The 72,089-nt window shown below is 37.4% G+C and overlaps 3 protein-coding genes across 4 annotated transcripts; all 3 read left to right on the top strand.

The window, feature by feature from the left end:
• The first annotated feature begins 23,760 nt into the window (after positions 1-23,760).
• Positions 23,761-27,422, top strand: LOC149389213 (cysteine proteinase mucunain-like). The gene is made up of 5 exons (XM_089623199.1): positions 23,761-24,302; positions 25,048-25,283; positions 25,380-25,520; positions 26,210-26,665; positions 27,174-27,422. The coding sequence occupies exons 1-5, from the start codon at positions 23,816-23,818 to the stop codon at positions 27,267-27,269; spliced, it is 1,416 nt and encodes a 471-aa protein (XP_089479325.1). The 5' UTR covers positions 23,761-23,815; the 3' UTR covers positions 27,270-27,422.
• Positions 27,423-34,128: 6,706 nt separating this feature from the next.
• PEN2 (PTEN 2) lies at positions 34,129-39,919 on the top strand. Of its 2 annotated transcripts, none has more exons than XM_089623102.1 (13): positions 34,129-34,267; positions 35,117-35,619; positions 36,067-36,168; positions 36,255-36,311; positions 36,893-36,958; positions 37,460-37,636; positions 37,729-37,815; positions 37,933-37,997; positions 38,079-38,155; positions 38,611-38,657; positions 38,771-38,901; positions 38,991-39,060; positions 39,153-39,918. In XM_089623102.1, exons 2-13 carry the CDS (start codon positions 35,194-35,196, stop codon positions 39,684-39,686), a joined length of 1,839 nt encoding a protein of 612 aa, XP_089479228.1. In that variant the 5' UTR covers positions 34,129-34,267; positions 35,117-35,193; the 3' UTR covers positions 39,687-39,918. The 2 variants fall into 2 exon arrangements, with proteins under 2 accessions (XP_089479228.1, XP_089479227.1); XM_089623101.1 differs by having other exon boundaries at positions 34,131-34,267; positions 35,096-35,619; positions 39,153-39,919.
• Positions 39,920-44,261: 4,342 nt separating this feature from the next.
• On the top strand, positions 44,262-47,072 carry LOC149389211 (Calcium-dependent lipid-binding (CaLB domain) family protein). The gene is made up of 7 exons (XM_089624249.1): positions 44,262-44,424; positions 44,561-44,665; positions 44,820-44,946; positions 45,139-45,210; positions 45,684-45,729; positions 45,859-46,168; positions 46,807-47,072. Exons 1-7 carry the CDS (start codon positions 44,382-44,384, stop codon positions 46,842-46,844), a joined length of 741 nt encoding a protein of 246 aa, XP_089480375.1. The 5' UTR covers positions 44,262-44,381; the 3' UTR covers positions 46,845-47,072.
• The last annotated feature ends 25,017 nt before the right edge of the window (positions 47,073-72,089 follow it).

Raw genomic sequence — 72,089 nt, 5'->3', positions numbered from 1 at the left:
GAGCGAGCTGAAGAACTGAGTAATAGACATCTCTCCTTGACGTAGGTCGTGGAGAGTGTTCTCAGTCTCAAACAGCTCGGACACATCTTCGGAGTTGGAGAAGATTTCTCTAGCTGCTTGCCAGATTTCTGCTGTCGTTGGGTAAAGGAGGAAGGTTTCTCCGATTTCAGGATGCATAGAATTTATGAGCCAGGACATCACCATGTTGTTATCTGCCTTCCAACTCTTGAACGCCGGATCTTCGATCTTTGGAGATTTTGCCGCGCCTGTGAGGTAGTCATCTTTACCTCTTCCCGATATGAACATGAGCACGGATTGTGACCACTGTAGGAAGTTGTGACCATTGAGTTTGTGGCTCGTGATATGTTGGGAGAAGGATTCAGATTGAGACTGAAAGGTGGTAGGAGTAGTGTTCATGGTGATTGATTTTCCCTACTCTGATACCATGTTGAAAGGATAAAGAAAGAGAGAGAATCGGAGAAGAGAGAGAGTGTTCCGAGACTTTGAATATTTCCATATATTTAATATGAATTTGTATCACCTATTTATACATATGGTGGATACAAGAGAGTGTAATAAATACATGTAATAATACTATCTAGGAAATAGAAAGTAATAAATGTTACACAGAAAATAAGACATAGAAAATAGATGACAAATAAATGTAATACATTTTCCCATGTGAAATGAGTTCCAAGGAGTTAGGACTTCCGAGGTACGCTTGTCAGGAGGAAGGCACGCTTGTCAGGAGAAAGGGCGAAGTGACGAACTGACGAGCTGCCGAAGTGACGAACTGACGAGCTGCCGAAGTGACGAGCTGACGAAGCTGACGAGCTGACGAGCTGCCGAAGTGACGAGCTGACGAAGTGACGAGCTAGCACGGGAGGCGAACTGACGAGCTCGATTTCAACAAATAGTCATATCATAAATAAGTGACCGATGAATTCGACCGGTTAGTTTTCTTGCACATGGGTCTAATTTATTTTGACAGGCCATTTTGTTCATCTTTTAGAAAGAAATAATAGAATTAAAATATATTTGGTACTAATTCAATAACTCTCAGAACTAAACTGATGGGTAAGGCCAATTGCAATCCACTTGTTACATAATACACATCTCCAACTCCAACAAACGGCACTAAAATATCAATCTGCATTTCGTTTTTTTTTTTTTTTAAATAAAATAAGATAAAATAAAAAAAATTTAATAGTAACCAGTCTGCACTGCAACTTCACATCATCATCACATGCAATTGCCATAATGTTGTGGAAAAAAATGAAGATATAACCTTGACTCTCGTACCATTGGCCACACCATATGTCACAATCGCTTTCATTCCTCCACCAAGTCCTTTCTATACACTTTTTTTTTTACCTCCGACTCCAAGTAGTCTGTTGGGTGTACATACGAGCTGTAATTTAATTTGATCACCTACTTTCGCATAGATAACAACAAAATTTAATGCCAATCGATTTAGGACGTGGAAATTTGTTAGATTTGTCCGAAACAGAATTATGTTTTAACTTAATTTTTGTTTATGATACCTAAAATAGTCTAATTGATAATTTCATAATTTTCAAAATGGAAGTTGTAGATTTAATTCTCACTATCAGCAAAGTTGTCTAAAAAAAAAATAATAATAATTTTTTTGTGAAATTAACCGAAAATTACCATGCCTTATCATCTTTTAGGTCATTTTTATTGAAATATGATTAACCTAATTATAACTATTTTCTATCTTAAATCGATAATTGCTTCAGCTAGATATAGATCAGTAGGTGATTCCATTTAATATTTAATAACTTAAAAGATAAGAAAATGTTTATACATATATACTTTAAATTTTCTCTACAGCGATCCATGTGGTAGAATCAAGGATTGAAATTCCGCAAATTTCGGTCGGAAACCAGACTGGAATCCATTTTTTAGAGAGTCCCGATACCAGTATGTACAAAACCGGAATTTTCCTTGGATTCCGAGGAAACCGTTTCAATTTCCGGCATTTTTGGAGGAATCCGTCAACTTTCCAATTGTCTTTAGACGAATTCTTACGCATTCTGACAGAAACTTACCGATAAGTGGTCAAATACCAGCAATTATTCGCGAAATTTGTAGTTCGTTTTTAATGATTTAGTTCAAATTCTTAGTTTTTAACTTCATTATTGTGTTTAATTGGAGTTTGTATCCAATTTTTTTCGAGTTTTTGTTACATCCTAAAATAGGGTTAAGATTTGAATGTGTTTTTGAGTTTTTTTTTTTTGTTAAATTAGTTGTAGAATACAAAATTTTGTGTATATTAGTTGATTTTAACATGAATATTATCATTATTTTGATTTTAACTTTGTATTAAACTATGTCATTAAGTTTGTGTTGGATTGTTGTCGAACTATTATTGTAGACTTTTATCATTTTTTATCTTAAGTTATTGTAATGAATTTTTTTAAATATTTATCCACTACATTTCTCTCGGTAAATACGGTATTCACTACAACAAATAGAGTCATTACCGACGATTTTTTTCGTCGGTAATAACACCTTAATCGTCGCTAAATCTATTTAGCGACGATATTAGCGAGGATTATAATCGTTGCTAAATGTCCGTGCCTAAATATATTTAGCGACGAAATAGTCGTCGCTAAATATTTAGCGACGACATTAGCGACGATAATGTCGTCTCAATATTCTCAACAATAACGATATTCTCAACGGTATAGTTTTCTTTTTCTTAATTCTATGTTATTCACCTGGCTTATTTTTGGATACCAGTAATATCTGAGTATCGGAATGGTAATGATAAATCGGGTAGAATAACATGAATACACAAAAGCCTTCTCTCATCATGAAAATTTCAATTTAAAATATTAATAATAAGGTAGAAAAAAGAAGAAGAAAGACGACGACCCATGAAAAAAATAGGACATTAACTAACAATGATGGAACACATTTTTGGCAAACAGGAATGGAATATTAAACAGTTTATTTTTGTTGGATGGAAATGTTAAAGAATAATATTTTATTTTCTTATCCTTACTCTTCTTTATGCTAAGATGAGCCTTCTTTGTAATTGTATATAATACATCATTCCAATTAATTATACGTAATAGTCTTATTGTGATATATACATTTGTTATACATAGGTAATAAAATCAATAATGAGCAGGAAAAAAAAAACAAAATAAAAACAAGACAAAAACAAAAAACTTGAAAACAATATCCCTACACTTAGTAAGAAGTGCAAGGAAATCTTGCACCATAAACAAACGATTGTTAATGTACTAATAGCAATATATCGGAAACAGTATAGCATTATTTTCCCAAACTTTAAAAACAATATATCGAAACAATACCTCAAAGACACAAGAAGCTACAATTCAAGATCAAATGCCATTATTCAAGCCCAAATGCTAAGTCAAATCTTGGGCGACCTCTTACCACATCCTCTTAATCACCCGGTCCCAATCATTGCCCTATGTTGTAGCTCTACAACTTGATCATGGGCTCGATCCTAACAAGCCATTATATGAGCCCCATTCGACCAGTCATGCCCCTCTTTGACGCATCAATATCTCTGGGCCCTCTACGAACTGAAACACACACACACTCTCTCTCTCTCTCTCTCTCTCTCTCTCTCTCTCTCTCTCTCTCTTTCTCTCTTACACATACAGTATGACAAATTGGATTTTTAACTTCGGGTCACTTTTGGATGCGACTAGTCGCATCTAATAAGCTTTTGGATGCGACAAGTCGAATCCAAAGGAGTTCATCGAGCTTCATCATAATCAATTCGGTTTAAGTGGGAAAATTAACCTTTGGATGTGACAATGTTGAATTCAAAAGTTAAAAATTTCAGCAAGATTAATTTCCCTCTTTATTTTCAGTCATTAATTGATGTGGCAAAGGTTTCCTCATTTTTTAGTTTGATCGAGATTTGGATGTGACGTTGTCGCATCCAAGTTCGCATCTAAATACTAGGTCAAATCAATTTAAATACTTCATCTTCGCTCAATTCATTGGAGCCGTAAGGTCGAACCTCTTAATCCAGGAGTTTACCCCGAACTTCACTGAATGGTATCATTACGGCGAGCCGTGACCTTCTCTCATTGCCCAAGAAATGATCATCAGTACTGATCAAAGAGACGTAAGAGAATTTCATGATGTTCTGCATGATATCATAGATCACAAAGATTTTGATGATCTTGCGGTTCCTACCCGGAGGGATTTGTGTGAAGAAGAGCAAGTGGATGACCTCTTTGCAAAATTGGAAGCAGAATTGTACCCTGGCTGCAAAGAGCTCTCATATTTGCCGTTCTTGATTTCATTAATGCACATCAAAGTTACAAACCATTAAATGAACAAGTTGTTCACTGAACTTTTGTAGCTCCTGAGGAAGTCTCATCCAGATTGAGATCTTGTGTAAGCTTGAGATAATTTTTTCGCCAATGTTTTCACGATCATGGTTCATGTGGCGATTCATCTACCAGATAAAGTATTCTATGGTGGCCCGGTGCATATGAGGTGGATGTACCTCTTTGAGAGATAAAATGGAACGTTAAAGCATTTTATTACAAATATAGCTAAAACAGAGGGCTCTTTCGTCGAAGCTTACGTTGTAGAAGAAACTTTAACCTTCGTTGCAAGGTATCTTGAAGATCTGAAAGATATTGCTGAAGTTCAAGTCCGTGAGCTCTCTTTTTTCGATCTGAGAAGTGTGTGCCTTGTATAATGATGAACCCAATACAATTAGATGAGAAACAGAGATAGATGGTGGAGTAGCACGTCTTGACCAACTATACGGAAGTGAATCCATATTTGGTGTAAGTTATCTCTCTTCTTCTCTATGTTATCTCATAGTTTTATTGCTAATTGAGTAACATTTTAAAAAACAGTGAGCATTGAGAACTCATGAGAGAAACTAGAGTAGATGATGTTGATGCCGCTCATAAGAAGGAATTCAAACTTTGGTTTTCGAAAAAAGGTAAGCACTAATTAATATGTTTACCATATGATGCAAGTGCTAATACTTTATTTCCTAACCAAATTTATTATCTTAAAGCTGGTGGCTCTAACATGTGTGAAGAGCTTTACGCGTTGTTTGTCGACTCTTTCAAATCGTCCATCAATATTCAAGATGTATGGTTGACGGCGCCAAGTTCATCACTCGTCGTCATGATAATCAATGTACCACTCAAAACAACAGTGTATGTGTGCATGTGGATAAGTACCTTTCTATGGACGGGTGAAGGACATCATGTGTTGAATTATAGACATAATTTATGTGTCGTATTATTCAAATGCATTTGGTATGGTGACAAGGACGATGCGAAGAACAGAGTGCACGATTATAAGATTTGTGGAACGGCAAGTGCTTATGTGGCGAAAGAGTAGTTCATATACGGGCCATATATACTCGCAACTCAAGAAAAATAGCTTATACATAAAAGACATTCTCAAAGGTGGTAAATGTGAAATTGTTGAGGAATACAATCATCGAGAGATTTAGGACATTTATGTTGACGATTCAACTTTAGTTATAGTTCCATTGACAGTATAACAAACAGATTTCGAGCTTTTGAGTCATCAACACAAAACAGCTGAAACAGAGCTTGTGACTGATGTCAACAATAAAGGAGACGATGATGAAGAAGATGAAGCATGATTTTTTTGGGAGAATATGTCAATGTTGATATAGATGCTACTAACATTATATCAAGTGATGATGAATGAATAATATTTCATTACTACTTTTAATTGGTTAACTTGATCAAACAAGTACGTTTTTTCTTATATTGTTTTTGTTTTACAATATGTCCACCACCACGGGAGCAGGTTGAGGCGAGGATCCCCCACAGACAGCGGGATTCTCTGGCTCAAAAAATGTAATTGTATATGGCTCGCATATGAAGACGTTCTATCAGAACTTGAAATAGGTGAACAAGATCAGCACATTCGCCAATCACCTAGAAGGATGGATCCACGCAAAGATTTCGCCACAAGTTCCCCATTGGTCAGAAGTAACGCCTTAAGCTCAGGCGGCTATTCTCAGTGGTGTCACTGATGTCGAGACTGGTGAGGTATGCCTAGCAGACTGCTTACGCTCACAGATCGTCGCAGCTATCATTCGCGATGTAAAACAATTTTTTTAAGGAAAGTCAAAATTGAAACGTTACCTATAATTTTTTATTTAAATATCTACTAAGTATTAACACGTTATGTATCTCTTGATTAATACTTGCAAAGAAGGTCAGATGCGAGCTTGGGCTCCGCATTTGAGGCGTGGGCGCACTTCCACCAACACACAAATGGGCAATGGACGACGACAGCTGCGAAAGCCGCATATGTAAGTTAAACGTTTACATTCATTTATATTAATTATTTATTCATGCTTATATCCTGATCTTAATTGTTTTTGTCACATGTGTAAAAGATCGAATCACAGCACAAGTTGTCGACATTCAGCGGCAAGCGGCGGATCGATGTGTAGAGCATAACATGTTGGGAAGTTACAAGTTGGTATCAAACACGAACAATCACTTTGATACCAATTGATGAGAAATATATGTTGGGTATCACACACAAACGATCGCTCTGCTGCTATTTGATGGGTAAATTACTTCCCTATGGTCAATTATGGTTCCCATGTATTGAACACGAACAATCTTTTCAATACTTCTTATTGGGTAACCATTTTCTTAACCTTAACAATATGTTTACTAGTGCAGAATAGAAGAATACACGAACAATCGTTAATCTTTAATGTAAACAGTAATTACTAGGATACTCAAAATCATTAAACAACAACGGATCTAATATTGGGAAAACATTATCAACACAACACCATGAGAGTATTTTGGATTACATACATTTCGGCTCAGCTACAGATCATCCACGCTCCTAGCTTTTGGATCTCCTTGCTTCTTGCGTCAGGCTTTCAGCGATTTTCAGATCTCGGCTGCTTTTTGCTCCTTGGATCTTCGAATCTCAAAGCCTTTGGATTCCTCGACGATTCCTTACTTCTTGGATCTTCGGAGCTTCACCCTCGGTTGATCGATACAGTAGTCTTCAAATATGTAATCTTCAGAAGGATAGAGACCAATGTGTGGGTCAACTCGTTTCTCACTAATTACTTCAACAAGGTGTCGCAATAACTCTTTCTTTCTTTAGGAGATGGTATGGACGAATATTCCAGCTCCGAGATAGAGGAAAAAACGTCCACACCACTAGGGTATGGGTTGTCGAAAATTCCAAGTGAGGAAGAAGGAGGTTGGGCCATTTTTGCTTAGGCTTAAGCCCATTATTTATAGCTTTCTAGCTTACCCCAAATAGAATATGCAATTAATATGAGATCTTTATTCTATGAATAGATCAAATCAAATATCTTCTAGATACTTTAATAAATAGAATATTCATTTCATATATTTATTTATTTCTCACATTAGAATATATTAATCGGGTAATTGATTAATATAGAATATCTCCATGATATTCTCAATACATAACATAATTAATACATTATTTATTTCTCACATTAAGATATACTATTCTATATATAGAGTAGTAGAGAATATCTTCATGATACTCTCGATAAATAACATAATTAATATATTATTTGTTTCTCACGATAAGATATATTATTCCATAAAAGAAATAGCAGAGAATATCTCAATAATACTCTCATAAATAATTATTACATTAAATACTAATCAAATCGGATAATATTTATTACATATCATATTTGAGAAAAGCCCAAATCCTATTGAGCTTTTATTGAAAAAATCCAAGACTCATGTACCTCATTGTACACGCGTACCACAAAGTCTATTGGGCCTTGTTGGCTGATTTAAATTGCTCTTTTACAAACTCATTTAAATCTAAGTCATATTTCAAAGTTTATTAAACAATTAATAACTTATTCATAATATACTTTATTACAAATGTGAAAGAAATTGCAACCAAGTTGCAGTAGTGAGAGTGTAATTAATTATCTAATTATTACGAGCATCTCTATCTATCTTAGCAGAGCCACCTTGGAGACTATGGACCTAGTAGCTGAAGCTCCCACGAATCTGATTAATTAGATGAAACCTTTATTTTCTCTTATTCATTCGATTTTTCAATCTTGGTGTCACACCACAAGATGAGCCGAGACTGTCCTCTTCTTGTAATTAGAATTATATTTTACTCGATGTTATGAGCATCCATGGATATAGTCACTTCATAAACTCAATCCTCCAGGTTCAACTCATATCGAGAAAGATCAATTATTTTGTTATACATTTCTTTACACATATTAACTCTAAGCATCGTTGCTTCCCCAACGAAAGATTCTTTTGTACGTACTAACCACGAAAGTGCATGCAATCAATCAGTTCTTGAATCAACCATTAAGTGAGTGAACAATTATCTTCTTTTAGGAAGGCTGGATTCCGTATATATGAATCACTTTCTGCTCATCATATTTCGAGTTCCAAGATATAAGTATTTAGGCATCTTCAAGTGGCCATTAACGAATGAGTCAAAGAACTCGATAATACAACCTAGAAGTCCATGACCACTTCAAGATTTAGAATAAGTCTCACTGTAGCCATCATAGCGACTCCAGTTAGTCTGTCGTAGCGGTGCCTAAACGACACATCAACAACCAAAGTCTGTTCGGGTCGTACACATACCAAATGTGCAGAATCTCCTCCCCCCAAGTGAACAACATTTCAATTGTGCTACACATATGTGATTTTAGATCTAGCTATCCAAACATGTATCAATCACCGACCATGTTTTAGCTCACCGCCCGAACTTAATTGTCCATCATTGGATTCGATCAAAGTACATAGGCTATGGATAATAGTTGTTATTGGGCAATATTCAGTAATCATTTATGTTTATTTTACTATCTACAGTGGACAATATTCCTAACTGAACATCGATATGGTAGAACAGGCTGTGATAAATAAAGTTCTCGATGAGCGTCAAGACTACGAAACCGGGATAGGTCCCTTGATCCCTAGGGGAGATTTTCAGTACGATTCAGCTCGTGAAGAGGCCCAGTCTAGTTCCCCATCCCATAGCCAGCCATCTGAGTAAGATATCCACGAGGTATAGACTCGGGTACAGTCCCAAAAATCCATGATCGGGGAATCGCAAGCTGAGGTCAGGGAGCTCCACAAGTTCTTGAGATTAAGTCCATAGCCTAAGTCGGTCACGACATAGCAGCCTCAGACTATGCCACTAGATGTGAGGGCTCAGGCTATACCAGCGTCTGCAGAGGCATAATCAACTATGCTAGCTTGCATAGAGCACCATCGAGATTGTCCAAGCGGCAGCGGCAACAACAACACAAGTGGACGAATAGCGAATCTGTTTGCCGAAAGATCATCCCAGAAGGAGTAGTATTTATGTTTTTATATTTAGCGACTCGAGCGTTTTTATGTTTAGCGACTCTCTCTATTGTATTTATTTTGATGAAAAAATTTATATAAAACAATTCCTATTATGGTTAATAATATTTTTCGAATTTATTTTATTTTTATCGTATATTTCAATATTGAAATTAATTAAAAAAAAAAAACAAATAAATACAATACACTAGATGCAACTTTGTCGCATCTAAAAATCTCTCGTCAAAGCGCGAAAGAACTTTTGGATGCAACTAGTTGTATCCAAATATATTAATTTCCGCCATATATGTTTTGGCAGAATTGGTATGGATGCGACTTTTTGGGCTTTGGATAAGTTCATCCAAAGCCTTTATTTGTCCTAGTGACACACATACATACACATGTTATGTATGTCTTGACTTTAAACAAGCAAAAACTTCTAGCCTAACGTCGACAACGGCGACGGGGGACATGGGGAAATAACCTCATGCCACATATCTCATTTTCAATGTTGTACTTAGAAGACAGATGAACTAGGGCCCACTTTTTAGCAAGAAGAGAATGACCAAAATACAGAGTTGACTCGTCATCAGTGCACATTATATCTCAGGTTTGTTCCTTTGTAGTCATATGTGCTCTTTTTTTTTATCCAAATAAAATCAACATTGGCAAAAATTATGGAGGGAAAAGAGGAAGTTGAAGAGGCCCGTATTCTGATATTTTTATATGCAAGTGCACGTTGTGCTCAAGTAGTAATTTCGTAAGTACTAGTCGATCCCACAAATTAAGACTAAGGTTAACCGATAAATAAACGAGCTAGCTACTAATTAAAATCAAGACTAAAGAGCTTGATAATTAACTAATAACAAACGAATTAAACTAAGAAACAAAATAAGCATACGAGTGAATGGATATGAGGAAGGCAAAGGCACGATTCTTCGGTTCTACTTTGCTCATCACACTCACGTCTTAGTATCGCTAAATCTCTCTCGAGCATCTAACAACCTATGCAAATATTGGATTTTTTTATATCTCTCGATCTCAACCCTAAAACACGACAAGTATTAATATTTGGAGCGCACGCACACACGGGTCCGTAGCAACCTAGGCTATATGTAGTCACTAAGAATGCACTAGGGTGTTCTTATCCTTATGCACAATCATTTAAATCACCCTCCTGTCAATCAAACACAAGGTAGCTACTCTTGTATAAGCATCATTCACAAATTAAAAACAAGCACCAGATGATGAAATGACAAATATTTCAATAAACAAATAATGAATCCACAATGATAATTGAAGAAAGCTAAGTCATCACCCTTACGGGGATTAGTTCATGGCGATGAGAAACAAAGATGAAGAAAACAAATAAACTAAATCCATAATAATCAAAGCAAAATAACAAATTATTGGATCCTTTGTGGCGTGCTTTTAGTTTGGAAAATATTATAAGTTGTCCAAGACTTTTTTCTACAAGTTGCTCAAGACACCGGTTCACTTAAGTCACATGTCTTTCCCGCACAAAGAGAGCTGTAAATATTCTATTTTCAGTTCAGATATCCTTGGAACGATATCGGATTTAGTTACCCGATACCAGATTCGCGGAAGATTATCTTGCTAACCTAATCAAAACTCATCTAGGGTTTTATTTTGGTTAAAGCATTGTTTTGATTTTTGTCTCACACGCCGACTTATTCTTGAGCCGGTTTCTCTTCCTTGGAAATCATCATCGTCGATAGGTTCGGAAAACCGTTTGTAACTATTGTACTTTATTTGTACAGATTTTGTGAGTAATGTATGTTTGTGTCTATTTGTTGTGAGAATCTTTGGGAGAGAATTTCTTGGAAAAGAAATGGAGTCTCTGAGTATTGGAGAAGATGGCAATTTGAGAGAGAGTCTGCAAACACAAGTTCTTATATCTCCGATTGAATATATTAGCGAATTTATCTTCACCACCAAACGTATCGGTTCCCGTGGTTAGGTGTTTAGTCACTGAACAGGTTTAATTAACAAATCTATGTGTCCTTTATCTTGCTTAAGTACTAGTTAGTTGTTCAATTAGTGTTCCAATTACTAGTTGAATAACTATCTTATTACTCGTTTAGTAATTTCACAAAACATAATAAAAACGGAAGTTTCATAGAAAAGATTAAAAGACGAAATGTTGATTTTCGTGGTGGCGAGACGACAATGGTGGAATGGGTCTTCTTCTCCAACCTCCTTGTAAGGCACACATGATTTTCTGGGCAGCCTGAGCACCGCACAGCCACCACCGCACCAGGGCTGCACAGAACCTTTTGCCCCTTTTGTGTGGTGCATCAAAAAGTTGTGTGGTGCACTGTCTATTTCTTTGATTTAAGACAGGATTTTTTTTTTTTAAAGCTTTCATTGATTTCTCGGTGTTTCAATTTAAACTTGGATTTCGTGTTTCAATCTTTTATTTTCCATTGAATCCCTGTCTGAAATTTGAGAGCCACGAATGACTATACATTACTTGTAACTTGGGTATCGTATCCTGGAACGTCCACACAAAGAAATAAGACAATAAAAGGTGAAAAAAAAAAAATCACATTATTTCGATATCAATTAAAAGGACAATATGATTACAGTATTACATATCACACTGACATTCAGTCCCGAGCCACATATATATAGTACTAAAAAAAACATATGCTCATGCACTTGGATACTATTTTAAATATCATATGTAAAATAAAAATCGATAATTACAGCGTATTTCGTTTCAACTCCAACATGAGACATTTTATGGCTTTTTCGGTTTTTATGGCTATTTATAAACTGGAATTTTAGTGCTTTATAAGTACGAAAAGTTTTTTTTTTTTTTTTGAGTTATAGGTAGTGAGGTTTTAGTATTGAAAAGTAATTTAACGCAACACTATTTCATTGCCCATACAAAAGTGGTGGTTGCAGTTGAAAAGTTTTTGAATTTCATGATAAATAAAACCAAGCGCAACAGACATCTCAGCTCTCAGGGAATATCGATTATGTAGTTGATTTCACGGAATCAAAACAGATGACACACATCTAATAAGTTAGAACTGTCAAGTAAATCTTTCAATTAAACTAGCAGCCATTGATTGTTGAACATCTCATTATTATTATGGACAAGAAAACATCACGCTTTAATGCTTATTAATTCATTAACAATCTCAGGGACCCTGTCTATCACTCTGTATAGAAGACTTGAATGAGTTGGCTCACTCAACCAGGCCCGGCTCACCCTTAAATGGAGTAAAGCTTTTGATTTAGGCCCAAAAATATGAAGAAGGCCTACAAATTTTGACCAATGCTTTTAGACAACTAAGAATTCCCCAACGTAAAAACCCTCTCTTAAGGCCTACTTTTAGAAATTCGTTTTAGGCCTCTTATTTGGTCTAGCCGGCCCTGCACTCAACTACCAAGTCATAATTACAAGTACCCATAATGTCTGCTGAATATTCATACAGAAAACAATACGCCTATTTTTTCTTATATAATTCTGCAATCGTATAAACTCGAACACATCCCCTCATTTAGAAGTTGGAGGTGTCAAGTTTAGCCTATTTAAAACTGAGGGGTTCACTACTACATATATATATATAGGCATCATCTATGACAAAATATCACATCTAATGTCAAAATATCGCACCCGAAGGTTCTTCGGGTGCGACTTTAAGTGCGAGAATGTCGCACCCAAAAGTCCGTCGCTAAAAGCTTCGGGTGCGACATATCGCACCTGAAAGTGTCAAATATTAAGTACGACACTTTTCAGTACGGCATGTCGCATCCAAAGTCGTACATATTTGGCTTCAGAAAATCTCAACCGTGAGGGACGGGGTTCCAGCTGTGACGGGGCGAGACCGGCGAGGGCGAAGCCAGCAAGAGCGAGGTCGGCGAAGGCTGAGGCCGGCGAGGGTAAAGCCAGCGAGGACTGAGGCCGGCAAGGGCGAGGTCGGCGAGACTGAGGTCGGGCGAGGGATGAGGCGTTGTGACGGCTTCACAGGTGCTCGGTCAGACTTCGAAGGACGGGACGGCGAGCTCCGTGTTCAGCGGAGTACACGAAGGAGGGGACGGCGAGCTCCGGCGTGGAGGAGGGGCGGCGAGCAGATGGACGAGAGAGAGAGAGAGAGAAGAAGAAGAAAATGAGATAGAGAGGCTGAGGTCGGCGAGGGCGAGGCTGAGGTCTGGCGACGAGGAGGGGCGGCAGTGGGGCTGAGGTCCTACAGAGAGAGAATTAGAGAGTGAGATATAGAGAAAGAGAGTGCTAGTGAGCTTACATTGAAGCTCGGCAGCGAGGAGGAGGGACGGCGAGATCCGGCAAGGCGCGCAGAGGGATGAGAGAGAGAGAGAGAGTTGAGAGGCGAGTAAGAAGAAGAAGAAGAAGAAGAAGGAAGTCGGTTATAGACATGACCTAAAATCCGATGCGATATGTCGCACCCGTTGCCCGTATTGGGTGCGACGTAATGCACCTGTTGCTCATATTAGGTGCGACATGTCGCACCCGATACCACTTAAAATGAACGAATTTTTTTGGTTTTCTGGAATGGTATCCGGTGCGACATGTCGCACTGTTGTTTGTATTTGGTGAAACAAGTCGCACCTAAATCAGTATTAGGTGCGACATGTTGCACCGGATACAAACAACAGTGCGACATGTCGCACCGGATACCATTCCAAAAAACCAAAAAGAATTCGCTCATTTTAAGTGGTATCGGGTGCGACATGTCGCATTTAATATGAACAACAGGTGCATTACGTCGCACCCAATACGGGCAACGGGTGCGACATGTCGCACCGAGGTTGGCGAGAGCTGTGGTTCGGCGAGGGGGAGGCGTTGTGACGGCTTCGCAAGTGCTCGGCCAGACTTCGATGGACGGGATGCTGAGCTCCGTGTTCGGCGTAGTACACGGAGGAGGGGACGGCGAGCAGAGGGAGAGAGAGAGAGAGAGAAACACTAGGACAAAAAACGTCATCCGGTGCGACGATTGTCGCACCAAATACCTCATATGTCGCACCTAATAGTTTATTAGGTGCGACAAAGTCGCACCGAATATGCCGTCGCTAAAGGCATTAGGTGCGACATGTCGCACCTAATAGTCATACCTTTAGGTGCGACATATCAGGTGCGACAATGTCGCACCTAATATGTTTTTTAAATTAAAAAAAATTACAAAATCAGAAATAGAATGTTGTTCGATCCAGGCGGCGGGGCAGGGGCTGGTCCAGGCGGCGGTGGGGCGGGGCGGGGGGCTAGTCCAGGCGGCGGTGGGGCGGGGCGGAGGGCTGGTCCAGGCGGCGGTGGGGCGGGCGGGCAGGGGGCTGGTCTAGGGGGCGGTGCGGGGCTGGTCCAGGCGGCGACGGGACAGGCTGGGAGAGACAGACAGAGTGAGAGATGGCCGGTGAGACAGATAGAGAGAGAAATAGAGGGGGACGTACCAGGAAGGTCCGGCAGCGGCGGAGCGGAGAGGGACGGCGGCGGGGACTGGCTGAGAGAGAGAGAGACAGTGTGAGATGGTGAGAGACGGCCGGTGAGACAGAGAGAGAGAGATGGGGACGTACCAGGATGGGCCGGCAGCGGCGGAGCGGGGAAGGACGGCGGCGGGGGCTGGCTGAGAGAGAGAGACCTTGTGAGATGAGAGAGAGAGAGAGTGAGTTAATGTGTGAAAAAGGAAAAACGCAGGGTTTAAAACCCTAAACCTATTGGGTGCGACATTATCGCACCTAATAATCATATTGGGTGCGACATTGTCGCACCCAATATGAAATCCCAGATCTAAAAAAAATTCGGCGGGATTCGCTGACAAATTTAATTTAAAAACTCATTGGGTGCGACATTTGTCGCACCTAAAGGTATTAGGTGCGACATATTCATATTAGGTGCGACAATGTCGCACCGAATAACACTAAACATTAACGAAATTTTTAGTCATCTGGATGAGTATCCGGTGCGACATGTCGCACCTAATATGGGCTTAGGTGCGACATGTCGCACCTAGTACCCTTCCGCACCCAATATGCTAATTTGTAGTAGTGAAAGAGGCAAGTGTGAAGAAGAAGAAAATGAGATAGAGATAGAGAGGCTGAGGTCGGCGAAGGCGAGGCTGAGGTCTGGCGACAAGGAGGGGTGGCAGTGGGGCTGAGATCTGACAGAGAGAGAAAGAGAGTGAGATATATAGAGAAAAAGAGTGCTAGTGAGCTTACATTGAAGCTAGGCGGCGAGGATGAGGGACGGCGAGATCCAGAAAGGCGCGCAGAGTGACGAGAGAGAGAGAGTGATGAGAGAGAGAGAGAGAGAGTTGAGAGGCGAGTGTGAAGAAGAAGAAGAAGAAGAAGAAGAAGAAGAAAGAAGTCGGTTATAGACATGACCTAAAATCCGGTGCGACATGTCGCACCCGTTGCCGGTATTGGGTGCGACGTAATGCACCTGTTGCTCATATTAGGTGCGACATGTCGCACCCGATACCACTTAAAATGAACGAATTTTTTTTGGTTTTCTGGAATGGTATGCGGTGCGACATGTCGCACTGTTGTTTGTATTGGGTAAAACAAGTCGCACCTAAATCAGTATTAGGTGCGACATGTTGCACCGGATACAAACAACAGTGCGACATGTCGCACCGGATACCATTCCAGAAAACCAAAAAGAATTCGCTCATTTTAAGTGGTATCGGGTGCGACATGTCGCACTTAATATGAACAACAGGTGCGTTACGTCGCACCCAATACGAGCAACGGGTGCGACATGTCGCACCGAGGTTGGCGAGAGCTGAGGTTCGGCGAGGGGGGAGGCGTTGTGACGGCTTCGCAAGTGCTCGGCCAGACTTCGAAGGACGGGATGCCGAGCTCCGTGTTCGGCGTAGTACACGGAGGAGGGGACGGCGAGCTTCGGCGTGGAGGAGGGGCGGCGAGCAGAGGGAGAGAGAGAGAGAGAGAGAGAGAGAGAGAGAGAGAGAGAGAGACAAGTGTGAAGAAGAAGAAAATGAGATAGAGAGAGAGGCTGAGGTCGGTGAGGGCGAGGCTGAGGTCTGGCGACGAGGAGGGGTGGCAGTGGGGCTGAGATCTGACAGAGAGAGAAAGAGAGTGAGATATATAGAGAAAGAGAGTGCTAGTGAGCTTACATTGAAGCTAGGCGGCGAGGATGAGGGACGGCGAGATCCAGAAAGGCGCGCAGAGTGACGAGAGAGAGAGAGAGAGAGAGATGAGAGAGAGAGAGAGTTGAGAGGCGAAGAAGAAGAAGAAGAAGAAGAAGAAGAAGGAAGTCGGTTATAGACATGACCTAAAATCTGGTGCGACATGTCGCACCCGTTGCCCGTATTGGGTGCGACGTAACGCACTTGTTGCTCGTATTAGGTGCGACATGTCGCACCCGATACCACTTAAAATGAGTGAATTTTTTTTTGTTTTTTGGAATGGTATCCGGTGCGACATGTCGCACTGTTTGTGTGTATTGGGTGCGAGAAGTCGCACATAAATCAGTATTAGGTGCGACATGTCGCACCGGATAGTAAAAAAAAATCAATTCAGGACAGTGAAAGTAAAAATTCAATTCAATTCCGGATAGTATTAGGTGCGACATGTCGCACCCGATACCACTTAAAATGAGCGAAATTTTTGGTTTTCTGGAAGGGTATCCAATGCGACATGTCGCACCGGATACCATTTCGCATCAGAAAATGAAATTTGTAGTAATGGTTCTAACATTTTTCGCCCTTAAGTTTGTAAAAAAAAAATAGAATTCATGAGGAGTATAAAATAATATTAAAAATCCGAAATGCAAAGATTTATAATTGAAATCATAGATTGGTTTATACATAAAAAAAAATAGAATTAAATAACAAAAAATTAAGAAAATAGCCAATTTAAACGTTTGACATTGCTAAATAGCCAACGTTTCGTAATTCTTAGGTAAATAACCATAAATAATGACGTGACCTAATATATAGATGTGATTATTTATCTAATATTTACGTCTGTAAATACATGAAAATAGCTATTTACCTAAAATTTATCAAACATTGACTATTTAGCAATGTCAAACGTTTAAGTTGGATATTTTCATAATGGACCAATAACTAACTACAAAAATGAGGAGAAATCACCTCGTTAAGTAAAATAAAGACCTTAATGAATTTAAAATTACGCATCAGAATTTCTGAGTTGGAATAAACAAAATTAGAGTAATAACTTTCAATTAGACCCTTGTGGGCTTGATGCTTCTAAACTATACCCAGATCTATAATTGGGCTGAAATTTAGGGGAAATGATCCTCCTACAAGCCCTGTTCAAACTTAATCCCTTATATAGCTTATCAATTTTTTTCAGTTTATAACATTCTCTTTTTATAGTATTTTCGCTGTTACAATATTATTTGAGTTTTTTCTTTATTTTCATTTAACTTTTTTGTTTTTACAGTTTATTTATAATAAGAGCAAACTCGTCAAAAATTAAAAATACAAATGTATTCATAGAAGGCTTGAAATTTAAAATATATAGAGTAGCCATCTTCATATAAGATAGCTGTATAATTCTATAATTAAAAAATTAAAAAATAAATAAATAAATAAATAATAGGCATACATCTCGAGCAAACACAAAATGTATTCTCTTCCTCGTAACACAAGAGGTAGTCTTTGATCATCAAAGTATCTTCACTCAGATACCCTTTTTTTTATAAACAAAAAATTGATTTTATTCACCTCATAATGAAGAATAAAAATCCGATTTTACCCGCCTAATTTGAGAAGCAAATATGATTATTTTCAAGATTTTGTCAATACGTGTCTGGATTCATCCATACTATGAGTATTGATTTACCAAGCCAACATTTTACTGAATATTGCTCATTCAATCAAGATTGCTAAAACAATAAATATCACTATTGTTTTAGCAATATGCTATATAGCGGCAAAATATTATGTGGTAATTGCTTCTAGTATTTTTTATTTAAAATGTACGTATAAAAATTAACTACATAAAATGTTCGCACATTGCCTTAAGTTGTCATTAGGACAAATTTTGCACTTTTTATTTGTTATTAAACTTAATTTATTTAAGTTAATTTATACAGCTTTGTTAATTTTGTTTGTCGTTTTTAATTTACACTTAAAATGTGTATGGAGTACAAAATCAGAATGAGTAATTGATTATGAAACGTGTAAAAATTTGGGTCTAGTAAAAACAATTAAGAAAAGTTGTATATTTTGAAATTTATAATTCTTAAGCGGCTTAGTAAGAGTAATTTTTCTCTATGATATAAGTTTTAATTGTTATATCACTTACATCATATACTAGGAATGACAACGGGTACGGGTTTTAGCGGGTACACCAATACCGGTACCCGTACCCGCCTATTAAAATACCCGTTAATTCGTACCCGTTAACCCGGTTTTCCCAACGGGGCGGGTAACGGGTATACCCGTCGGGTGACGGGTGCCAAAATTGAGCACCCGCTAACCCGTTAACCCGTTTAAAAAAAATAAAAAAAATAATTTTTAATAAGAATCAAAACAACAGCCTACTCATTATGATGTAATCTAATGTTTTCTTAAAAAAATATCTAGTTTTTTTCCATAAAAATAATTAACGGGCGGGTTAGCGGGTTAACGGGGCGGGTTTAACATTTTCGCTACCCGACCCGTACCCGCTAAAATACTAACGGGTAATACCCGTTAGCCCGTTAACTCGTTAACTCATTTTGAACGGGTCGGGAGACCGGGTAACGGACGGGCTAACGGGTTTCGGGTAAAAATGCCATCCCTATCATATACTGTTTAGATGGTGATAATCAAATGCTAATTTATCAATTTTTTGTTTGAATTTCTATTTTATATAATTTCTCGAACGACATTTCAAATAGACAGTTCAAATGATCAGTTCAAATATTCAATTTACAATGGAACAGTTTGGATGAAATGACTCTTGGTTTAACATGTCCATGTTTTCCCCACCTCTGCTATGCAAACTACTACTAGGTATTTATAAAATATAAAATGTGTAGGTAATAATATATAATGACTATTATTATGATTTTTAATGAATATAATATATATATGTATATATATCCTGCATATAGGGATAAAGTATGATATAAAATATATATATATATATATATATATATATATATATTATGTTGTCAATGGTGCTCACAAGAAGAGTAATAGTCATTACTTATGTACATTTTATGTAATAAAGTCTCACGAATACTCTTGCTTGTAACTGCTGAATAATTAATAAAAGTTGAAACGTTCACTCATTCTTCTTTGTCTGTTTGAAGCTTTATGATAAACTATAGTCTTTAGTCCTTAAACAACCCAACAATAAATGAAGAGTCAAACATAGATTTGCATGAACAAACTCTTCATGGTTTACTTAAAACAGTATATTCACAATCTAATGATCAAAGGGCTATTGATCTCAGTATGATTGTTAGGAGAATTTATGATGTCTGGTTATGTGGCATTGAGAGTTAGAGACGCTATAGTTCTTCTTAGGTATCTTCTGAAGGTACTGAATTGACCAGTGCACTTCTAGAGACAAAATAAGAACAAACCATTTAACTTCTTATGTCTCAGAGTCACTATGTATGAATTGCATCATACTTACCTCAATCCTGAAATGAGACATGTCATTTCATAGCTTACGTACTCTCATTTGAGAAAGTCAAAGACCTAGACTCACTATGTGATATAGACAAGACCTATTGGTGAAGTACTAAGTTATGAAGATGTTATGAACAACATTTGTGAAGATCTCGTAGATATGGAATTCATGTACAAGATTGCTGAAATTCAATGCATATCACCTCATGCTTTGTTCCTTAGAATGTGAATAAATGAACTGACCAGTGTCCAAATTGAGTCGTGACGCTTTTTGATGAATCAATGTGACTTGTTAGCTCCTCGTCAATACATTGTTTCTAACTTATTCACAAGCGACAAAGGAGTTGAGGAAATAACAACTAGAAGGGTAAAATGGTAATTTTGTAAATCCCATCTAGTTGATAATATTCATGAAGGGTAACATATATAATATTCAACGGATCCACTCATTACAATTAAGTAGAATTCTTGAGTAGAAAATATATTCATTTGAATCGAGAGATTTCAGTGTCAACTATTTAGTGGAGTCAGTTGGCATTAAGCTAGAAATTGGAAAAGGTTTGTGAACTTTGAGTCCAAGTATGCTAGCTCAAGCTTTGTTCATTTGGATCCATGAGGTCACTACTACAAGTCATTAGAGTAGGATTAGTTAAACATGAAAACTAAGTCAAAACAAGTTCAAACGTTGAACTAGACAAGTTTTACGAAAATTGTCTAAAGGGTAATTTTGTCCTTTTGGACATAGGATGGTATGAATGTCAATAAATAAATTTGTTGACATTGTCATATGATGACAATGAAATATGTCACACGACCACATTAGTGTATTGGGCCCTGAGGATTGAATTTCATTTCATGGAATTTTATGTGAAAATTCTAAATGAGTTTTTCTTATGTTGTCATGAACAAATAAAGAAACATCTAGAAGCATGTTCTAGAAGGCTCAAAACCGTCCAACCCAAGAAAGAGAAACATAATTATTTTGTGCATTGATGTTTGAAGATACTTGCCAAAAGAAAAAGAGGAAACAAATTTCCTCTAAGAGGAATGAAGTTGGGCGGCCAAGGAGAGGAAAAGAAAATGAGGAAACAAATCCAAGTGCCTTCAAGGCATGTTGGACGTGCAAGATGGGAGAAAAGAGGAAACAAGGATTCGCTCATGAATATGTGATATTCAGTGGAAAAGATGAAATTACCTTTTCAAGGCAAACCTCCTCCTATAAATACCTCACCTCATTCACAATTCACAACACACAATTTTGAGATTGAGAGCTTCTCTCTCTAGTTGTTGGCCCCTCTCTCTCTCTCTCTAGAATCTCTTCTTGTTCTTTTGTTTTGGCACCTAGGTCCTCATTAGACCTAGTGTTTTGTTTTAGCTCTTTGGCTCAAAGACTTGTTCTTGAGTCATAGTGTTTAAAAGTGCTTACATACTAAATCCAACCTAAACTCTAAAGACTCTAGTGGTAGAAACTTTCGTGGTTGCTCACAGGTTCAAGAAGACTAGTGGAAGAGACAAGCTGAGTGGGGAGACGAGCGTTTCAACCTTTCTAAGGCTTCTCAACGTTCAAGCTCCATTCAAGGTTGGTACTGAGTAAAAACTAAAAATAGTTTTAAAAAATTTAAATTATATGTTCATGCACTTTGGCTAGGTTGTAAAAACGTTTTATGAGTTTTTAAAGAAATTTTTTATATTCTGCCGCTTGCTAGAAGCGATAAATCTTTTCTTAATCCTAGATCTATTCCAACATATTATGCAAGTATTAAATTTAGAGTACCGATAATTGTGCTTTGAATTACTAAATTTGTATTGATACCTCATAAGCGTCTTGTCACTCAACATATAACAGATGATTTTTAATATTAAATTTGATGCATTCAAAAATTTATTATGCGTTTGGACCTTAAATATTTATCGTATTGAATTTGTAGCATTTGAAAATCTTTTTATGATGTGAAGTATATTTTTTTAGTTTACTTTATTGAACATGTATATATATATTTTTAATTATATTATTTTATAAGATATCAGTCAATATGTATGTTAATAAGCGGTATTTCAATCAAATTCAATTGGTAAACTCACTAATCGGTGTGAGGGTGGAGTTCGGTCCCCCGAAAACAATTTGATATTGGGTCGTCGAGCCCAATAGCTATTAAAGTCCATTTCTATGAAATGATTTAAGAACTTAATAATTGACATATAAGTATTGTTACTTGTTAATTATTGTCGTACACCTCTAAAAAGTCATTTGGGCCCAGCCCAGATGTATTTACGAGCTCAGGGCACCTATACTGAAGATCATGACGAAGTCGAAGTCAGCGCAGGAGATGCAATCTCGCCTTGCAACTCGGAGAGTTGATAATTTCTACCAAACCCATTCAAACGAGGAAACGACGTGGCAGAAGAAGAGGCAATGAAGGACGAAGTCGCCAACACGTGTCTCCAGGGATATCGCATCTTCCTATGGTATAAATTCTCTCTTTCAGAGAAGATTTGTACGTTCTTTTTTCCTATTATCACATTCACTTCTCTCTCTCTCTCTCTCTCTCTCTCTCTCTCTCTCTCAACTTGTAACTTTGAGCTTGTTAGTTGCTTCCAAACTGATTGAGTTCAACCAGTGTCCTCGAGATCAGATACTCAATAAAATCAGTTGTTTCCAAGTTTAGTTATCTAAATTATTTTACGACATTTTCTTTCTGAGATCCACAAAATAAATAAATTGAAATAAACACACTAATCTTATTTTGTTTTATTCGTGATTGTTGAGATACGGAAACGACATCAACAATCGGTATAAAATTTATATAAGATACCAATTGAAATATCAAATAAAAGCTTAATATCGATGTATGGGTATTTTAAGGAGAGCTTAAATCTAGTAGATTAGCGCATAACTACGATGAAAACTGTGGGTATAGAGTCCGACCCTCCTTCATAAAATGATATTGGGTCGTCAAACCCAATAACTTATGAAGTCTATTAAGCATAAACGACTTGTGAAACAGCCATACGACAAAAAAAATATTTGTAGTTTATTGTTTGTCGTCGTAAACGTCTAAGGAATCATTTGGGCTTGACCTATATCTCATTACGAACACATACCATCTTCATCGGGAATCGTCACGAAGCCGAAGTCAGTGTGGAGATGCGATCTTGCCTTGTAACCCCAGAGATTTGACGACTTCTATAGAACTATTTCAACTGAGTAATGCGATATGGCATAACGGGAGGCAATGAAAGACAAAATAGCTTGCACATGTTTCCGAAGATGTCGCATCTCGTAGTAGTATACATTCATTCTTGAACCGTCGAGCTCGACCTCTTGTAATTGTAATTGAGATTGGAATTAATAATTATTATTATTCCCGTTTATTTCATCATTATTTATCGTATAATTTATATTCATTTTCTACGACGACTTTCTGCGATCCACAATTGAAGGTAAAATCGAATCAAATATCTTGAAATCCCTCTTTTATTTTATTCGTGATTGTTAGGCATAAATAAAAATCATATTCGATTAATAAAATATGTTTTAAGTTTTAACCAAGAGTGTACTTACGTCATATTTTTCTAAGGTTATTACGTGGCGAATTATAATTTGTAAGAGTGTATAGCACACCAATAAAGCGATAGACGCGCACACAACAAAACAAAACCGAGAACATTCCAAATTAGCCAATCATAATCCACGCTTGCTCCAACCGAAAGCCAAAGGGAACCTAATATCTCTTTCTCTCTCAACTCAAAATCACTATAAATACGCACACGAATATCACCGCATTGAATACATCAATCACATCATAAAAACAAAAGAGAAAATCCCCAATTTCGTCTCTTTCAATAATGGCGACGAATCTTCTTCGAGCCTCGGTGGCTCTCCTCGGCTTTCTGTTCCTCCTACACCTCACTCTCGCTTCGCCGGACATGTCGATAATCTCCTACGATGCCGACCACGGCGTCGGGACTCGGAGGACCGAGAAAGAGGTCCGAGCCATGTACGAGTCGTGGCTCGTCACTCACGGCAAGGCCTACAATGCCCTAGGAGAGAAAGATAGGCGATTCGAGGTCTTCAAGGACAACCTAATGTTCGTCGACGAGCATAACCGCGTGAACCGGTCCTACCGAGTCGGCCTGAACCGATTCGCCGATCTCACCAACGACGAGTTCAGAGCGACGTACTTGGGAGTCAAGATCGGCGATCGGAGGAAAAGATTGTCCTCGCCGAAGGTAAGCGACCGGTACGCTTTCAGAGCCGGTGAGGATTTGCCGGTTTCCGTCGATTGGCGGGAAAAAGGAGCTGTATCGCCGGTCAAAGATCAAGGCCAGTGCGGTGAGTTCTTTATTTATTTCTTAAAATGACTGTTTAAGGTTGTTTTTGATCGGGAAAATCGTTCAATTTGTTCAATTCGATTATACATCGTATTATCGTAAATTCACTTTTTTTATACTTTATTATTATTACTATTCTTATATAATAATCGTAATTATATTCATCGTAACTTGACTTGAATAAGAATATTCTTACGAGTTTACAGTTTGGCTTTTGATTCTAGTTTGTATAAATTTAGTTTGTTGACTTTTTTTATATTTTTATTTTTTATATTCAAGTTGGCCTTAACTTAAAAAAAATACTAACATCTGTATAAAAAAAGGGTCGTGTATGAAATAATTTTATCAATTTATAAATAAAATAATGTTTTCATTTTACTTCAATTGATAAATATTAATTTATCATTATTATAAAATGTTTTAAGTTAGAGGACAACAATAAACTTTTAATTATAGAATGTGTTTGATTATTGTTGACTTTTAATTATAGAATGTTTTAAGCTGTTATGTTTTACTTTTACATCTCGAAATTCTATATTTAATAATTAAAAAAAAAAACTAAACCGAAATGAGTAAAATTACATAATTTCTAATTTTAGAGTGTAGTTCTTTCCGACTCTTGACACTGATTGAAAATAAGTTCATAAGCTTTAAAGCAATGTCTTTACACCCTTTTTATTTTATTTTATAATATGTATCAATTATTGCACCTAAACTAACGTGATGGGCTGGTTTAAAAATTGAAGGGAGTTGCTGGGCATTCTCAACCATTGGTGCTGTAGAAGGAATTAATAAAATCGTAACAGGAGATCTGATCACTCTTTCCGAGCAAGAGCTCGTCGATTGCGACACGTCATACAACCAGGGATGCAATGGCGGCCTTATGGACTACGCCTTCCAATTCATCATCGACAATGGTGGCGTTGACTCTTCAGAGGATTACCCTTACACCGCCAACGACGGTCAATGCGATCAATACAGGGTCTTAAAACACGCATTCACTTTTTTTTTTTGGTTACATTGTTAGATATTTCTTTCAGCAATTTAATTTGAACATGGAATCTGATTTTTTGTGCAGAAAAACGCTCGGGTTGTGACCATTGATTCGTACGAAGACGTGCCGGTGAATGACGAGGAGTCGTTGAAGAAGGCCGTTGCAAATCAGCCTGTTAGTGTTGCCATAGAAGCTGGTGGCAGGGCATTCCAACTTTACCAATCGGTAACAAGTCTAAATTCACAGCTATAGTAACTGCATAAGAAATCCTATAAAGTTTTTATTATACAACTAAATGATCAGATATAAAACAAATCGTGTCATTTCTCCGAATAAAAAATCATGTCAAGGATTCAAAACACGCTGTCAAGTTTTTCTAAGCAGTGAAGCACTGTATCAGTTGTAATTCTGAAAGTACCAGCTGAAGCACTGTAACTTTTATAAAAACTCTTATCAGTTTCCATGTCTTTTCAACGTGGAATTCCCAGCAGTAATTATGACTAGCATGAACATATTTAATTTACAAATATTTAGCGATATAAATCACAAAAACATGAGCATTTGCATTTTATCCAACGTTTTGTAAATTTTTCGTAAATAGTCATAAATGTCTCGCAAATAACCAAAAGTATGACGTAACCAACATTATTTACACATATTTACTAGAAATTTACTATGTGTAAATAGATTTACGTGACTATTTACAAAAAATTAACGAAACGTTGACTATTTAAAAATTTTAACTTTTCATATGGCTAAATAACCCATTGGACCCTTTAATTTATTGTCTGAGTTTTTTTCTTTTTTATCTACTATATTCTTAGACTTTAAAAGTCACATTTTTTTAGAACCTTTGAGAAATTCGTTAACTAGTGTTTTTTTACCTACATTTTTGTTTTATTTTCAAATTTCAGGGAGTGTTCAGCGGAGAATGTGGAACGGAGCTAGACCACGGCGTGGTGGCGGTCGGCTACGGCAGTGAAAACGGACAAGACTATTGGGTGGTGAGGAACTCATGGGGGCCCAGGTGGGGCGAGGGCGGGTACATCAGGATGGAGCGAAACACGGTGGGGTCCACGACGGGGAAATGCGGGATCGCGATGGAGCCGTCTTACCCGGTGAAGACGGGGGCGAACCCTCCCAACCCGGGGCTAAGCCCGCCCTCTCCCCCGGCCCAGCCGCCGACCCAGTGCGACGACTACTACTCGTGCCCGCCGAGCACCACTTGCTGCTGCGTCTACAAATACGCCAACTACTGCTTCGCCTGGGGCTGCTGCCCCCTCGAGTCTGCCACCTGCTGCGACGACGACAACACCTGCTGCCCGCACGACTACCCCGTCTGCGATCTCGCCGCCGGGACTTGCCGCACGGTAATTTCAGTTTTTGTCTTTTAGAATCATGGACAAAAATAATATGCCTTTTGTCCTAAAACCGAATCAAATTATTTGCAAAACTCAAAACTTTGTGTAAAATTTTTGTCATTAATTTTCAGGATAAACAGTAAGAGAAACAAATTAAATTTAGGTTAGAAAAAAAAATAAATAAATAAAGTATTGAGGAGGCTTATTAAGTCTCTGGTGAGTCTTAAGAGGCTCCGTACCTATGGGCCCTATATATATATCTACAGATTTTGGAACATAAGTTTCCACAACTTAGATATATGCAAGACTATTTCATAGTATTTTTTTTTTTTTTTTATATACTAGCAAAATTATGCATATAGTAGACAGAATTATAGTTAAAACTGTAGAGAGAATTACAATAAAAGCTTGTACGTGGTATTTCAAAACTGGTTTTCCTTGATAAGAATGTGATTTTTTTCCCCAAGAGTTTGTTGTTGATCTGTGTGTGTGTGTGTTTTTTTTTTTTTTTCAACAGAGCAAGTACAATCCGTTTGGAGTGAAGGCATTGACACGAGCTCCAGCGAGAGGGCCTCATTTTCCCCAGCGCTCCACACCGGTCGCAGTGGCTTGATATTTGCTGTGAGGGCGAGAACGCGGTTTGCGTTGTCTTCTATATTTCACATGAATCTGTTGCTTTGCTGTAAATAAATAACCTAATAAGAAACCTTATCAAGTACTATTTCCCATTTTAAATTCAATCTCCATGAAATTGTACATACAAAAACTCCCATGGAATAATCTCAAAAGTTACATGTATTGCTTTCGAATTTTTCTTTTTGTTAAGTTATGCTCGCGGAAAAAAACACAAATCAGCGAAAAACCAAACACAGACGAAGATCAAACCAGATCTACGAAATAACTTGCGCAGGAAGTAATCTTCCTCTGAGAGCGCCAAGAACAGAAATCAGAAAGAAAAGAGACAAAGGCACACGAATTTATACTGGTTCGGATTCAAATCGAATCCTAATCCAGTCGGAGCTCGAGAGAGTCCCTTTTTTGTCGATCCACTATCTTCAAACAATGTACAAGAAACTCGATTACAGATGAACACACTCAAACCCTCAGAAGAACCTTCGTCTTCACGCTAGCTTGAAGAATCTTGCGATCTCGCTGAGTACTCTCGAAATCTTCTGTGATCTCTCACCCTCACTTGATCGCTCAACCTTTCTCTCGATTTCTCTCAGTACAGAACAATGAATTAGTACTCACACAACTATCCAGGCTAGTGTTTATATACACACTGCTCTGGTTACAAACAAGCCTAGATACATCATTACCGCCTAACAAACTTTAGATCAACTCCGCAGCTCTCTCCAGCTCGCTCCAAATCGCTCAGCTCGCTCCAGCTCGCTCAGCTCAGATAAGATCTAACAAACTCCAACTATTCTCATGCCACGTGGAAGATGACGAGGCATCTAGAAACCACAAATCTCCACCTTGCTGAGACATCTTCATGTAGCTTGTTCCTTCTCATCCTGAACTTCATTCATTAGTGGATCAACACATTTCTTTACTCTCGAGCTCCATTTGCTGATCTTCAGTTCTTGATCAGCCTCAACAAGTTTAAGGCTTCCTCAAACTTGTTTGCTGGCACTACCTTGGTGAACACGTCTGCTTGATTCACTTCTGTAGCTATCTTCTTCACTTCAACTAGCTTGTCACTGATAACATCTTTTATGAAATGGAGCCTCACATCAATGTGCTTTGTCCTTTCATGAAAGACGCTGTTCTTTGGTAGATGTATTGCACTTTGTGAGTCACAATACACTGCCACATCAACATCTGACAAGCCTAGTTCTCTGGTGAACCCCTTGAGCCATAGAGCCTCTTTTATAGCTTCAGTGAGAGCTATGTATTCTGCTTCAGTGGTGGATAGAGCAACAACATGCTGAAGGTTTGTCTTCCAGCTGACTGTGTTTCCTCCAATGGTGAACACGTATCCAGTAAGTGACCTTCTCTTATCCAGATCACCTGCATAATCAGCATCACAAAAACTCATCACAGAGAAATTTTGTTCTTTATTAGCTTTGTAAACAAGTTTGAGTTTCAGACGTCCCTTTAAGTACTTAATCAAGCACTTTGCAGCTTGCCAATGAGCTCTTGATGGCTTGCTCATAAACCTGCTTATGAGGCTCACTCCATATGCTATATCCGGTCTGGTACAGATCATAGCATACATGCAACTGCCCACACAGCTTGAGTATGGAAGATTCTTCATGAACTTCATCTCAGTATCCTCTTCATGCTTTAGAACAGACTTAAGCTTGAAATGAGCTCCAATTGGGACTCTAGAAGTTTTGGACTCTTGTTGGCCAAAGAGTTCAACAACCTTCCTGAGATAACCTTCTTGAGATAGAGTTAAGGTCTTATTCACTCTATCTCTTGATATGTCCATTCCAAGAATTCTTGATGCAGGACCTAAGTCCTTCATTTCAAATTCTCTCTTTAGCTGAGCCTTCATCTTTTGAATCTCTGTCTTGTCCTTACAAGCCACTAACATGTCATCTACATATATCAGTAGATACATAAAAGAGCCATTTTTCAGTCTGGTCAGGTAGACACAGCTGTCATAACTGCTCCTGTTGAATCCTTGTTTGAGCATAAACTCATCAAACCTCAGGTACCACTGCCTAGGCGATTGCTTCAAGCCATACAGTGATTTTTTTAGAAGACAAACTTTTCATGTTGCATCTTCTTCAAAACCTTCTGGTTGCTGCATGTAGATCTCTTCTTCAAGGTTCCCATGTAAGAAAGCTGTTTTGACATCAAGCTGCTCCAGCTCAAGGTCAAACATGGCAGCAGCACTTAGGATTACTCTTATAGAGGTATGCTTGACCACTGGAGAGAACACTTCATGGTAGTCAACTCATTCTATCTGAGAATAACCCTTGGCCACCAATCTTGCTTTAAATCTAGGCTTCTCAATATCAGGGATCCTTGTTTGTGTTTGAACACCCATTTGCAGCCTACTACACGCTTACTTTCAGGACGCTTCACCAGAATCTATGTGTTGTTTTTCTTGAGGGATTCAATCTCTTCACACATGGCTTGATGCCATGACTTCCAGTGTTCACTTTTCTGAGCCTCCTTGTAATGTTTTGGCTCATCTTCTATCAGCTCTGAGGTGTTCAACGCAAAGGCTATGAAGTCTGCCTGTGCATATCTTGCAGGTTGAGTGGTCACTCTTCTGGTCCTGTCTCTGGCAAGAAGGTAGTCACTCAGATCCTCAGCAGCATTGTCTTCAAAATCTTCATCTTGTTCATGACTTCTCTGCTCATTTGAATCACATCTCTCTTCAGCTTCACCCTGATTTTGATCAGATGCTCCACCTTGATCTGGATCTGGTGCTCCACCTTGATCTGGATCACTTGGGATGTTCTGAAGTTCAACCTGTTGGTTATCTGTATTTCTACATGTCTGATCAAGTCCTTGACTTGTCTGATTCAAACAGTCATTCTTATAGAACATATGCTCATTGAAAACAATATCTCTGCTTATGACAACACGTTTATCTTCTATCAACCAGATCCTATACCCTTTAACACCCTCAGGGTATCCTAAGAAGATACCTTTCTTTGCCCTAGGGTTCAACTTTCCCTGACTAGCACGAACATAAGCTATACAACCAAAAGGTTTCAAATGACTGTAAATAGTCTTATGTTTTGACCATACCTGTTCAGGAACTTTGAAATCTAGGCTTGAGTTTGGTGATCTGTTGATCAGATAACAAGCTGTTGATGCAGCTTCAGCCCAGAACTTTTGGCTCAATCCAGAATCTGCTAGCATACACCTCACTTTCTCCATGATGGTTCTATTGAACCTTTCTGCCACTCCATTCTGCTGTGGGGTATAGGCACATGTGTGCTTTCTTGAAATGCCATGCTCTTCACATAATTTATCAAATTCAGTGTTGCAGAACTCCAGTCCATTGTCAGTTCTGAGTCTCTTCACCTTTCTACCTGTCTGATTCTCAACTAAAGTTTTCCAGGACACAAACTTGCCAAAAGACTCATCTTTTGTTTTCAGGAAATAAACCCAGGTTTTTCTAGAGTAATCATCAACAAATGATATAAAATATTGACACCTTGATAAGGATACAACTACCTGAGGAGATCTCCAAAGATCTGAATGCACATAGTCTAGAATAGCCTTTGTGTTGTGTATAGCCTTTGAAAACTTCAGTCTGTGGGCTTTGCTAAGCACATAGTTCTCACAGAAATCAAGATTCTTCAAATCCTTGATCTTGATCAGTTCTTGCCTGCAGAGTTCTTGGAGTCCCTTTTGACTCATGTGGCCTAGTCTTCTATGCCACATGACAGCTTCACTTGTCCCTTCCTGGACTGTGCTTGCTTCTCCTGAAATAGTCTCACCCTCAAGAACATAGAGTCCATTTTCGAGGACTCATCTGAGAACTACCAGGATTCCTTTGGAGATCCTTATGATACCACCTTGTGCTTTGTAGGAATAACCTGAGGCATCAAAAACACCAAGTGAGAGTAAATTTCTTTTAAGAGCAGGAATGTACCTCACTTCTGTTATGATCTTGTGTGATCCATCTTTGAGTCTGATCTTGATTGATCCTGATCCAAGGACATCACACGCTTGGTTGTTTCCCATCAGAACTTTCCCATGTTCATGAGGCTTGTAGTTGAATAACCAATCCAGTCTTGGAGTCATGTGGAAGGTACACCCTGAATCCAAGATCCACTGATCCTTTTGGTCTTCACTTGACACAGTTAGAACCTCAACTTCATTGAGGCCACTGGAGAGATTTGCAGAGTCACCAGATTTTTGGTCTTGACTCTTTTTCTCTGGGCAGTTCCTTCTCCAATGTCCTTCTTTGTTGCAGTTCCAACATGTGCCAGCCTCTTTTGAGTCTTTAGACTTTGATTTTGATATGGCCTTGTTCTTCTTCCCTTTCTCCTTATTTTCTGGTCTTCCTCTTACATTGAGGCCTTCAGACCTAATCCCCTTTGACTGAGCCTTCAGATCCTGTTCTTTGGAATAGACTGCAGAAATCACTTCATCAAGCGTTAGAGATTCTCTGCCATATTTCAAAGTATCAGACAGTTGTTCATAGGATTTAGGAAGAGAGTTGAGAAGAAAGATAGCCTGATCTTCATCGTCAATTTCTACATCAAGACTCTCTAGATCGGAGACAAGCTTTGTGAATTCGTCAATGTTTTCATCAATGCTCTTCTGATCGTTCATCTTGAAGCTGTAGAACTTCTGCTTCAAGTAGACTCTTGTAGGTAATGACTTGGTCATGTACAGTGACTCGAGCTTGAGCCACATTCCCGATGTCGTGGTTTCTTTCATCACTTTCCTCAGGATTTGATCGCTGAGGCTTAGTATGATTGCGTTCTTTGCTTTCTTCAAGATTTCTTCTTTCATTTCTGTCGATAAGTTCTCCGCCATTTTAGACTCGCCCTTGAGAGCTTCATCAAGCCCTAGGTTTCCAAGGTGAGCTTTCATCTTGATTCTCCATAGATCGAAGTCGTTCTTGCCATCGAACTTCTCTATATCGGATTTGTAGTTTGCCATCGTGGATTCTTGATCAGGGAATCGCAGATCTGGAAACTTCAAAGCGACGTAACAGAGAGAGTTTGATCCTGCTGGACTCAAGAAAGAAAAAGGCTCTGATACCAATTTGTTAAGTTATGCTCGCGGAAAAAAACATAAATCAGCGAAAAACCAAAACACAGACGAAGATCAAACCAGATCTACAAAATAACTTGCGCAGGAAGTAATCTTCCTCTGAGAGCGCCAAGAACAGAAATCAGAAAGAAAAGAGACAAAGGCACACGAATTTATCCTGGTTCGGATTCAAATCGAATCCTAATCCAGTCGGAGCTCGAGAGAGTCCATTTTTTGTCGATCCACTATCTTCAAACAATGTACAAGAAACTCGATTACAGATGAACACACTCAAACCCTCAGAAGAACCTTCGTCTTCACGCTAGCTTGAAGAATCTTGCGATCTCGCTGAGTACACTCGAAATCTTCTGTGATCTCTCACCCTCACTTGATCGCTCAACCTTTCTCTCGATTTCTCTCAGTACAGAACAATGAATTAGTACTCACACAACTATCTAGGCTAGTGTTTATATACACACTGCTCTGGTTACAAACAAGCCTAGATACATCATAACCGCCTAACAAACTTTAGATCAACTCCGCAGCTCGCTCCAGCTCGTTCCAGATCGCTCAGCTCGCTCCAGCTCGCTCAGCTCAGATAAGATCTAACAAACTCCAACTATTCTCATGCCACGTGGAAGATGACGAGGCATCTAGAAACCACACTTTTAAATGTGAAACTACAGGTCTCTGCTGGAAAAATGGATTTTAGAGGTGAAGGTATGGTTGATCAACAAAGAAAAGCAATAGATTAAATAATTTGAATGGTAACTCTCTATTTAGGTTCCAACTTAAAAGTTTGCCATATAGTTGAGTTTACTTCACTTAAAGCGGTTCAACACTTCCTTGAAAACATATGTGATGTGAGAAAGAAAATAATCGGAAAAGTACAACTTCATATTACGAAATAGAATCCGAGTTATTTCAATTTTCAACCAACTTTGATGTCAATGGCTTTTGCGTTTACTATTGTTAGATTGTTAGTTGTTGTCATACGATGGAACTATCTAATAATATCTATCGGGAGCTCTTGAGGGTCTTTAATGTCGTATGGTAGTTCACATTACCCCTATATACAGAAGCAACAAATCATATGATTGCTACTAAATCTTATCCAATTTGCATCAGATGCGTTACTTACAATATTAGGATATGTATATATTTAGTAAATATTAACATAGGTCAAAGTACTCCACCATTTGTCAATCGATTTGGATTGTGAAAAAAATAAAGTATATATAAAAAAAAAATCAATACCTGAATTGTGTAAAATACTTTCAAATGCTTTAAAGGACGTGTGCAATGTGCAAGTATAAATAATCTGAAGCTCATTGGAACAAGAAAACTTATCAATTTTAGTACGTGTTCATTGTTTTCATAAAAATAATTCGTCTACGAAATAACATTCATACAGGATTCACATACCCAATATAAGAAGCGATCATAAACCAACCAATATTCGGTTCTCCCATTTTAGAATTTGAACCCCAACTAATTAAAAACCCCATAAAAAAGAGAGACAAAATAAGATAGTCTTGAAATTTATTTTTAGAAATGACTTCTTTGAAACGACGTAGTTGAGTATCTTATTTTGTGGGCCATAAAAAAGATATCTACTCATCCGAACCTCCGACCGTCAACGTTACTACAGTTAATATCTTTTTTTTTATTCAGATAAGGACATTACTATGGTTAAAATCTTGGATGAAATCTGGATCGTCCATTCTGTTGACTGATCCGATCACGTGACGACGACCATCGCAACAACACCTGGAAATTTTTTTAATTGCCGGCTAACACCCCCTCTCAGGGCTCTCTCTCTCTCTCTCTCTCTCTCTCTCTCGATTCTCTGTCTGTCTGAAACCCTAACAAGTGTTAATTCACACCGGGAAATCGTCTCTTTCTCTCGCAACGGCTGTGAATTGGATCAAGGTAAGCTTCGATTTCGTTGTAGATCTGAATTTTCGCGTAAGCTTTCAAGAACTGTCGATGATTTTTTTTTTTTTTTTTTCAATTCGTTTGTGTGTTTATGAAATTCTAATGATGCGAAAGGCTATGATTTTTTTAAGGATAATTCCAGTTTCAAGGTATTACTGAATAATGCAGTGATGCTTTGTTTATATATGAATCGTGTGATGTGTGTATATATTGCCACCGGAGACCAAAATATGATTGGAGAGGTTGAAATCGTAAATTTTTATTTTAAGTTTTGTATACATAGTTGCGAATGGGTACCTATAAGTTAGTGTCATGAATTTACCAATACATGTTCTGGTATGTAATGGAACGAGGATTTACAACTGAGCATTGCATATCAGTGTCCCAGGAACTAATTTTACCCTACAAAACTTCATTTCCAAGTTGTGAGCCATGTGATGAAGTATAGATTGCATGTCTTCGTGAATTTCAATTTTATAGCCGATCCACGCTGCTGCAATCAAATCAATAATTCCCCATGTATAGGCTGGGTAATTGTGACGAGAGAGACTAGCTTTGTGCCAAGACCCTTGATTCCTGTTAAGTAGTTGAGTTGTATTCGTTTCACTCAGTCTCGTTAAAAAAAGAAATCAGCTGCATGTTACGTTTTAGGACGTAGTTATTCAATTTGTGACAATTACTAGTTGTTTGACCCTTTAAACTTCTATCTTTTAACCGCCTTGGCAATGAAGTCATGAAAATTGAAATGTATATTTTGACCTGATTTTATATCGAGTTAACAGGAATTTGGGTACTTAATCCTCGGTACGCTAATTATTGCAGTTATTTTGTTTGGAAGCACAGATCTCGAATCAACAGATTCATGTTAAGTTTGTGAACAATATTTCACCAATTTACGTCACGACCTCTGGGGCTGTGTAATGGATAAGGATTCTTCTGATACATCAACTTCACCTCCAGTGAAAGCAGCCGAGGCCCAACCTCCTTCTGGGGCTGCTTCAAATTCTGTCGCAAATGAAACTTCGCAGGCAGCCCCATCTAAGCTCTCATCATGGGCCAAGAGTTTGAAAATTCCTCAGCCATTGGGGGTCGGAGGGACACAAGAAGGATCAGCGACTGAAAATTCAGGGAAATCAACCTTTTCCCGTTTCACAAGTGGGTTAGGACTCCGTTTGTCTCCGAAAGCTCCTTCTCCAACCGAGGTTTCAGATGGGTCATCAGCAGATGCACAACCTGGTTTATTTGGAACCATTACAAAGGGAATAGTTGACTCTTCGAAGAGTGCAGTGAAGGCTGTACAGGTTAAGGCTCGCCATGCTGTTTCTCAGAACAAAAGACGGTATCAGGTATGGGTGCAGTTTTACTTACATTTTTTTTCTTGCTATTAGCCACTTTACTGGTTGTATCTTGAATACATTGATTCACGTATAGAAAAAAGTCTATGACTATCTAGCTATATGTATTTCCAATTAGTGTTGCGTGATCGTGGATTACTTATCAAAGCGCTATTATTTTGTATAAAAATTTGTATAAAAATTTCTAAATAAAAATCAATGATGGCGATGTCAAGTCTGTCTCCTTTTCCATTTTATTATATAGTAGAACCTCAGTAGTTGCACAATTGTAAAAAAAATACCAACATGTATCTACAAGTAATATCTTGTATGCGACTTTTGAAAACAGTGTACCAACACTGTCATTGGTCTCGTGCTGCATTAATTTTATTTTTCATGAGTTGGGTTCCAACCAACTGAAGTTTCCTCGTTTGTGCATTTGTGATTTTGTCTGTTTAGGAAGGAGGATTTGATTTGGATATGTCATACATCACTGAGAACATTATTGCTATGGGCTTCCCTGCTGGGGATATGAGCTCTGGGTTTTTTGGATATGTTGAGGTTAGCATGAAAAGATCTTTCTTCTCCTTTTGTAAGTGTAGTTTTTTACCCCTTTGTAATATATAAAATTGAAATGTGCTGTGCAGGGGTTTTACAGAAACCACATGGAAGAAGTCATTAAATTTTTTGAAACTCATCACAAGGTAATAGTTCCTTTTTGTTGATATCATATTAATGGAAAACATATGACTTTCAAGATGCCTGTGAAATGGAAGAAGTCATTAAATTTTTTGAAACTCATCACAAGGTAATAGTTCCTTTTTGTTGATGTCATATTAATGGAAAACATACGACTTTCAAGATGCCTGTGAAATGGGGTGCGCTTTTTATATCTTACTAACCAGTCTTTTTTGTCCAAAGGTTTCTTGTGATGATTACTGGTGATATATTTCATGTTTATCTTTCAATCATAGTCAGCCTTTTCTTTTTTCCCATCATAATTTATTTATTTATGGTCTATGAGCCCCCATACCTCAGCCTTGCTTAAGATGATATGTTGCCGATGTTTTGGCACATGTCATCTCTGTGTCCGAATGTCCAAGGAAATACTGAACTGTCAAACTTCTCTTGTACTTGCTTAGTGAATTAGCTGGTTCAATCACAAAATTCCATTGTTTATGATTTGTGTCAACATGGTTAACTAAAATAACATTTTTTGTGCCAAATCTGTAAAGAATTTGTTCCGTAAATTGCTGCATCCTTAACTTGCTTTTGACACGTACAGGGGAAGTATAAAGTGTACAATCTTTGCTCGGAGAGGCTGTACGATGCATCATTGTTTGAAGGAAAGGTGAGTTGGCTGATGATAGGCTTTTAAGTTAGGATCTCTCAACTTAAGTCCAGCTTTATTGTTGACCTCCAGTAGCTATTGAAGTGACTTGAGGGATGATAATTTAAAAGGCTGATTCTGTTTGGAATGTCCATGAGAAAGTCATAATGATGAATCTGATACATATTATACATTAGTTACTGCAATATGCTATTGAAAATAGACCTTTAGCATTACGGAAAAAATAGCAGCAGTTCAAGATTGAGAAGTTTCCCATTGTAGCATTCAATCGTAAGCGCCTTTATTTAGTCACGTTAATGACTGAACCTTTATGAAAGTTAGAGCTTAGTGCAACATGATATTCTTGAAGTTCAAGCATTTCAATTCGTCAGAGATTTAGTACCGTAAGATGCCGAAAATTTCACTGATGGTAGACTCTTTTAAAAAAAGTTATTTCTCGCATATCGATTGCTTTGTAAAGTTCTGCGTTGATTGTTACTTAAAACTGAATTCTGTCTTCAGCTAGCAAGTTTCCCATTTGACGATCATAATAGCCCGCCAATTCAGCTGATAATATCATTTTGTCAAAGTGCATACTCATGGTTGAAAGAAGATATTGAGAATGTCGTCGTAGTGCATTGTAAAGCAGGAATGGCAAGAACAGGGCTGATGATTTCTAGTCTTCTGCTGTATTTGAAGGTAAAAAGTAAAAACTATATAGAAATTATTTTGTGCCACAAAATGTTTTGGCAGAACTGATGACAACCATCTTTCTATAAACATCTATGCAGTTCTTTCCAACCGCTGAGGAATCCATGGATTACTACAACCAGAAAAGATGTTTTGATGGAAAAGGACTTGTTCTTCCAAGTCAGATTGTTAGTATTGGTTCTATATGAATAATTTTGAGGAATTAAAGTTTTCCTTGTATGCAGTGACTTCCTTTCCTGATACTTAACTGAAATAGTGTAATTTGTTTTTGGGGGGTCTTTCAGAGGTATGTCAAATACTTTGAACGCAGCTTAACATACTTCAATGGAGAAATTCCACCTGCTCGCAGGTATAATTTGCTGTTTCTGCTAAGTCAGATTATTTTATTTTGGCCTGCTTTGGGGACATATTAAATATATTTTTTATTCAGGTGCATGCTTAGGGGCTTCAGGCTTCATAGATGTCCTTATTGGATCAGGCCCTCGATTACAATTTCTGATCATAATGGTATGTTCTAAAATCCGTACTCTATCCAATCTTCTGCTCTTTCTATTGCTGTTGTGTGATAGATTTGGTCTCCTTATTTTTTAAGTAATGCTCTATATTTGTTGATCATACGAGAAATTCTATTTCCAAAGCCAATAAAGCAAGCTTCGGGCTAACCCCAAGGAGTTGGTCTAGGAGTAAGGGCGATTCTTGGGGCCTTGTATGTCCCCGGTTCGATTCCCCCTGGACGCAACAATTGGGGCCACTGGGGTAGTTTCCCGGTCGAGAATGCCAGGGCCTCGTGGATATCAGTCGGGTCTAACCCGGACACCATGGTTATAAAAAAAAAATATAAAAAAAATAAAAAAAAATATGCTTCGGGCTTGCTTCATGAAATTTCTCAACTCGACCCAAGAAGTTCTTTGAGGGCAAACGAAGAAATTGATGTTTATTTAAATGGTTTGTTGAATTTTCAGGGGTCCTTTTCTCCACAAAAAAACATCCACGAACAAAAGATCTCTCGGTATGTCTTCTTATTTCTCGCAAGCTAATCAGTTGAGGATTCGACATGTCTCTTTTGATATTCCATTGCTACTTTGTTATTATGATCTTTTGTTATTTTTAATATGATTTCAGCCGGAAGATTATTGGTTTAGTGCTCCAAAGAAAGGGGTAATGGTTTTTGCTCTGCCCGGGGAGCCCGGTTTAACTGAGTTGAATGGGGACTTCAAAATTCATTTTCACGACCGTCAAGGAGATTTCTATTGGTAGATAAAACAAACACCATCTCCACCAAAACTCCTGTTTCCACTGCTTTTTTTTTTATTTTTTTAATTTACTTCGTGCATTTTCTCAGTTGGCTAAATACAACGATGACAGAAAACAGAAAAATTTTAACCACTGCCGAGCTCGATGGGTTTGATAAGGTAAAGAGTATATTATTGTTACATCCCTTCGCTTCATTTTTCGTAATTTGGTTTCAGTCTAACTTATGGCTCCCCATTCTATTCTACCACAGAGAAAATTACCTTCCCCGGGATTTCAGGTTGAGATTGTTCTAGTAGACTATAACGGCAATATAGAGGCCGCGCCTCGAACAGAATCCAACAGCAAGAAAGCAGACGAAGAAAGCTCACAATCTGCACCGTCCCCGAGCAAAGAAATCTCCGCCACTGCCGCGGCTCCAAAGCAAGCTAAAGACTCAGAGAATCAAGATAAGGACGACGTGTTTTCGGATAACGAGGCAGAGGAATCGGGTTCTTCTTCAAAGATCCGGCGATCCGAAGGTGGTGGAAGCGACACCAAGACGACCACCACTACATCCAGCTCAGCTGATACAAAGTCGAAGCCTGATCAAGTTGCAAGCTTGACAAAAGCCACCGAGCAAGTTTCTATAGGAAACTCTGCGGGGCCCGCAAAGGTCAACGCGTCCAGCGAGCCCAAAACCACTGCCCCCGGAGTGGCCGCCAGCTCAGAGAGCGATTTCAAGGCAATGGCTGCTGATGCGTCGGTGTTCTCGTTCGGGGATGATGAGGATTTTGAAAGCGAATAAAAAAAAATAAAACTCGGGAAGGGGTTTTTGGATTTATTATTGTACATACTAAATGCATGGTTGTGTTAAAGTCTGGTTCGTTTCATTTTATGTTCGTCTTGTAATTGGATTTGTACAAGCAAATATTAGTATGATGTTTAATAAGTCCACAAGTATGCGACTCGAGTTTCAGGGAATTGGTATTTTTTTTTTATTGATTCCACAGTTGAAGAAGTAGAAAATAACAATAAATTGTGTCTTATAATACTAAGGACATTTTTTATTTATTTATTTTATTTATTGTAGTGTCCTTAGTGATATGCATGTTATCCCTCAGAGAGCTCCGAGTTTCAGACGCTGGCTGTTGCCAAAAAAAATAAGAGAAATTTCATTGGAGCGGAAAGTTAACAAAATATTAAGATTAGACCTCTTATTTCAAAATATTTAAAAATTGATTTTTTTTTTTTATTTCGGACAAAAATATTCTTCTGACTATATAACATCATAGGGCATCGTCACGATAATTAGAAGATTATTTTTGTCCGAAACAGGGACAAAAGTCAATTTTTATATATTTTTAAAGTAAGAGGTATAATCTTGATATTTTATTAATTTTTAGGTCTAATTAATGAAATTTCTCAAAAATGAAATCGTAGTAATAGCCGTGGTGTTGTTATTTATTTATTTATTTATTTTTCTTCTTACGAGTATGACCCTTAAGAGCGCAAAAAATAGTCCGTTTAGCCATTTTTAATAGTATACTTGCAGTTTTCTTTGTTTACATTTCAAATATATATATATATATAAAGTCAATGGCTTTAATGTCAAAGACTAGGTTCAATTGATGTCAAAGAAAGCATTTTATAGCTGTTTTTATTTCCCCACTGAAGGAATTTTAACATTATCATATTGGAGTCTCGAATCTTAATTTAATTACCGTAGTCCATAGCAATCTTGATAGACAATGGAATTCCCGTAATCGATAGCAGTCTCAATGGCGTAATCATTGTGATGTAACTAACCTTAATATTAACAAATTTTGTTATCTAAGGAAATTTTTCAATAACTTCAATTGATATATACATACATATATATACATATATATAGGTCTAAGTTGTATATATTGGATAAGAAAAAAATGAATATTATATTCTTTTATATATACAAATTCAAAGCTGTTAGTTTGGACGTAAACTGCGTGTCCGGGTTCTAGACTCGATCCAATTCCAAAGAAGTAACGTGGGATAGACTTTTATCATTCGTATTATATATCCCTCTTGCTAAGACCCATTAAATTGCTGCATGTGATAAATACTAATGTACTTTTTATAGTGAAGTTACACACAGACTTTCATTTTTGTTATGAAAGAAAATGGAATATCTTGAACATTGAGATTAGCTAATTGCTAAGGTCTACATCTTTTAACCATTGAGAAAGCGGGAGTTTTAGTCAAATTTCAAGATTTATCCATTATAATTTGTTAGAGTAATTAAATAAATAATTACGCGATAGAAGACAATTTGCAAAAACTTTTGAAGATAATTATCGACGAAAATAATATAATAGAACCAAGAAAAAGTGTAGACAGAATATTAAACCGATTAAAAGAAATAACACACAAAACTTTAACCGGAAAAGAAAAACAAATGGTATCGTCAAGGCTTGTTACACGATCTCCTTAAAGCAATGCTCTCCCACCAGATGCTGAAAATAAAGAGCAAGAGCTTCCCAGGATACATCGATGATGACACAGACGGTGCACCACAACGTACGACTCTGATGAACAGAACTCTATTTCAAAACCTACCACCGGACTACAAAGAAAAAAAACTTGAATTTATGGAGGGAGAGAGGAAACTGTTTGAAGGTTTGCTTCGGTGTATTTTAAATGAGAGCATACGACCTCTTTATATAGGCGAAGCCAAAGTTCAAAACCGTTCAGCAATAATCACAGCCACTAAGGCCCGGTTTTCAACGTTTGAAAACGTTCAGACAATAACAACACAACCGTGTTAATGTACGTAATGGACATTCAAAGCTCGCTATGAAGGCCTCAGATGTATGGTTACAAAGCATAAATCATAACCCAACTACTCGGTTACAAACTATTAAAACCATAGCCTTTAATACCAAATATTTATTTATTAAATAAATAAATAATATATTCTAGAAGGAAAAAAAATAATAATTAGGCCCAAACCAACCGGCCGGCTTGGCTCGCCCCGCCCGACCGGACGGATGACGGTGCTTGTGTGGTGGACTTGGGCTTTCATAAGTCCTTGCCCCTTTACAAAACTGAGTCCGTATATCTATTCCATACGAGACTCTTGTATGTGCATTCAACCACAACACATTCACTTTCCTTCCCAAATAATGGTATTTTTCAGCATACTTTGAGCTTCAATTTATCATTTAATATAGCATTGATTTTGGTGACTATATATATTCAATCTCATACCCGTCGCAACGAGGAATAAAAATATGTTGGAATTAATCAATTTCGATGAGTGGACTTCACTCAAAATTTAGCCACAAATCAGCCAAACACAAGGTATTAAATGCTCTTTAATATCATGTATTCCAACATAGTTTATGTTGAAATGTGTAATATTATCATTGTAAATTATGTAATATCATATTGAAATATTTTTGAAAAACGACATAATTGATAGGGATAACCAATAAGCTAGATTAGTTACTTGACGTCTAATCTTATAAAACATTGAAGGTTAAGTGAATAATCGAAAATAGGGAATCTGGTGTTTTTTTCATTCACTTGGAGTGATAAATATGTTTACTTATCAATGTAGTGTGATTGATCTAAGACAATCTCATCAGGCGTTCGTGTGATCTTGATCCCCAAGATTACATCAGCAAGTCCTAGATCTTTCATATCGAACCTTGAGTTCAATATATCTTTCGTTGACTGTACCATGCGATCATTGCTACCCATAATGAGCATGTCATCAACATACAAACACCAAATCACATACCCTTGTTCAGTGTTTTCAATCTATACACGTTTGTCACACTCGTTGATCTTAAATCTATATGAGATGATAACAGTGTCAAATTTCTCATGCCATTTGTTCGGGGCTTGTTTAAGGCCATAAAGCGATTTGAGTAACTTACATACTTTCCTTTCTTGCCCAAGCGCAATACAACCTTCGGGTTGATCCATATAGATCTCTACTTCGAGATCCCTATTAAGGAAAGCAATTTTTTTACATCTATTTGATAAATAAGTATCAAAGTAGTCAGGACCATCTTGTTGTCTATACATTTTGATTACAAGTATCGCCTTTTGCTTATCAATAATGCCATCCACTTTCATTTTCCTCGTGAAAATCCACTTTGAACCAAGTGTCTCACAAGGAAGTGTATAGTGATATGGATAATTCTATAGTCAAGTTAATAATTAAATGAGTTGTTTCACTAATAAAGCATATAATAGGTAGTGTTATATATATATATATATATATATATATATATATATATATATATATGTGGTGATAATATGTTTAATTCGTCATTAATCTTCCTTTCTTTATAACTTTTGTGGATCTGAATTTTGCTTTATTTATAAATTATAATACATATTTTATATATGTAAATGTGACAATGTGTATGTACTAGGATAGTTGCATTGGTCTATGTAAATAATTAGTATTACTTTTAGGGGGAAAGAGTACAGAATTAATGTGTAGCAAGAATAAGAAAAAAGCGTGAATATAGAGAGAGAGAGAGAGAGACAGAGAGAGAGAGAGAGAGAGAGAGAGAGAGAGAGAGAGAGAGAGAGAGAGTTTGCAACATGTCAGAGAAAACATAGCAAAAAAACAATTACGAAGTAACAACGTGTATGAGTGCGGTCCATATTGACGTATCACGCTCGCAGAGAGGACGAAACGTTTCAGATAAAGTGTACATCCACTCTTTTAAGGTAAGTAATTGATATAAACGGTTGAGGGATTGAGATCGTCGAAGACAAGCATGGTGAGGGTACAAGGGAGGACAAGGAGAAAGAAAAACGACAGTCTCTTTGCGATTTCTCTCAGGTCAAGGAGCACACCTCTGGTCAAGACCAAGCGATATCTCAAAAGTCTGAGGGGAAGGCGGTCACACCGTTAACTAAAATCCTAAATGTGGAGAAAGGGAGAGGCAACTACGGTTTTCGGGGGTATTTGAATTGTTGGCTTAAGTTGAGCGAAATTAAAAATATTAAAAAGTGAGACTGTAATTGTGAGAAACGTTAAAAATGCCGAGTATTGGTTAAGAAAAACGCCGAGTATGAGACAACGTTTAGCTAAATTTCCTTGAATATTAAGTCATTAACGCATAATTGATACACTCATATTACCCAATATATTATGCGTCAGGAAAGTTTATTACGACTCTTAACCGCCAAAACAATAAAAACCCGTCTTCTAGGAAAGAAGACCATTTTTTATTTTTTATTTTTATTCTTTCTGAATACTTCCTTGCCCTTCCAAGTGATAAGTCTCCTTTTTTTTTTAACGAAAATAGGAAAGTCATTTAAGACGCGCTTTAGAGAAAGTCATATAAACACGCTTAGGGAAGTCATATAAATAAGAGAAATTGGAATTTGAGGATATCATATTCATTCATAAATAAACTGTCACCGCAAACAAAAACAAGTATTTGCCACGCAACATAGTCAATCTAATCTCACAAAGACTCGCAAAGTAATAACATCCATGTCGGTTTCTGGTATCCAGGGCCAACTTCTTGAAGCTACCGGTAAAGCTCATCGTCACCGTTTTTATTGATTTCATTAGATATTTATCTAAAAGCCTTTCAGTTTGTTTGCTTCTCTTTTGCTTTTTCAATATTTATTTTTGTTAATTTTAGTTTGATTTTTTTTTTCCGTGTTCAGTTGTTGGCTGTAACAAATTGAAGGACACGGAATGGTTCTCTCGCCAAGATCCTTATGTTTGCCTCGAATACGGAAGCACTAGAGTCCGTACAAGAACTTGTACAGGTTTGTCTTTCTCTCTCATTCGAGCTTTACTGATTTCTCGATCTCTCTCTGCTAAAGCTTAGATCGGTGATTGTTTTTAGGGAAAAAAAACCTAATTTTATTTGAAATTGTTCTTCTTGTTGTGCTGATAATTTCGATGGGTGTGTATGTGTAGATGGTGGTAAAACTCCGACGTTCCAAGAGAAGTTCACGTTTACGTTAATTGAAGGGCTCAGGGATTTGAACGTTATGGTTTGGAACAGCAATACCATGTCTATGGACGACTTCATTGGGAGTGGAAAGTAATTGAATTTCTCTGACTTTTTCCTTAATTTTGACTTTTTGGGTTCATTCCAGCGATTGCAATTTTTATTTTTTTTTATTAATATTTTCTTTTAAGACAGCCTGTTGGTTTTTTAAAGCATTCATAAAAGCATGAAGTTAATCAGAATTGACTTTTCTTTCCTTTTTTCTGTTGGCGTTTCTCTTTTCAGAGTTCAACTTCAAAAGGTTCTTTCACAGGGTTACGATGATAGTTCTTGGACGCTACAGACTAAAACTGGCCGGTAAGCAAGTCTTTCAAAAGGTTTCATGTTTGATTAGAATGACTTATACAAAAAGTAACGTAGAAACTCAATCTCTATTTTTCGAAAAAGATTTATTCTCCCTTGTAGTAATTCAATGCTGGTTTCCAGTAGGAAAACATCAGTATTCCCATAGACACTACAAGCGCTTTAGGATTTACATGCAAGCTTCTTCATACATCCTCTCATGTAATCAATGGAAGAAGTGAAGAAGCAAAAACACATTTCAAATGAGTCAATAAAGACATGTCTCACTTATTGTTCTCAAAGCCCAATCCACGAATTCAAAAAAGATAATAAAATTTTGTTACCTTCTGAGTAGAATATCGGTTGTTCTTAAACAATTACAAAGATCAATCATCACTACCGGTTCAAGTTGTTCAATCCCCAATATAGCCCCTTTGTTTTTCAACTCATCATAAATTTCCATCTAACGAAATCCGCATCTCATGCAGATACGCCGGTGAAGTACGACTAATATTGCACTACGGAGGTTCCCATGTAAGCCTACGATCTTCCAAACACTTATCTCCTCTTTTAGTTATGTTATTTCAATCACGCCCTTGAAATCTCCAACCCGAAGTTTCATTCCCAACTAATAACTGACTATCTTCCCTCGAATCGTTACAGAAGCCCGCAACAAGCTACGCTCCATCAGCCCCAATGTACTCGACTCCCCCGCCAATGTACGCGACTCCCCCGCCGACCTCTGCAGTCCCGTACCAACACCAAACGGCTTACCCGGCTCCGAGCCCATTTTCCTCGTACCCACCCAACGGAGGCGGTTATCCTCCGTCGTCATACCCACCGCCCCCATCGGCGTACCCACCGGCTTCGTACCCGCCGGCCTCCACATATCCACCTTCATCGACATATCCACCTACGTCGGCTTATCCACCGTCTCCGTATCCACAATCCGCTCAGCCCTATTATCCACCAGGTAACTCTCTTTCTCTTAGGCCATCCCCAATCTACTTCTATTTGCGTGGAGAAAAAAAAAATCTGATTTTTGGTGATACAATTTGCTCTATTGTTTTATTTCTTATTTGCGTTGAAGAACAATACACATGCCATGTTTGACAGAATGTTGTATTCATGTGTTGGGTTGGAGAGTTCAAAGCTTGTTCTGTCTTTTGTGTTAAGAGTAGGGGCAACTTCTAACTTAACAAATAAAATGATTTTTTTCTTCTTCTTTATACTAGTGTTGAAATTTGTTGGGTTGCATGGTAACCATTACTCGAAAGTTAAAACCATATTTTGTCAAGAGTTAAAAGATAGACCGAAATTTAATCGGATGCTGCAAATTTTTATTGTCCATTAGTCAAAGCATTAGTGGATGTTGATATTTAGGTCCTCTCTTGGACTTATCCTCGACGGCGCCATCCATAATAATCTGAGTTATTCATCTAACAATTTATTTCGATCAAGCTTTTTTCTTTTACACCATAAATATTTTTTTTTTCTCGTGTAAATATATACCTCTTTTTGTGTTAAGAGTAGAGATGACATTGACTTTCGTCGTAATATTTGTTATCTGTTAAACTCAAAGTCATAAAATCTATGTTTATCTATTTGTAGGTCCTTTTCCGGGACTGTATCCTCCGCGGTCGTACTGAAGATCAAATATGCTTTGCTTGGAGCCAAGTTGACAAGTAATTTAACATATCTCTGTGGTCTTGATTTTTTCTTTCCTCCTTGAGAACATGTATAGAATACCATTCCAGAGCTATGTGTGTTACTGTGAGCTTTGTCGACGTCTTCGTTTGTCTTTGATCGAACGTACATAGCCTTCTCTTTTACCCAGCTGTTTATAAATTCTTGGAAGTGTTCTAATTTTTCCTCTTGTTTTGCCACTTTCATCCTAGGTAACAGATTTTTTTTTTCTTCATATTATTAAATATTCTCGTATATTAAGTTTTTTTTTTTCCTATGCTATTTGGTATCGGGCTCAGTTAGTCAATCTCCAAGGGCATGCTATTTGCTTGGTTAGAAAATTAATTGGGATGGTAGTGGTGATTGAAAATTTGAAATGGGAATGGAATGCAATCGGTTTTCTTTTTTTGGTTTGTTTTTTATGATTGGAAAAAAAATTAAAGGAATCAAGAATCCTCTTACAAAATAACCCGTTCATCATTCTTCTACGTTCTTGAAGTCGAAACAAATGGTTCCAGTATCATCAAACTGCAATTTCATAGATGAGGAATTAAATTACCAGACTATATTACGATGCTTAACACAACTAAATCTATTGTTTTATCTCGTGAAATCAAATCCTCAAGATCTATCCAGAGAAGAAACTGCAACTTCATAATTTATAACCTGCTAAAATAAATTTTTACAAGGCCATAAGATCACTAATCAACCCCAAGTCCATTAATCAGTATAAAAGATGTAACCATAATAAAATCAATCAAATCTCGAGTTTCAGTGTGCAAAGATCTTCGCCATTGCCGAATCCATTTTCGTTGCCATACTTGTTTCAAAGTACAGTCTGTTGTTATTTTGAAAGGATTATCATGCCCTATTCGAGAGGGAGATCTGGACTCTATGTGCGCAAAGGTTTGGTCTTTCTCGTCTTCTTCATGTTGGAATCAAACCCTCGTCTTCGTAGAGTCCCATCTCTTCTACCACACGAGGTCTTTCCTTTTCCCTATGATGTGAGATTTCTTCAGCTCGGAGCCTAGTTTCTAAGGAGACTTTGGCTTCCTCGGCTTATCCCCGTTGTTCATTCTCCTTCGCATCTTGCCTCACACGACGCCTTTCATCAAATTCCCACAACATAAGTTTTATTGTTGTATGTTTCTCTTTACTATGGGACTCCAATACTCATCTGAGCCACTCTCCAAAGAAAGATGCGAATCTTCGGTGGCACCCGAAGTTTCCAAACGAAATCCCACCAAGCCTCCGAATCCCGTGGAGAAGAGGAACCCGCAACACAACGGGCATTACTCGCTACCCGATAACCGCTCCGCACCGAGTACTCTCCGTCTCGGCTGAAGTGCCAAATGATGCGATCCAAAGTAGACGATCGAGATTCCGGAATTCGCAAAACCGCTTCAACATCATCTTCACAAAGCGCATTCCGAAGAAGGTTGATATTCCAATTCCCGAAGCCATCTTTAAACTCCGAAACCTTCATGTCGTCGGGGATTCGGGAAGGATCCCGAACGAAAAACCCACCATCTCGGGGAATCCATCGGTCTCTCTTAGCATCCACCATCTCTCCCGTTCCGATCCTCCACCTAGAACCCCCTAGGATAATTTTCCGTCCCCAAAGAATGCCGTTCCAAATGCTAGACACTTTGTAGGTCCAATTCGACTTGAGAACGCAAGAATCGGGAAAGTAGCTCCCCTTAAGAACCCGAGAAGCAAGGGAATCATGAAAGTGTAGGACTCGCCACACGGTCTTCGCGAGGAGCGCTTGGTTGAACCATTCGAGGTTCCGGAACCCAAAACCACCCTCGATCTTGCATAAACAAAGTTTCTCCCACGTCCCCCAATGAGTCTTCCTCTTTTCATCATCACTCCCCCACCAAAAGTTAGCCGCTAAGCGGTGGAGTTCTCCAATTAGACCCTTGGGAAGCTTGAAACAACACATGACATAACTCGGGATAGCTTGAATTACCGCTTTAATAATCACCTCTTTCCCGGCCGCGGAGAAAAGGTTACTCTTCCAATTTCGGATTTTGGCCCACACTTGATCTCGGATGTATTGAAACACTTCTTTCTTGTGTCGTCCCACCGTCATCGGAAGGCCCAAGTATGGGTCGTGGCCTTCCGAAGACCGAACTCCAAGGATTCGTGCAATGGCCTCTCCTTTGGCTTTTCCAATACTCTTCCCGAAACACACTTCGGATTTGTCGTAGTTGATCACCTGGCCGGAAGCACGAGCGTAGACCTCAAGGCTAACCTTCACTTCTCGACTTTCCTCTCGGTTGGCTTTGAAGAAGACCAAACTATTATCCGCAAAGAACAAGTGAGATACAAAGACCCCCAGGTTTCTAAACCTTAGTCCTCTAATACTCCTAAGATTCTCAGCCTTTTTGAAGATGGCCAATAAACCTTCCGAGCAAAATAGGAAAAGAAAAGGAGAGAGAGGGTCTCCTTGGCGGAGGCCTCGTTGAGGTGATGTTTCCGGTCAAAGTCTCGTTAATGTTGAGAGTGAACCTCACCGATCTAACGCATTTCATAATCAATTCGACCCACTTTTCTTCATACCCAAGGCCTCTCATAACCGCCTCGAGGTAGTTCCATTCGACTCGGTCGTAGGCTTTAGACATATCGAGCTTCAATGCACCACACTTGCCGTTTCCGAATCTACCAAGCCTCATAGTGTGGGACCCTTCGAACCCCACGATCACGTTGTTGAAGATTTGGCGTCCCCCCACAAAAGCACTTTGATTTTCTGAAATAGTCTCTGCCATCGTTTTTCGGAGCCGATTAGTAATGCATTTCGAGACAATTTTGTATAGCACGGTACATAGGCTAATGGGCCGGAAATCCTTCACCCTCTTAGGCTCTTTCACTTTCGGGATAAGGGAGATGATGGTGTCGTTGTGGTCTCCGATCTCCCGATTGTCATTTAGGATGCCCAAGCACTCTTTGGTCACTCCCTCGCAACTATGTGCCAATACTTTTGAAAAAAGAGCCCCGGGAGGCCGTCTCTCCCCGGCGCCTTTAGAGCCCTAATGTCAAAGACCGCCCCTTTGACTTCGTCTCTAGTGAACTTTTCAGCGAGAATCTCATTCATTTCCCTCGTAACCGTAGGCCGCAAACAAGTTGTAACTATGCCAATATCACTCGGAGAGGGGTGAGACGATGAGAAAATATCCGAAAAGTAACTAGAAATCGTACCTTCAACAACCTTTGGGTCTTCGGTCCAATTTCCGTTAGAGTCGAAAAGCCCGGAGATAAAAATTTTCTTCCTCCGATGGCTAGCTTTCCGGTGGAAAAAGCTAGTGTTCCGGTCCCCGCAACGGAGCCATGCCACTCTACTTCGTTGGCGCCAATATTTGTCTTCCTTCTCAAGGAGGGTGTTGAGTTTCCTATCTTCCCTTCTAATCGCCTCCGAGTCGAAATTCGATGTCGAGGAGTTGAGAGCTTCCAAGGCCTTCTTGTGTTTAGCGATCTCCGTCTTCAAATAGTGGAATTTATCCTTCCCCCAAGATGATAGGGAAAGGGCACAATCCTTCACGGCCCGTCTAAAGTCCGATCGCCAAGTCTTCTCGATGATGTTCTCGCACTCTTGCTCCTCGCACCATGCTTCTTCAAAAAAGAATCTCTTAGATTTCCGCCGAGAGCCTTGCGACATCCCCGGAGTCTCCCCCTCGGGCGCCAAGAGAAGGGGCCGGTGATCGGAGCCTCAAAAGTCGAGGTGGGTCACCTTGGCGAAGGGAAAAGCCTCCAACCACTCCCCATTCGCCACACATCTATCAAGTCTCTCGACCGTGGCTTCCTCCGATTTCTTGCTCCACGTGAACGGGTTCCCGGAATAGCCCACATCTTCAAGATTACAATCGTTAAGAGCGCATCTAAAAGCTCTCATGGAACCCGGCTCCTTCGGGTTCCCTCCTTGTTTTTCAAAATTGTAGATAACTTCGTTGAAATCTCCTCCGTAAAGCCATGGCCCATGATGCAAGCCATGCATTTTTCGGAGGAGTTCCCACGTAAATCGCCGTTGAGAAGGGTTGGGGTTCCCGTAGATCCCCATAAACCACCAGCCCTTCCCGCTTGTTTCCATACACCTTGCTTCAATGTGAAATCTAGAAAAATATCCGATTCAAACTTCCTTGTCTTCTTTCCAATAGAGCACCAAACCACCACTCATGCCCACTCGGTCCACCGCAAAGCATCCCCCGAATCCCAACGAATAACGTAACCTCTCCGCGTAGAGCTTTGAATTTTTTTTCTCCGAAAGAAAAATGAAATCCGGTTGATGAACTTTGATGTGGTCCCGAAGGGCATTCATCGTCCCCGGGCCTCGCAGCCCTTAGACGTTCCAAATCAATCCTATCATTACGTCTGGTTGCCCATCTCCGATGAGGGTACCGATATCTTATTTATTGAACAATCGATCTCATCTCCACTGGAAGGAGAACAAACCTGATTGGAAAGATTGGTTGAAGAGGATACACCATCGGAGAAGCCTCTGTCGCTGGTCGCGTCAGGGAGGTGGAAAGGCTCAGGTAAGGCGGCCGACGTCCCAGCCGGAGGGAGGAATGAGGGACCATGGCAGGGGCGTTTCCTTGGTTTAAAAGCGGGCCGCTATGGTTTGTGAGTCTGCGAAGCTCCCTTGCTCTGAGGAGGTTTCCTTTTCTTAGGCCCAGCCGTAGCATTGCCTTGATTTCCTCCAGGAAAAGACTTCTGAATGAGGGCTGAAAAAGCAAGGAACTCACCTTTTGGGGGGAAAGAAGTTGGCCCAACAAAACTAGGCCCACCAGTCTCAGCCACCTTGAAAGAGGAAAGAGGTTTAGTTAAACCGGTTGGGCCTGTTTTTTAGTGCACCAGCCCAAGGCCCAAACTAAAACCCTTTGAAACAGAGCACTCCTCTCTAGTCTCTTCCATCTGTGTACTCGCGCCTCCAAAATGAGAAAGTGTTGCCGCGTCTTTTCCTTCCTTCAGAGGTTCCAGCATCGCAGATCCACCCAAAACGGCATTGGTTTGGCGTGACTCACCGACCGCAGTAGAGAGCGGAACCCCAGGTTCACATACCCTTAGGTCTGAGCAGGCGCGCTTCTCGGTGACCGTCTTCAACGAACGTGCCTCCTCAGGCGTACTTTTTGCAGACTCTCCAACGTCTTCCCCATTCTCCGTCTCTCTCTTCTCTGGCTGGGCCGACCACGGTGGAAGGGGTTTTCGACCGCCATTTGTGAAGCATGAGGCGGTCCGTGAAAAGGTGATGGATCCAATCGCCGTATAAGGGCACTGGCTGAACCCCGGGCTTCTCCACGCGTGCTTCCCTCTTCCGATGGCACTCACCGTGGCTATGTCCCAGCACGCCACAAGCAAAGCAAAAGGTACCTAGGTTCTCAAATTTGGCCCAGATCCACAAGGGGGGTAGGTTCGTTCTTTCCAAAAAGAAGCCCGGAAAGAGCGGCTTGTCGACGAAGATGTTCACTCGAAAGCGAAAAGAAGACGCGAAACGGGTCCCGGTCTTCACACGGCAATCCAGAACTTCCCAAACAGGCTGGCAAACTTCAGAGCACTCTGAGCGTGGATCATCGCCAGGGGAAGACCAATGAGATGAACCCAGAATGGGCATTGGAGAAAGCTCACTTCTTCCAGATTCAGGTTCTCCGGCCATGTTTGGAGCAAGAGATGCGCCCCCTTCACAGTCCAAGGGCAGTTAGCAAGTATGAAATCTCGATCCTTTTTCAGTTGAAAGGTGAAGCGAAAGGTGCCTGCCTTGACCTCGGCGATTGATCAAGACTCAGTCGTTTTCCAGACCTTGGTCAACACTGCCACTAAAGTACTCTTCCCGATCGGTCGGCTGGTAAGGAGCTTCCCTAGGAGAATGTGATCGGTCTCAGATGCCGGTCTGAGGTCCACTGGTCCTTCCAAGGACAGGTCTGATTCCAGGAATGTGGTGATTGATTGGGCAACCTCCTCCAGTTCGTTGGTGTCGTCGTGACTATCGCTCATGACTCATAATCAAGAGAATCCTATCAAAGGATACAAGAGGTAACACTGTACCCCAGAGACCACAAGAGTCCCACCCCGGAAAAAGCACACAGGGAGCTCGGCGGATTAGGGGGAGCAACCAGCGTTCGGAGTCGCACTCTCAGAAGGATTAACTTGTACGGAGAGCGTTTTCATTTCACCCATATATTTCAAACTTGTCTATATTTATAAATTTATCTATACAAGAATAGTGTTATAAACTCAGTTTTTTCTTTTGTATAATTGATTCTCATTTTTTATTACAATGGAATCCCTCTTGAGATAATTTGATTACAAGATCTTTGAAATAAGGAAATGAAAACGTTTATTTTGCTGAGTTTTTCAGTTGGGTTCTCGTTATACATGCACATCTCAACGACTTATCTCATTAATCCATTTAGTGTTTTTTTTTTAAATTACTGTTAATGTTTTTTTTTACTGTTTCGACTTTCATGGTGTTTACCGTTTCAGTTTCAAAAAGTTATATTTGTTAGAAAAAAATTTAAAGCAGTGATTCTTGGAATGAGCATAAAAATTTGAAAAAAGTAAATTCGTTATCTGTAAAATTTCCACCAATATTTACCTTAGTTGATTTCGAGTTGTGTTCGCTCAGTGAGTTTTTCTTTCAAAGTGAATGGATCGGTGAGAGGCCATCTCTTTCCTCATTGAGATATTCGACAAAGACACCCTATTTCCCATTTCGCTTTTTTTTCACTCCAAAGGTGTCTCGGATCTCTTCCGTAAAGCGAAGACTCTAAGAGTGAAAGGTTTGAGATTTGGGAATCATGTGTCTTAGTTACAAAATCTCTTCTTTACATAGATACAACAATTTTGATGTGAACTTGAGTTGTGCTTAGGGAAGCGAGTGAGGTCGGAAGTGGATGTGGATGTGGGTAGTTCTCTTGAGGTTTGATATCACCAAAAATCATGAGCAATATGTGGGGTATCTTGTGCCTATAAAGTTGAACAAGGTGAAATTGTTCGGATATATTTAAGAACGGGCTTGGAACAAAATAATTAAAGTTCAAAGAACTCGTATTTTTTTATAGCCGAAAAAGATATAATCATCAAGGCCGTGATTCAAGAAGTTTTGAGCTATGTTATGAGTTGCAACAAGAAACCTAAAAGTTTAATCAACGATATTCACAAAATGGCAGGAAACCTTATGTGCTCGCTAGGTTAGTGGGATGGGGTTTAGAACCTTGAGTGGTTTAACAAGGTCATTTTATCGAGGGTGCTTCAATTTCCTTTCTTCTTGGTGTCTCGAGTCTTAACAGAGAGCTATTTCTCAAGTTCTTATATTCTCAAGTCATGGACCTGCTATTAGGCCTTGAGTCTTTAGAGAGGCTTTATTTGGAAAAAGGAGTTCTCCTTCAAAACTTGAGATGGAGGATCGGGTTTGGCGCTTCGACCGACGCCCGTACAAGACGGTGAACTCCCCGACCTTTCAAGTTTGTGGTAGGTTATGTTTCGAATTCTCAAAATAACAATGGAGTCAGATTTTAAATATCCTAATGGGGATTGGGATGGTGCACTCCTTGGTGCCCGACTCATTAAGGACAATGTTTATGATGTTTTGAAGGTCCATGGAATTCAATCAAGACAACAGATAATCTCTATTGGAACGTCACAAAAGATGGAGAATTATGGGTGTTAAGCGGATATCGTGTTATGTTCGATATTGTTCTGTGGGAAGGAACTTCTAATAATTCGCCTAAAGAGAACGAGATTTGCTAGGAGAGGGTTTGGAAGATAAGGGTACCGACTAAAGCCTGTGTTTCACTCTGGAAAATTGGGAGGGAGTGGATTCCAACTAGATGGAACTTAGCAACAAGTGTTGCGAAAAATCCATGCAAGTGCACGTATCGTGGCAAGTAGTATAGTGTACGAGAAGTACGAGTATCGATCCCATGATGACTAGAAAAATTAACTATAATATTAGCTTAACGCGAATTGATTTCAAAGTAATTGAGAGATTGTTTTAACGATTAACAAAAAAAAAAAATTAATAACTAAAGCAACAAAAATCATGAGATTTCAAAAAAGGGAAAGCAAGGGTTATGATTTCACCAGAACTAATTAAGTTGGGGACTGCGAGCACGAACATACTTATCTACTTCTATGGCCGCTACTTTCACTCTATCAAAATTATTCACTAGCCTTTCTCTAGGGTTCTAGCAAAAGTATGCAATTGACGGATTGTTATCCTATCAGCTTCTAATCCAATTACACATAATGGACGTAAGAGTTATACGATTACACAATCGCCTAGAGTTTTCTGCTAATCTTGGTCAACAATGATGACACAAATAGTTGTCGGGGATGATTCCCCCATAACACCATATTAATGCGGAAAAGTAATTAATTACGCTAATCATGAGCTAATTAATTCAATGATTATATGACAAGATCTAGATTTACGTTAATTAAAATTATACGAGAGCATATAAGTCAAGCAACCGATATAAGAGTAAACGAGTACTTACATTGATTTTCGGTTCAGCTACAGAACGCTCATAATCCAATCGCGTACTCCTTGCGTCGTCTAGATGAAGGACTCGAGGATGACACCTTAGTCTTCCGAAACGTAATCTCCGCGACGAATAAGAAAGATGAGTGGGCACAGTCTTTATCTCACTAGATCACGAAACTAGGTGTTTCGAGATCTCTCTCTTATTTTACTAAAAATGGAAACTAATTTCCGAGGGGAGGGAGAGGCAGATGCACGGCCAAGGGAGGCTAGTGATGCACGAAATTTTCACAAAATAATTCATTATTTTTGCCTTCTCATGAACCCCTATTTATAGTAGTAAAAGGAGATATTCATGGAATTTTCCAGAATATTTTATTTCCTTTTATTGTGTTCACACTAGTGGATTATTCTCTATTTAAATAGAGAATATATTATTTAGTGAGAGAATAAAGGAGAATATATTATTTCCCTTTAAATATATTCTCATATATTCTCCTAAATACTTTCATTTAAATAAGGAGAAAATATAGGACAATATCTTATATTATTCTCTCCTTTATTTAAACAACTAAAGAGAAAATATTGGTAAATACCAATATTGAAAAAATCGGATTTGATGGCACACGGCCAAGGGGATTTGCGCAAATCCTATGCCAAAATTCCCAATTCGATTTTTCCATGTGTGCAAGGCACAATTGCTTAAAACCCAATTAATCATTTATTTACTTGGTCCAACAATAAACAAATAATTAATAATTGTTTATTTACTTGATCAAACAATAAATAAACAACTCTACCATAAATATTTATTTAATTCTGCGAATACCCGTTTTCCAGAATTAATACTGTCAATCACAATTACAGCAAGTGAGATTAATAATGATAAACATTATTATACGAAAGTTCTTATCCGCCTTTATCAGAGCCGAATCGGGGACTATGGACCTAGTAATAGAAGCTTAACAAATCCGATGAAAAAGACGAAATAGTATTTTCTCTTTTTCCATCGATTCGTTTAATCTTTGTCAAATACTCCACCTTGTAAGCCAAGATTGAACTCTCCTTTATACTAGAATTATATTTACTCATCGTGACGAGTGTCCACTGATATAGTCAGTTCGTGATCAAGATCCTCCAGGTTCAACCCGTATCGAGAGAAGTCAATTTATTCTGTTATACTTCCCTTGATACATATCAGCCCTAAGCATTGTGGCTTCCCTAGCGAAAGATTCTTTCGAACGTTACTTACTTCGAAAGTGCGCGCAATCTATCGGTTCTGGAATCAACCCTTAGGTAAGAGAACATTAACCTTCTTTCAGGAAGGCTGGATTCCATATCTGTAAATCATTTCCCACTCGAATTATGCTCTGAGAAAACTCCCAAGACATAAGTTGTGATTAGCATGAATAGCCTTTTAGCGAATGAGTCAAAGAGCTCAGTAACATAACCCAGTGTCCATGATCACTTCAGGATTTAGATCAAGTCTCACTTGACCATCATAGTGGCCTCGGTTAGTGTGTCGTAACGGTCCTTAAACGACACATCTACACCAAGACCTGTCCAGGTCGTACAATTACCACAAGTGTAGAATGCTCCCACATAGTGATCAGCCTTCACCCATGTGTTCCACATATATGACTTTAGATATAGTTTTCCAGGCGTATATCAGTCATCGACCATGTTTTAGCACACCGCCCGAACTCAGGTGCCCAGCACGTGACTCAATTAGATACGGAGGCTATGGAATAATAAATGTTTAATAAATCTCATTAAATAAGAAATAACGCTTTCAATTCAAATAGATAATAAATTTCAAACTTTATTTTATTAATAATTTCAACGAGAATTTACATAAGTATCTTCTCGTGGGCAAGAATTCCTAATAATAGTTGCACAGTTCTCTACTCTCTCTCGAAAAACAAACAATCCTAGATATCGATTCTAATGGTGATTAAGCATTAGCAAACATTAAACAAACTTCGAATCAAGCAAACCATATATTGAAATAGAAAAGCAATTAACTAACCATGACCAACCCCCAACCTCATCGATCCCGATTGAAGCACTCGTCGGGGTTGTCAATTCCGGCGAGAAATTTTTTTTCCTTTTGCGAAAGCTCTCCAAAGCAGCCAAACACAATATGAAAAATAAAAATTAAGGAAAGATGTGTTTTTGAGGTTACAAATCGTTTAAATAAGTTTATGGATGTTTTTTTGGAGCAATCTTGACAATTAAATGAGATCCAATGACCCATATTTGCTATTTAAAAAAAAAGGGAAATAAAATGTCCAGAATAAGGGACTCTCTTTGCACCGTGATCATGGCCGGCTTGGAATGCGGTGACTCTCTTTGGACCTTCAACGCGGTGCGGTGAATGTTGACCGCGCCGTGGTCACGCGTTGACTTTGGCTGACTGATGTAGACTTTGTTCGTAAGATGTCTTTTTGTCCCGTTTGGATTCCCGAAAGCTTCCAAATACCTCTAATATGCTTTATTGACGTCCCGGTTCTTGATTATCACCATTTACCTAAAGTTCACAATAAAAACTCAAATTAACCGTCCGAATATATTTAAAAACGAGATTCAAGCTCGAAAACGAGAGATTCGTGCATATAAAGATGTATAGAAGTGCACACCCTTTTTCTTCAGATGTTAGGTGAAACGTATATTAATACTTAATGGTAGTGTCGTGATGGCATCCGTTTGAAAGGCCGGTGGATGGTGGAGTTTGGAAAGGCACACAAAAAATGCGATATTCTAAAATAAAAATAAACAATTAGATATTACAAGAATGTTTTTTGAAAATAGGGTAGTTCACGTAATTTTCACTAGGTCATCCCTGTTTTCTAGGTAACCTAAGGAAGGCTATACTTGGACACGCTATCTTGAAATTACTTAATTCCCATTTTCAATCTTAATTCCCCATACTATACATTAATTACTTATTTTGTATATCATCTTACTTTACACTATTTTCCTTGTTTTATACAATTTTATTTGATTTTTTTTTTTTACTATCTATCTTTTGTTCTAATTTATTGTTTACAATTTCATTTATAATAAGAAAATCATAGAATATTTGAAAAAATGAGTTATTACCATCTTCAAATGAAGAATAAATTACCTCTAATGCCAATATTTGATCTTTTATTCCAGTAATGCTATCTATTCAAATTTAATTTTACAATATCTTTTTTACATTGTTCATTTACAACTCATGTTGTTGTGATCCATCTAACTATTTCATTTGATTTAAATGTTGGTGGGGCCTCAATTTAAGCTTCCTTTTTCGAAATATGTTCGGCTTGTATATTGACGAGCAAGTGATCGAAAAGCTTGGCCGAATTTGTAGTGAGTTTTAGGTCATGATACCAGCAAGGGCAAAGATGTCAAGATTTTAATCAAATTATGTAGCTTTTTTTTTACTATTAGTATCCCTCTAATATCGGATATATGAAAATAGGGCATTATAGCTAAATAGTCATTTAAATCTAGTAGATTTCAAAATAGTCATGGTTTCTCCAAATTTATTTTATAAAAAATATGCAAGTACCACGTGTTAATACAGTGATAAATTGCTTGTACATATGTATCAATAAAATTTTATCAGTGCAAAAAACATAGTTGACAGTATAACTTCGACTATTTTTTTAAAAATTTAACCTTTAATTATTTTATTAATCAATTAGTTCCAATAGGAATTTTGCATAGTTTTTTTTCTTCTTAAAATCAAATGCTGATCCATAAATGTTTATTAGTTTTAACTGGAAATAGTTCATTTATTTTATATAATGGATCAAAATCATACATTATATACCATTATATATATATATATATATATATATATATATATTCTTATTAAAAGTCATTCTCATAGAACTAGTTAAGGTTAAAATAAAAATATATGAATATTTTAATATTATAATTTAATTATTAGATTCTCATAGAACTAGTTAAAATTATTTTGGTATTATATTTAAACTGTTTAATTTATAATATTGTTGATATGGATATAATTCATGTTAGAATTTTAAACGTGATTTAAACACTCAAGCTAGTAATTTAAATAACAAAAGTGGAAGCGAAAAGATAGATGTTACCTCCGACCATTGCAAAGAGAAAAAAACACACTCAAAGATCTCGGGAGCATGCTTAGAACGAGTATTTTGATTTTCTATACGTCTTGGCTGGTTCAAAATCGATGGCGCTATGTTTCTGAATAGAGTAGAAGACTTAGTGATCCAAAACATTGAAGGCATTCAATTTATAAGAATTTTTCCCATCACAAAATCCCTTAAATCGTGGTTATAGATGGACGTGAATCAAATGTTGATTCACTCAAATATTCGTGGATTAATAGCAGGAAGGATATCGACCACATATAGATTGATTTCCTACGATTTGCTCAATAAAAAAAAAATCAAAGATTGACATCTGCACTTATTGCTTGAAAACAGGGCCAAAAATGGAAAGAAATCCACTTGAATCAAGAAACAAAATATACGAATCATGGCGAAAAGTCCTCTATGAGCGAGTATTTTCTTCTATGTATTACAATATATGAAGTCTCAACTTCGTAGCTATTTATTCTTTAGTGAGTAAATCATATGTTTACTATGGGTCCATGCAAACGATATTTCTCAATAAATTAAATGAATGTGTACAACTATATGGGAAAATATTAAATTGAATAAGATTTTATTAAAAATAGTGTACCGCACAACGAAAGATTATATTATAGAACCAAGTCTCATGCTTTCTACATAATCTTTAAAAAAAATTGGTAGCATGCCTTTAGTCAAAGGATCAGCAATCAAATCATTGCTAATGTGTTGGATGATGTCGAAGTGCGTGCTTAAACTTCCACTTTTGTTATTCTTAGCCATAAAAACAACAGCTGAATTGTCACAATACAACTTTAGTAGCCTAGAAATAGAGTCAATAACTCTACGCCTAGATATGAAACTCTTCAACCAAACACCAAGTGATGTAGCTTCAAAACAAGATACGAACTTAGCTTCCATAGTGGAAGTAGCAGTCAATGTCTGTTCGGTGCTTCTCCAAGACACGGCTCTGCTAGCTAGCATAAAAACATATCCTGAAGTGGATTTTCTTGAATCCATATGCAGCCAGCGAAGTCAGCGTCAAAGTAGCCAACAACCTCCAACACATCGGTCTGTCTGAATATAAGCATCCTTGAAGGTATCTCATAACCTTCTTTGCAGCTTTCCAGTGGTCAAGACCTAAATTACTCTTATATCTACCCAATACTCCAACAATATATGCAATGTCAGGTCTGGTATAAACCTGAGCATACATAAGGCTTCATACATCGGAAGCATATGGAATATCCTTCATTTGTTCTCGTTCAAGGTCATTCTTCGGACATTGATTCAAGTTGAATTTCTCACCCTATACAATAGGTGTTATACTTGCAGACTAAATGTTCACGATCACTAAAGGAGAACCCTTCAGATTGTTTCATCTAAACCTCTTCTTCTAGATCTCCGTCAAGGAAAACCGTTTTCACATCGATTTGATGTAGCTCAAAATCAAAATGAGCTACTAATGCCATAATCGTGCGAAAAGAATTGATACAGGAGAAAAGGTCTCTACGCAATTGATTTCTTCTCTTTGAGTAAACTATTTGGCTACAAGTCTTGCCTTATGTTTCTCGATGTTGTCTCGTGAGTCTTTCTTTGTTTCAAAGACCCATTTGCATCCAATAGCTTTTACACCATCATACAACTCAACAAGATCCCAGACTTGATTAGTTGCCATAGACTTCATATCCTCACTCATGGCCTTGTGCCATAAGTTAGATTCTTTAGAACTTACAGCTTATGAAAACGTTTCAGGATCATTCTCGGCTCCAATGTTGCAGTCCATTTCTCACAGATACACTTCATAATCACTATGGATTGCTGATATTCTAACTCTAGTAGATCTTCTTAATGTTTCTTCATCATTTTCTTGAGGATCTTGTTGTTCAGTCAGTTGTTCGATTGGTTGTTCAACATGATGTTGATCAACAACTTGATCTAAAGGATCATCATTATTAGCTTGGAGAATTTCAATTGTTGGTTTTCTTACACACGATTGAGCTTTAGGAGTGTGTATGATAATCAGTCTATCACTTGAACTGACACATGTAGTTGGTCACTCCCACTAATCAAGTCATTCTCAAGAAATTTTGCATTTCTTGATTCCACAATCCTAGTACTGTGAGATGGACAGTAGAATCTATAACCTTTAGACTTCTTGGCATATCCAATGAAATACCCAGTAATAGTCCAAGGGTCTAGTTTCTTTTCTCGTGGATTATAAATTCTCACTTCGGACGGGTATCCCCAAACACGTATATGTCGCAAATTGGGTTTGCAACCTTTGAATAACTCAAAAGGTGTCTTTAAATCATTGGTTGGAACTCGGTTTAATATATACACAGCCGTCTTTAGTGCTTCAATACACAAGAATTGAGGAAGTTTTCTGTTACTCCTCATACTTCTCATCATGTCCATTAAAGTTTGGTTCTTCTTTCTGATACATCATTCTAGTTCGGAGTACCAGGCATGGTGTATTGGGCAACGATCCCGTATTCTTGAAGAAACTTCACAAATGGACCAGGTGCTTGTCCATTCTTCGTGTATATAACATAATATTTTCCACCTCGATCTGATCGCATTATCTTGATTTATTTACCACATTATTTCTCTACTTCGGCCTTGAAAACTTTAAAGGCATCTAAAGCTTCGTCTTTAGAACGAAGTAAATAGAGATACATTAATCGTGACAAATCTTCTATGAAGGTGATAAAATATTTTGGACTAAATATTTTTAGACTTCTTGGTTTGCTTTCCCTTAGTGAAATCCACACAAGTCTCAAAGTCAGTAAAATCAAGAGCACTTAGTACTCCTTCATCCAGCAACCTGTTAATTCTCAAAATAGAGATATGTCCCAATCTTTGGTGCCACAATAGATAAGACATCCATTCATAATACAACGTTTCAACCCAGCAGTAACATTCACGGAGTTATAATTAAGCAACACTATTTTGCAATGTAATTGAATAAAGACCGTCAGACAATATACCATAACCAAAACAATTTCGGATTTATTTAATAATGTAATACTAGCATCCGAAAAAGTTAAAGTCAAATCCAAATGGCACAAGTCTTGAAACTAAAATTGAATTTCTTGAAAACTAGGAACATAAAAGGTCTTTTCTAAATGAAAAATAAAGCCACTACGTAAAACCAAATTGCAAGAAGTGATAGGCTCCACATGTGAGCTCATCCTACTCCCTGAATGGATTTATTGCTCACTTTCCACTGGCTTCCGTAGGGTTTGCATACCCTGCAAGGTATTTGAGACGTGGATTGTAGAACCAGAGTCAATCCACCAAGTATTATGACCAACATTCGTTAGATTTGATTCATAACATACAAACGAAAGTTGAACACATTTTTTTATCAGGCATACTTTTTGAGCTTAGAGCATTTGTTCTTCATGTGTCATTTCTGCTTTCAAAAGAAACACTTTGCCTTATTCTTAATGTTCTTATTGCCCTTTTGAACTTTATGTGAAGTGACAAACTTTTCGTCCATTGCTTTCAATAAAAGACCAATTGCGTCATATTGCTCAAGGGAAGCCCCAATCCCAGCAGATACTTTGTTCTTTATGAGCATGATGCAGCGGCGATTAAAACGCTCTCACTTTTCATAAAGATCAAGCTGATATGGGGTACTCACTTTAGTGATTGCATATGGCTTTAGCTTTATAACTTCATTTAGCATGTCCATCCATCCTAAATGAAAGATAAGCTCCTTACGACAAAATTTAATTTTGTCGCTCTTGGGCTCGGGAACATCACAATTTACATTAGAGAGACTAACAGGTTGACTAACTGCAATTTATAGAAATTAAACATGCTTATTAAAATTTGTTATGAAGAAATTAACTATATCATGAAATACTAATGTAAAACATGTTTTTACTTAATGAATCTAGAGGCATAAAACTTGCATGCGGGCTAAAGTTCTAATTCCATTAGATTCACGCGATCATGATAAAACAATCAAACTATGTTCCTTTTCCTTATACCAGTGGGTTAATTAGGAAATACAATTTGATATTATCATAATTAATGATACAAATATTACAAAATTCTTGTGGGTATTCCATAATATATCATATGATTAACCACACAACCATTGTTTTATGTGATCTTAACTCTAAATATACGACCTAGATTAATTAAAGATGTTGTGACTACCCTCTAATATGTATATATATACAATATATACAAGCATGAAGCAAGTAAAGAGCCAAAGGGGATTATAGTTAAATTTTTTTTTTTTTTTTTTTGCACTTTTTGAGCGTTTTTAATGTTTTTTTGACATATTTTTACTATAAAAATTTGCAAATCAATTCCCCTAAAAAAAATTTCGCAAATCAGCCGTTTCTAACTTGAATTTCTTGGGTGTGTGTGCGCGTGTGTGTATTGCGGAGATCTTCCCATAAACAAAAATGCTGTGATTGTGATTGAAGCAAACAATCCAATCCAATTAGCACAGTGTTTTTTCCCTGTCGGAATCTCGTATACGACAATAACGCTATTTCTTCACTCTACACAATGTCCCATTTTTTGGGGACTAAATACTTATAATATATATCAAGAAATCTTTATAGGCCATACATAGGGATATATAAAAATATTCTTATGTCTTCTTCTACAAAAAAAATATACATAAATTACAAATTACAAAAAAAAAAATAAAAAAAAATCTTCTTGCCCTTGCAAGTTGCAACTTTATTATTGATCTTTTCTTTTTTAGTGCGCATAGAGAAATATATGCATTGTACAATATATGCCTCCTTTTGGCATAACAAAATGATATATATCACAGGTAAAGTGATGTTACTGATTTCGGAGAAACAATTATACATATTTCCTTTCAGGGGGGTGAATTATTTTCACCTCATTAGTTAATTACGGTACTTTATATGTGCATGCATGCATGCACTAGTTGCAAAATCAGTTGACTTTCACACCAGATCACAGCAGTTTTCTTAGTAAATTATTGTTAATTTGTTTTACGTTGACATTATGAGAGTGATGATGAAAAACCCGAGGACAAAATATTGGTGCAAGGGTTTTTAACCTTTCGTAAACCAGATTATGTGTTTATTTCGTTATAACACGCATGGTAACATGGTTTTGTTTTCTTTATGTGTGATTTGAATCTTCATATATATCACGATTCTTTTTTCTTTCTTGTATTTAATATTAAATATATATTAGCTTGTTATCATGACTTTGATAGTGGTAATTAGTGGAAGATCCACTTTCACTCCCTTTTTATTATTTTGGTGCGTTCATGGTGTGCTGATATGCTTTTCACCTTGCCAGTTTATTTTTCCTTTCTAAGTTGATACTTAAAATCTTATGTTCCAGAATGGTTCAAATAAATAAATTGCTACAAAACTTCAGTGGAGATTAAAATCAAACCTGAAAATAAAGAACAAATTTATACTAAAAACATTAGCTAGGCACTGTATCGATCTATACACTCGTGTGATAAGCAATGTAAAGACAGAGAGTGATCACATCTGCGAATTTAATTCAGCTATATTCCATGTATGTATACATATATATGTTTTAGATACAAACGATGAATATCTATACTCTCATATAATAAATCTGATGAATTGAGTTACAAGATTAATTAGTTAAATGTTTTAGGAACAACTAAACTTAAGAAGCCTTAAGTTTATACCTAATTTGTACTAACTTGTATTGACTTGGTGGGGTTAGCTAGATTTCTGCACCTTAAAATTCTCACAATTATCACAACATTTTGCTTAAACTAATAACCAAAAATGTTTAGATCATATGGCGTTCGATTTTTTATTTATATTTTATGATTAATGCAGTCTTCTAGGCTTTTTTAAGATAACAAGGTTAACTGCATTTATAATGTTAATCCGTTTATTCATATCATATGCATGGTTTTCCAATTTGAAAAGATTTTCCTAGGGCGACTTGGTTGATGACAGATGTAAGAAAACACTCTCAAGTGCTGCATGTTTCTGAATCCTTAAAGTAATATATATATATATATATATATATATATATATATATATATATATATATATTTAGGTAACTTTTTTTTCTGTATAGTAACTCAATCAAACTTAATTATCTTGAAAGAAAGCAAGAAAGAAAAGTTTGACGAGAGGACTTTGAAAAGCTTTTTGAATATTTTTCCCACCTTTATCTATCATTGGCGATTGAGTATTAAGATGACTTTTTTGTTTCCAACATTTTCAACAAAATTGTATGGTATATTGAGAATAATTTGAACAAATATATGATATAACACATGTCATTACTAAGCTACATTATAACCACAATATCCCATATTAGTAGCAAATCCAAAATTTTATATGAGAGGCAAAAGATAAAATAGGATAATATGAAATTTAATTAAACATCATTTTAGCATTCTTGAGAAGGACAAATCTGGTTAGGTTGTCGGTAGCAGTGTCGTGATTTCATTTGTCGTCGATTGTACAGCGAGAGCCATCAACGGTAGTGGTGCTATGAGAGTTGTGGTCGAGGAGGAGTCTTTAGAGACGGATCTATCTCTCACACTCTTTGAACAACGAGGCTTGCCAGACTGCAACCGTTTTTATTTTTAGTTTTGTTTTGGCTATTTCAAGTTCGTATCAATTACATTTTTTTTTTCAGTTACCATTGTGCTAAGCTTCTTTTAGTTACATTTGAAACGGACAATTTTGCCGCCTTCCGATATTCCGATTTAGATTTTTGGTATTTTTATGTATACAGATTGAAGAAGCAGTCATGATTATCAGATAGCCGTTGATTAATATATAAACAATTGTGAGTATTTGAAAGAATCTCAAGTCTGCTCAAGTTATAGTGTGATTTTATATATAGTGTCATTTATCGTAAGTACACACCCACAAATGAGCAATTATATGTAGTTAGTGTTAAATTTATTATTACTTTGGCTATGGTCTTATCTGGTACTAAGACGATATATAGATGTGTAAATGCATAGTTATTTAATTTTCACAAATTTTAATAGAAGACTCTGTACGATTTTCAAAATAAAAGTAAAGTAAATTCAATCTATTTCAGAAAAGAAATAGTGGCCATGTTTTACATTGAAGTTATTAACTTAGGCAAAGATTCTGTCACTTCTAAAATGTTGTTAAAATCGGACCAAGTTTTAATGTTAGACTACTTGTTGAAGCTTATTCTACAAACTTTACGTTCTAAATGTTAAGAACGTGATTGGAGTGTATTAGAAAGTCTCACATGGACAATATATATTTATAAGCATTTAACAATCATTTCTAATTAGAAACTTTAAGGTATGAGTCCGCCTGTATAATTTATTTATCATACATAGCCTTATATTTCAATATATCACTGTGATATGAATCAATTTACACAAAGGACCTACAAGGAAAAATGAATACATCTTTTTTTGTTTTTCACTTTTGACATACTAAATTAGCACTAAGTAATAAGTGAAACAACTTCGAAACAATCAAACAATAGGACCTGAAAAAATTGTACAAAGCTAAAACAATAATGTAATATTTCGTGGGGGCGCATTTAGATTTGACTTCGATGAGTTTGGTGTATATTAATGTCCCACTAAATACAAACCACAAATTAAGTGTAAGTTATCTATTAAATTATAAACAATAATAATACAAAATAAAACTGAATTTTTTTTGGCAGAGAAATAGGCAATTAATTCGTTGAAGTTTTTTTTAGGGTAGATCAGTGTGGGGTCACATGACGGTGCAAGAAGACTAGTAGTTTAAGCAATTTAGTTATATCACGTTTAGATGTTTTGTTTTGTTTGTGGTTAGGATGTCATTATATAGTGATATAATATGTTTTGCCACCATGATTATCTTCATATTCTTGTTTTGAACTAATTTTACTAATATCACTGGAATGTCTTTGATGATTCGCTGTCTATCACTACTGCCACTGTTAACGAAAAGTATCATGATAATGAGTGAAGGAAAACTTCAAAACTTGCAGCTCGTTGACTGCTGTAGAAAAAAAAAAAAAAAAAAAAACACCATTCTAATATATAGTATATACTAAAAAAAAAACCTCCACGTACGTTGGCAAAGTAATTGGATAATCTTACCGCGACCCTTTCGTTTATTCGTTTACACTCATCGCTAGCTAGTAATATGATGTGGGTTTATGTATATTCACAGCCTTTAACATGCAAATGTCCCCAACTAAATTTTCATCAATTTGGCTATTATTTTATGACTTTCATCATTTACCGGTCATCGATTTAATAAGTACCTTTTTTTAAGGGGACTTTGCTGTCCCAATTTTAACTTGAATACACGGTCATTGTTGTTATTTTGGGTTGACTGTTTTATTTTGACAAATTGTTGTTTTTTATGATGTTAAAAACATCAGTATACAACATGAGACGTCTGCTCTACACATCAGTACAGTGATGTGGATTTCTGCAGACAGACTTTTTATCCGATATGCTTTCGCACTTTTGTCAATCGTCCAATGAAGTTCACCATATGCATTGAGAAACCCTAGCTGAATGCTGAAACTCTCAAGTGATCTCTCTGCCATGACCAAGTCAGTCCAAATGTTGAATTCAAGAACATCCAACTTGAATGATATTCTGAAGATGGGACAACCTTCATCTAGTCACAGAGGTCTTGGGTATCAGTCTTCGTCCTACTGCTCCGATAAAACAGTATTTGTCTCTCCTTCAAAATTTGTTGATCAGGTATCTCAGACAATATCTCCACCAAGCCAGATAACATCTAGAAATGAAGAATTTGCAACTATAGTGTTAGTATAGGTGCAACTATAGATTTTGGAAAGTTTGTGTTTGAACAGGTTGTAAGGCATAAAGACTAAGAAGCCATCAAGCTTCTCATTCCTTATCCTTCCCTACTGTGTGGCCTCATCCTCAATCAACATCCAGGACTGGTGGCAGAGGAAGAGTTGAAGTCTTCTCTCATTGTCCAGGGAAGATCTCATTCAGTTACAAGATCTTCCAACAACACCATGTTGCAGACATCAACAGACCTTCCTCAGTCCTTGTGCCACAGTATTTTCTGCGTCTATAGAGGCCCCACAGTGCCTTCCATTTCTTCTAAGTTGAGGTCTCATGTGACTTGGACCTTTATCTGTGAGCTCAAGCATTTAGAGGAAGTGATTTTCATGGCCTCGGACGAAAAGAGCGAAATTGAGGATGTCCTGGAGATGATGACTCCATCTGACATTGCTTCAACCTCTACTGCTACTCTTAAGGCATCTCTCGTGAACTTTCAGCCTCCATTACTTCCTAGCATAATAATATTGCGGAGAGGAAGAATTTGCAAGAAATAGCCAGAGTTATGATTTTCGCTAAGGGCATTCCTTTGTATTTTTGGGCTGAAGCTCTTAGCACTGCTTGTCATATTCATAATCGAGTGACTATTTGTCCGGGTACTACTACCACTCATTATGAAATCTGGAGGGGGAGAAATCCCAATGTCCGCTATTTTCACATCTTTAGCTCCATATGTTACATCCTTCCTGATCGTGAACAACGAAGAAAACTTGATCCAAATAATGATGAATAAGTTTTTCTTGGATACTCTAGAGATAGTCGTGCTTATCGTGTTTTTAATAAGCCAATAATCTATGATGAAGTCTATTAATGTTGTGATCAATGATAACCCTGCTGAGATTGTGAGTTCAGATGACGAGGATTACGGTCCTCTTGTTAGTACAGATGTCAGAAAAGATGTTTCATACAATGTGGACAACGTTGTTATTGGCGAACCTGAATCCACTGACCAGGTTGATTCGGACAAAGAAGATAATGATGTCACTGAAGCAGAGGCCATTTCACAAGGGTTCAAAGGAATCATCATGTTAATTGTGTGATTAGTGATCTGAATGAAGGTAATTAAGACATGAAAAAAAGATCGTGTCAACTACAAGGAGATGAACGCCAACGTGTGCTTTACATCTAAGGTTGAGCCTAAAAATGTCAATGACGTTGTGAATGATGAATTTTAGGTCATTATGGCTTCGAATATGAGTAAAATATAAATAAAAATGATAATCGACGGATATTTTAAATATAAATAATAATAATACTCAATACTGTAATAGTTGAAGAAAAAAAATACTATAATAGTTATATATATATATATATATATATATATGCTCAAATGATGCTATAAAAAGATGTTTGTTCTGTTTAGAGTCGGTATATAAGCATTATAATAAACAATTATATATCATCAGATTTATTTTTAATATAGGTACCAAATACGAACAAATAATTCACATGTACATTGGAAGTGTAAGGGTATCTGAATACTGTTTATTTTTTGTCACATTTGAAACATTTAAGCACAAAATCGTAAGTTAAAATTAAAAAGCAGATGCTAAAAAACATTGATTATGATGTCGTTTCATACAAAAGTACTCTGCATATCTAGCTGGGTTTTATTTTGATTTATTTATATACAGACCGTACAGGCCTTTGGAGATGCCGTGGTAAAAATGTAAAATTATACACATCATTGCACAATTGGAGTCCACATGTACTTTCTTAGCACAGAAAAATGTATTGAACAAATATTAGATAATCATGATTTCTTCACGAGAGTCAGAGGGTGCTTATAAATCAATATTCAATACTACTACTAACTCAATGAATTGTATCATAACTAGTAACATATGTGATGATTGTAGGGTTTTTTTTAACTATAAATGATGAGTATAGTTTGATAAATGCTTATTAGTGATGCATTGATGACCAGTTTTCAGATCAGAAAAATATGTATTTCGCGCATATTAGCTATGTGCAAATCACTTGAGAGTTGAGATAACACTGATGATGTAGATAATTGTATTGGACAATAAAAAATTAGCAACTAATTATCCTTTTTAAATTTTGTGATACAAATAAATTCCAGTGGCCAAGACTTACAGGCCCTTTATATATGTGAAATTGTGAATACAGAGGAGTACTGAACTTTATAGAAATAATGGCACGATATGTATAGTTGTGGTTTAATATCCTTTAAGAGATGACAAGAATCTCTGATTTGTGGATCTTGTAGTTTGAGATATCCTTTTGTGCTAACAAGCTGTGGGTTCTTTAGGCGGGAAAATTTAAAACGCGGCTGACTTGATTTATCTCTTTTTTATTTTTTATCTTTATTTGTGTGCGTGTGAGAATTCTAGATAACTTATCACCGTATATGGCTTGAAGCTGATCCAAAACATGCAATATCCTATTTTTATTTATTTGAAAAGTTCTCTTTCTTTGAGAATTATACCGTGAATAACTAGCTTTTGAAATCAAACCAAACTGTTTTAGATTGCTGAAATTGGGTTATTTATATTAAGTCCTAAACGTTAACAATATTAAAAAAATAAAACAAAAGTCCAAAAGTTAACTTGATTCAAGTTTGATTGAGCCTAACTCATTTAATAAATTTTATCAAGACTTTTTTTAGCTATAGGGCTTGACTCATCGTTTAGAACTCGAGTTCAACAAAGCTTGTTTTGAACTCCAAAGATTGATTGTTTAGAGCCATATCTCGGGAAAAAAAACTCGATATTCACTATTTTATTAAAAATTGATATTAGAAAGAAAAAAAATGTGAATTTGGTATTGGCTCATATTCTTTCATTTCACTAATATGTACCTTTAATAACCTGATACATGTAATTCTTTTATCAAACAATGTAAAAGTTTTGAACGGAATCAAGCGTGTGGCCCATTGGAGTATTCCTCCGATCGATAATGTCATGGTCTCATGAAATTTAGTCAGCTTAACTCGGAAACCATAGTTATTACAAGAAAATATATATGAAATTTCTAATATGTATGTTTTACATAATAAAACAACTCGTGTAAAACTTAAGAAAAACAATTTGATTGGAAACTAGAGATAGGCGATAAAAGACATACAAGCATGTTGGTTATATCTATTGGAATATTAGTAATAATAATTAATATTTAAAAAATTTAAAAGTCCTAATAAAAGCGATACTATATTAAAAATTGAATGTAAAATTGAGTTATTTTGGTAAAATTTGAGTTCATTATCATCTGTCTTCTAACTCATTAAAGGCGTTTTAAAAAAACAAGTTATATTTTTTCAATTCTTTACTAATTTGTGTAAAAATTCAATTCCATGATTTGGGATTGGGTTTGGGAGCCCGTTTTTTCAAATATAACTGTACGAAAGATGTATTTTCATATATAACCCTTTGGGAGCAAATTATAATTGAAAAGACATGCACTGTGTCTGTACCCTGTGGGATAGAAAATATATTTATATTCTAGCTACCGCATATGCATAGCTAGAATCAAGTATATTTAAATCGTAGTTTATTGATTCGTGAAAGAAAATGAGTAGATGAAAAAGATTTAATAGAGGACTGAGAACCAATGAAGAACAGAGAGAGTCAGCTTTAGTGGATTAGGGTGTACGCAGAACAGTGACTTTATTTGGGTTCTATAAGAGATTGTTTTCGTGGGTCCGGCTTGGTGTGTGTGCCTCTTTTGCGTTTTCTGTCCGCCAACCATCCACAGTCCACACCGAAAGCACACAACACATAACCATTTTACGTTTACACGAGAAAGAAAAGAAAAAAATATCACACACGAATTTAAT

Source organism: Urtica dioica, chromosome 8, assembly GCF_054948205.1.
Source record: "Urtica dioica subsp. dioica isolate 48M chromosome 8, U.dioica_male_clone48M_v1_H2, whole genome shotgun sequence".
NCBI lineage: Eukaryota > Viridiplantae > Streptophyta > Magnoliopsida > Rosales > Urticaceae > Urtica > Urtica dioica.
Note: the sequence above shows the minus strand (reverse complement) of the source record. Positions and strands in the feature narration are given on the sequence as shown.

Coding starts and splice junctions, on each gene's coding strand:
- LOC149389213 (XM_089623199.1), top strand. CDS start 23,816: ATGGCGACGAATCTTCTTCGAGCCTCGGTGGCTCTCCTCGGCTTTCTG. Junction 25,284..25,379: donor GTCAATGCGATCAATACAGG/GTCTTAAAACAC, acceptor TTTTTTGTGCAG/AAAAACGCTCGGGTTGTGAC. Junction 26,666..27,173: donor CCGCCGGGACTTGCCGCACG/GTAATTTCAGTT, acceptor TTTTTTCAACAG/AGCAAGTACAATCCGTTTGG.
- PEN2 (XM_089623101.1), top strand. CDS start 35,194: ATGGATAAGGATTCTTCTGATACATCAACTTCACCTCCAGTGAAAGCA. Junction 36,312..36,892: donor TTTTTGAAACTCATCACAAG/GTAATAGTTCCT, acceptor TGACACGTACAG/GGGAAGTATAAAGTGTACAA. Junction 38,156..38,610: donor TACAATTTCTGATCATAATG/GTATGTTCTAAA, acceptor TTGAATTTTCAG/GGGTCCTTTTCTCCACAAAA.
- LOC149389211 (XM_089624249.1), top strand. CDS start 44,382: ATGTCGGTTTCTGGTATCCAGGGCCAACTTCTTGAAGCTACCG. Junction 45,211..45,683: donor CTACAGACTAAAACTGGCCG/GTAAGCAAGTCT, acceptor CATCTCATGCAG/ATACGCCGGTGAAGTACGAC. Junction 46,169..46,806: donor TCAGCCCTATTATCCACCAG/GTAACTCTCTTT, acceptor ATCTATTTGTAG/GTCCTTTTCCGGGACTGTAT.